The sequence below is a fragment of the Ictalurus punctatus genome, chromosome 3, assembly GCF_001660625.3.
Source record: "Ictalurus punctatus breed USDA103 chromosome 3, Coco_2.0, whole genome shotgun sequence".
Classification (NCBI taxonomy): domain Eukaryota; kingdom Metazoa; phylum Chordata; class Actinopteri; order Siluriformes; family Ictaluridae; genus Ictalurus; species Ictalurus punctatus.
In genome coordinates, this window is record NC_030418.2 from 4189726 (window position 1) to 4261814 (window position 72089).

Genomic DNA, 72089 nt, shown 5'->3' on the forward strand with positions numbered 1-72089 from the left:
TTTTTAAAAAAAAATCATTTCTCTTCAGAAATTTCTCTTATTTGGTAGCGTCTTGCCTTACAAAATAACCGAGCTACAACAATTTCCTCCAGAACTTCAGCTAGAAAAGGTGTGTTGGAAACAACTGAAGAGATGAGAAGGGAGAGCTGACCTATTTGCCTATCTGCTCTGGATCCCATAGGAGCCAAAGCCCAGGCATGCAAATGACAGAAAGGTGTGAGGAAGTAACAAGAATGTGTGCGAATGTAAAAGAAACGACAATGGAATATGTCAAAGATGAAGTTCAAAACGGAGAGAAAGACCACGGATCAAGTAGCCCCCTTCCTAAAGCGGGTGAGTGGGAAAGAAGATTGCGAACACTAACACTCCATAATCGAGCCCTGATTAAACACTAAGCGGAGCCTGTAAGTATTAACACATTGATGCGTTTGTAATTCCAGCCTGGCTCTTAGGGATAATTACGGCCAATCTCGTCAGACGCCTCCTGATCTTTTCCTGCCTCACTCAGATATCTGACTTCTATTACATTAGCAAATGAATCATTGCACCACTAGAATGTCATCTACTGGCAATCACAATTGCTATTAAACACATCCAGTGAAGCGATGCAAACGCTTGTACTTACTTACTTACTTACACACACACCCCATCTCCAGCACCATTAATTCAGCTCTCTTACCATCAGCTGGTGCAAATTGTTCTGTTGAAGTAACAGACTTGGAGAAGGAGTTTAGAAATATTAGACTTATTGGTCGATGAGAGACACATTAGCAGAGTGTTGTTGAACACTAAAAGGAGATCCGGTATCTGACCAGATTATATTTGCACGGATAATCAAACTATGCGCTTGTTTCCAGTAGGAATTGATGCTGGACTGTAATAACATTAGTCTCAATATTGATACACGTTACATTTATATTTAGTTACAAGGATATCTGATTTCACATACTGCAATGTTTGTAATTATTAGAGCAAGGCTGATTGAATGTATGCAACGGCACTGTATGCGTTTAGTGCTCCAAATATCCGTATCTGTATCCACAGTGGGTGTGGCCTGAACCAAAAGAAACACTAAAACCTGTTTTTATTATTATTTTTGTTTATACCTGCCTGTGATGTATTCTAGCAACATCAGCTGGCTCGATTTCCCAAAATATAAAATCAAGTAAGTGTCTAATTTAAGCCACTGTGACCAGTTATTAAAGATGCCGCAAATACATCACATTCCTGCTTGACGAACGTGGTCTTTGTTTGCCCCACAGGCTCGAACGTAAACACGTCCCGCTCCTTTATCCGTGTAGAATACGTTATCTGTTCATTTCGAATAATACACGCCGATCGGCCAGAGCACTAAAGCCACTGACGGGTGACGCGAATGACGTTGATTACCTCATTACGTCGGCACCCGTCAAGGGGTGGGATTTATTACGCAGCAAGTGAACGGTCGGTTCTCAAACTTGACGTGTTGGAAGCAGGAAAAATGGGAGGATCTGAGCGACTTTCACAAGGTCCAAATTGTGATGGCTAGATGACTGGATCAGAGCATCTCCAAAACACCAGGTCTTGTCAGGTGTTCCCGGTATCGTTTTAAATCTCCGCTTTGTATTTTCCCGGATGTGAAATGAGCTCCATCTATTCTCTTTCCTTCGGGCAATTTCCAATGACCTATTTCAATACTGTTTTTAGGGGAGAGAACAACGAGCAGATTTTAAGGATTTTTTAGGAACACACTTACCTTCTGTAGTAAGCATAGTAAACATCGATCAAGCAATTTTCCTTTCTACTGAATGTTCAATGTTTCTGTCTCTGACCTTAAAACAAATCACGCATCTTCAGTAAGTGATTTATTCTGGTCACGGTCACGGTGGAATGGAGGCGCGAAGAACCCGGAGAACCTAGAGGAAACCCATGAGGACACAGGGAAGACATGAGAACTTCCACACAAAGAGTAACCCGAGCTCAGGATCAAAACGCTGACCCTTCAGCTGTGAGGTAAGAAAGAGCAATAAACAACATTGTTACATTCTCAGGAAGTGTAACCTCAGGAACCTAATATCAGATACAATGAACTCACCTGATACAATTCACTCCTATCTGGTTGTTGTTCATCTGTGAACTAAAAGGCAGCCCTAGTCTTAAACCACGTCCAACATCCAGTGCACATCGGAGAATTATATGGCAGCTTGTGTTCCAGGCATATATACATATATATGATCAGCCCTGGCACGATCTGTGAAGTACAATGCTGTCTGTGACTCATACAACCTGTACTAACAGAGCCTTGTTGAAGTAATTATGAAAAGTATGAACTACATGTCACACATCCACGCAAAACAGCCCGTCGTAGGAGGAAAAATCAGTACAGTAGTGATGAGTACATATTTATTACAAACGTACACCTGTTCCTGAAAGGCCCCAGTTTGTTAGAGAGCATACCTAAACGAACATCATCATCAAGATTAAGCGTCAACAACAACGCTTTGGAAAAGGATGAATTAGGGGATCGGTTATTTAAAAAGACATAAAAATCCAAACAAAACCCCAAACCTTGAACTAGAGATGCAACAAAATACATTATTTGGATTGAACAGATAAAGCGTTCCTATACAAGTACAAATACAAACACCAGGTGGACAATTTTACGTCTTCTATATTGTTTTTTTTTTTTTTTAAAGAAAAAAAAGAAAGCTTGCCAGAAATGGCATCTATTTGAGACTAATTCCTACGGGAAGCAACAAGACGGTCACATGAGAGGAGCAGCAGGTTTTTACTTTGGTGTGACGTGAGAACAAGCTTGAACGTTAAGCTCACAGGACAAACCAAAAAAAAAAAAAAAAAAAAAAAAAAACAACCTCATGCTCATTAGACCACAGGAGGTACAGACCACGCCAACTTTCATTTAAATACAAATATTTGAAGGACTAAACAAATACAGACACCAATAGTGGTACACCTACGCCTACTTTTGAACAGCCTGTGGAGCACCATTAAATCCATTATTAAGTCATAGAAAGAATACGGCACAACCGTGAATCTAGTAAATAACCAAGTGCTCGGCGGTGGAGTTTTCATTTGTAAATAATATAATATTGTTCCTCCTACTTCAGTATGACGGGTTATTTCATGTAGATTCGTGATGCATAATCCTAATTAAGTACATTTCAGTTCCAGGTTCGAACACTACAAATTGGTTATGCGAGGCTTACGCAAGGTACTGTATCAAAGCTAGACTGTGTATATGAGCCAGTTCAAAGCGAGCACATATTGCTCATCATTAATGGATATGTTGTGGTTGACGCGCATGCTCCCTGGCTCGGAGCGATTGTTTATCTTTGCAAGAACCCTCAATGGAAGAGGAGTGAGCGTTCATTTTCTGCCACTTCCAACGAGTACGGCATGATGTACGAACACCACACATCCCCATGTCACGATCTTCAGATGCTGAGACAAAGGAAACGCAACGGGCTGCGAGGGATATCCTCAAACAACACACTCATGCACTGAAGCATGTACACATACACACACACACACGTATACAGGGTATATTTACAACGCAAAGGTTTGGCACTCGCATACTCGTACGCGTACTCAGTGGTTCATTAGATATGCAAATGTTTGGCATTTCGTAGACTGGAACTCTAGATATTGGACATCATAAGCCAAGTAAACAGAACTTTACGGGTCTTCTGTCGGGAACGTAATCACGCGCTAAAATCGAAGAATGCAGTTCTGTACGGTTTGGGAGAAGAGGATTCTAGCTAATAGGCGCTGCTTGTTCAAAATGGCAGCTGCTTGACTTGCAATGATTGCATTTGTCCAATCACCGGTCTGCACAATTTCCAGCCATTTGTGACGCACGTATCCTTCTTCGGGACTCTTGGCAGTCTGGACAAAAACAAATTCAGCAAAGATAATGACTTATTATGATCACTTGTCAACAGAAATACCAAAACGAAGATGCGCAGATCTTCATTTCAGAGACGTTCCCATATGAACTCCATACCACGGTCCGGTGGCAAAGATTGGGAAGAGCTGCGCTAAATACTGAAAGACAGATAATAATAAAAAAAAAAAAGATGCTGGAATAAGATGAATGAAACGATTTCGTGGAGATAGATTAAAGCATTAAAAAGTATGCTTTAATCTTGTGTGGACATCTGATAAAACTGGAATCTCTCGTTTCCATCTGAAACACTTGTTTGAAATAGTTTAACAAGTGGACTGGCCTTCTTAAGTTATTAACGCTCTGTCAGATTACTTCACTCTGAAGAGAAATGAATAAGAAATGAGGAACGACACTGAAGTCTAGTAAGTAACACACACACACACTCAGCTTTAAATACACCCACTCTCTCACACACACTATATCAATCTCTCACTCACTAATAATTTATATATATATATATATATATATATATATATATATATATATATATATATATATATATATATATATATACATACATACATACACACACACATATACATACACACACACACGTATATACATATACACACACATCCACTTTATAATATACACACAAATACATACATATCATATTAACACACACATTGCTTTCTGCTAAAAGATTTAAAAGCACCAGAAAACCACAACACGCTTCACTAATCCAGTTTATTCTTTTTCAGCAAAAAGGAAAGGAGAAAAAAAAAGAAAAAAAAAACCCAAAGAAAGGCTACAGAATTATCTTATCCATACTGCTTTTTTATCTCTTTAACAATGTTAACCTAAAGAGGGAAAAGAAACGCAGCTCTATGCTAGTGCGAGTTAATCAGAAACACAAAGATGGTTAAATAAGGATTTCTTTAAGATACAGGATATTCACTTATTGTCTTCAGCTCTGTCCTTTTAACAGAAAAGGAAAGAAAAAAAAATAACAGCTTTAAAAAAAAAAAAAAAAAAACCTGTATATTCAGCACTCTGCCTCCAACCTTCAAAACCCAGTCCCTCCTAAAGCCACTTGGAAAACGTGACGAATGAGATAACCGTGTGTTGGGAAGGAAAAAAGTGCAAAACTGGAAGTGAGAAGAAAAGTGAAGGATGAATGAAAAGGAGGGTCAGAACTGGGGAAGGGGGAGGGAGGGTGGGTGGGTGGGTGGGGAAGACATGAAAGGAGGAAAGAATCATTTTGAGGACTGTAGCTTTCTGGAGGCAGAGCATCACTAAATACATCATATGGGGTCTGACTGGAGCTGCAAGTTTACAGAAGTGTATGCAGACCTGAACTACAGTTCCCGTAAAGCCCTGGGGCGCACGATCCCGAATGAACCCGGTCCGAAGGGTACCGATTTAGCTTCTGTCCATGTACTGGGCACACACAGACCACATGTGGTTTTTGTGTGTATATGAACATAATATATCAAAATAACTCGGGTTTATGTATAACTGTGTGTGTGTGTGTGTGTGTGTGTGTGTGTGTGTGTGTGTGTGTGTGCGCGTGCAGGGAAATGAGTGTGAAAAATAGAGGCCTCTAGAGTGACAGCACACGGTATCTCCAAGGCCAACGTAGGGGTGGACGTGAGGGTGTGTGAGCCACGTCAGACTCCGTTTCCGATTCGAACTCGGGTTAAAGAACGATCGCGGCGACTGGAGGCAAAATGAAAAAAATTTATTCTCCAAACAGACCGAAGGAGGTTAGGAGGTGGAACCTGATTCCGCTGATGAGGGCGAAGGCCAGTCCTGATCACAGATCTCGCTTTCCTCAGCTTTGTAGGCCTGATGGAGGTTTTTTTTCATGTTGGGAATGACCCCTGACCTAGTGACCTTATACTTGAAAACCTAAATTGAGATAACGACAACAACGACAACAACAGAGGGATATATGATTCATTTTTGAAAATTATGATGGACTGTAGAATCGAAAATGGCAGGGGGGAAAGAAAAAAATTAATCTGAGATGATGGCAGCATGCCGAAAACACCACTAGATGATTCTCTTTTTTTTTTTGAGATGGTGGTCTTCCAACAACATCCACAGGAAGGGGATTAAGACAGTTGTGAGGAGTGTCACGGCCAGGAGATTGCGTGCGTGTGTGTGTGTGTGGGGGGGAGTCGGGGCTTGGGAGGGGGCATGTGTGTTACATTGTTCAGCACTGAGGATCTAAGCACCACTGGCCTCAGTTGAATCAGGGGAAGTGAGACTGGAAGGGGAATATACAGTGTGTGTGCATGTGTGTGTGAGAGAGAGAGAGTGTATTTATGTATGTATGTATGTATGTATGTATGTATGTATGTATGTATGTATGTATGTATGTGTGTGTATGTGTTCAGGAACACTCCTCTCCGATGCGCTGGCAGGATCGGCCCACCTTACGGTCCAGCTTGACCATCTTAAGCACGGCTTCCTCTCTCCCACGACCCAAGTGGTCGAACAGGCAGTCGTGCTGCTCGGGCAGCCGGTGCAGCATGCAGAATACGTATCCTAAAAAATAACAATATAGTGAAAGTGTGAAACAATCCATTTAGAGCTGAGACTGGTTACCCACACACACACACACACACACACACACACACACACACACACACGGGCTTGTTAAGGAGCTTATCACACTTAATATGTGCGCTGTTCTTAACGAGAGTGAGTGATGATTAAAAGCTCAGCATGCTTCAATTAAAGCTTCGCAATTACGGGTTGTGCGGCAATGCAGCTGGAACGGCACAAGTAAACACACACGGAGCCCGCCCACACGCACCCACACACACACACACTCACGCTCTTATGGAGATAAAAGAGCTGTTATGGAGATAAAAGAGGCCGCTGAGGAGCGCTAACAATAGGAGTCATTTGATAGAAAGAGGAGAGAGAGTTAATCTCCACTCGGTCCTGAACTGATGAAGGATCGGCGCACGAGCGTTAGCAAAACGACAGGAGCCGCCATTAACGCGACGGCCGCTGCGGCTCACTTACAGACTTATTTAACCGCTTTAATCTCGTGATTAACCTGCTACAGCTAGGTGAAATGACTACTATATAGTCATATATACTATAAAGATATAGATTTTATATATAAATAAAATCTAAATATATACTTTTTTCTATTCTTCGTTGCCTTAATGAAAGAATAAACAAATACATATAGTTACCTATATAATCGTATAATATTAGCAACATATGTGGATGGATTTTGGATCACGTTCATGAACTCACAGCATGAGAGCACTGGGGAAGGGGGCGGGGCTAGCAGGGGTGCCAGTTTTGGCATATTTATAAATGATGACTCGTACCAGAATGCATCTGGAAAGAGCCTGGCCGAGTGGCTAGAGGGTGCAACAGGACAATGCAGTTTATAATACCAGACACTGACCACAGCGGCATGAGCCCAGCTCCTGCTGTACAAGCTCGAGTTTGGTTTGGCAGCGATGGCAACGCCTGCGGTTCTTCTGCTTAGGCCCTCGCTGAGATTCTTCAGAGGACTCGCCGACACGCACCCGCTTCTCCGGGGAGGCCTCGCTCTCCGAACCCGAGGCTGACAAAAGACACACACAAAAAAAAAAATCAATTACGACGATTGGGTGTTTTATAACTGTTTAAAAACGGTTCTTAACATTCCCAGCTTGCTCATGGTCTACGTACGACCATTCCGAGCTTTGTAGTTAAAAATGAAAGTTGACGAAATGTGTACCTGTTTTATATAACAAAAATTTTAATTTCTGGCCTCCACATTTGGTGAAGAAACACGTCTGAAGTGTACGTCCAGACAATATTAGTCAGCTTATGAATCCAAGATCATCATCAAAGTGCACACACCTAATTTCAGATATTCAGAGTATTCTGTTTCTCGCATCAAGCAGTAAATTGAATACCCTTCATCAATAGTGGTGTTGACTCCTTCCCGAAAATCCTTATTAGGCATTCTGGTCCGTGAAATGAACCAAGGCACACATTAATGCATGCGCGCAAACACCCTTGGACAAAAAAAAACAAACAAAAAAAAAAAGTGTCAAGGACGCAGAGTGTACCTGTATCACAGGGCCGTTTCGTCGGAGTGGATAGCGTGCCTCGGGCTGTGTCTGTACTCGAGACTTCTGCAGGAGACGGGAGGAAAAACAGAGAGGAAAATAAGTTAAGAGGTCCAAGTCCTTAGACTAGAAAAATGTCCACAAAAGTGTGTGGAAATTTGCAGAGGAACTGTACTCTCCTTTCTTATCTATATCGATGCTTTGGCAATATTGCACGTAAACAATCGTGCCAATAAAGTACTTTGAAACTGAATTGAGAAAGAGAGAGAGCGAGAGAGAGAGAGAGAGACACAGAGAGAGCACAAGAGAGTGAGATAGAAGGAGAAACAGAAAGATAGAGTGAGAAACAGATTTTTAATTGAAAGAGAGAGAGAGAGACAGAGAGAGAGAGACAGAGAGAGAGAGAGAGCGAGCAAGAGATAAAAGGAGTGACGGAAAGATAGAGTGAGAGACTGAGGGACAGAGGGACAGAGAGAGAAAGCGAGACAGAAAGAGAGAGAGACAGGGAGAGAGAAACTGAAAGAAAAGAGCGAGAGGGGGGGGGGGACAGAGAGACAGGAAGAAACTGAAAGAAAGAGAGACAGAGAGAGAGGCAGGGAGGGAGAAACTGTGCAAAAAAAGAGAGAGACAGAACACGCAAGACAGAGCAATTGAGAGAAAAGATTGTGATATAGAGATAGCAGAGAGCAAAACAGAGAGAGAAAGATGGAGAGGGGGAGAGAAAGAAAGAAAGTGAGAAACTGAAAAGAGGGGGGGGGCAAGAGAGAGCAAGTAAGACAGCAACTGAGACAGAGAGAAAAGACAGATATAGAGAGATAGCAGAAAGCAAAACAGAGCAAGAGAGAGAGAGAGAGAGAGAGAGAGAGAGAGAGCGAACATCTGGTGGCTTTATATGTCCAGACACATGGTGCTACAAATGACTAACTGTAGCACCTCAGAGTATATTTAGTTCACACATAAAGCAGCCTCTGTGTGTTAATAATTTAGTAGCCGTTATTCCTTTCAAGTGACCGATATGTTATGGCCAATAAATACCTCACATCTTGGCTTATACGTCCGTTTATACATCCCTAACCTGCAGGAGGAGGAGCTCTTAATGAACACGTTCACGCGCTTGTTCTGTCCTCTGCTTTAAATGAAAGCTTCAGAATGTGTTTGTGCTTTTTACGGATAGGCTGCTAACAATCCCAACCCCACCACAGCATGACACGTGACTGCGGTTCACAGGAAAATAATCAACAGCGGTATGGTGTGACGTTTCATACATACAGGAATAGGTCAGATTTCAAAAGGTGACGCGTGTGGTATAGCGTAACTTAGGTAGGAAACGCTTCAGGATGTGCCATATGTGCTATTAAACAACCCAGAGCTCACCTTCCTGTTTAGAGAGAGGCGTGGCATCTGTGGACGGCCCCTCGGAGCCCGAGGACAGGGTTTGGCTACTGCTGCTGCTTGTCTCGTTACAGAAGACGGCTGATTGGCTATTGCTGGAGCTGGGGGCGGGCTCTGAAGCGCAGTCTTCGTCTGGTTGCTTCTTCTGGATGTCTGACAGAGAGAGAGAGAGAGAGAGAGAGAGAGAGAGAGAGAGAGAGGGTGAGCATGCGAGAGGGCTGAGATTGAGTGAGGCATGGAAAAAGAAGTGTGAAGAAGGCTTAGAGTAGCAAAGAGTAGACAGAGCCTCTCTCTTACATGCGCCACACACACACACACACACACACACACACGTATCTTCTTTTACACAGAAAATTTAAAGAGGTGTCCGTATTCTCTTCCTGGCAAACGGGTCTACCGCCATGAGAAAGTGATTCGGATTGATTCGTGAATCGACTCGAGTCGACTCGACTGCAAGAAGTGAATCAAACATGTCGTGTGTTTTGGATAGATTCGACTAGCTAAACTAGAGTCTAGAATCAAGAAGACGAACACTGGATGTGACGCACAAAATACTTCATGTATTTACATTTAAATACCGGGTTCAAAAACAAAAAATGAGCCCGGAGAACATTACGCTAAACTCCTTGCGGCCTGTTAATCAGAGTATTTGTCAATTCTGTATAAATATTTAAAACAGCCTAAGCTTATAAAAAGCTACGAGGCAAGACGAACTGATTTAACGACGGTCAGGATAGCATAGAGACGTCGGCGATTAGATTAAGCAGAGCCGTCCTTTGTTTTTATATCAAATGCATTGTAACCGGCGAGAGCTCATAATCTCGTTCATGGGCCCAAATCTCTAGACGGAACCACTCTCGAGTCATTTCCCTTTTCTGGCACGCTTACTGAACATGGCTGGCAGGAGGACATGCATGCTGGGAACCTCGTCGAGAGGTCACGAGAAAAGGCCACACCCTTGTGCTTGGGATTTGAATTCATATCTGCAATGCGCACGTTCTCTTACCTGCAAAACATTTGGAGCAGAGGTTCATGGTTTTGCTCGACCTACAAGAGACAAGAGAGAAAAGAACACACGATGCGGGTAAATAAACAACGTCTTGATGTTTCTAAACACATCACGCTCGTTACGACGAGAACTCTGGTTTGTGTGCGAGCGGAAACGGACGACCGTGTGTTACAGTGCGTTCTGTCTCACAAGCTCTCTCCTTCCGTGTCTGTCTTTCAGCGGTGCTCTTTAAATTTCCTCGGAGAGCAAGACACAAACAGCGAGAAAACAACAACGCAGACGATCGACCCTCATCATAATCAACCGCAATCATAATCACCACCCAATCAAGAAGGCGGATGACGGCGCGGAGAGAGATAACGGCTTTCTGGGGACAAATAATGCATATTAAGTGGGTAGTACATCTAGGAAGTAAAGACACCATGTGTGTGTGTTCGCGTCGGTCTGATCTGATTGGGGGGAAAAACACTTCCTATACACGGTGTTCCAATACTGGCTTTAATTTTCCAATTCTGTATATTTTACTTCGATTTACTTTGCATTCAAAGAGTAAAAAAATAAGCATGCCGATATGGGACTACATAATGCCCCGTTATGGTTAACCTTGTTGCCGTGGTAACAGCCCACAGTGATGGTAAGCTTTTGTTTGTGGTAAAAAAAAAAAAAAAAAAAAAAAAAAAAACAATTTCATGCACATCATAGCAAGACACTATTGAACTGAACTTGAAGTGAAGTAATGTACTACATTAATACCAAATTTGTTGCACTTAGCATAGATGAGACTTTTCTAGAAACATGGCTGGATGAAAGCTCTTGAGTGGGTGGGGAACTCTGTGGAGAAAAAAAGAAATGAAAAAAAAGGAGTACAAAATGTATGCTAAAGGCTAGGATATCGGTCTGTTTTCAGTGCCGCTTATCTGATACAGCAGTGGTCAACAACCCTCTTCCTTGAGATCTACCTTCCTGCAGGTTCAATCTCCAACCAAACTCTAACACACTCGTTTTAGTTGATCGAGAACTTTTTAAGGCAGTGATTAGATGGCCAGGTGGGAACGATTATGGTTGGAGCTAAAGTCCTCAGGACGGTAGATCTCCACTGCTACCCAGGGTCACGGGGAATCCTGGAGCCTATCCCAGGCTATACGGGAATTAATTTAGAGCCACCAATCAGCCTAAAACGCACGTCTTTGGACTGGGGGAGGAAACCGGAGTACCCAGAGGAAACCCCCGAAGCACGGGGAGAACACGCAAAGTCCACACACACAGGGCGGAGGGAGTGATCGAACTCTCAACCCCGGAGGTACGAGGCAAATGTGCTACCCACTAAGCCACTGTTCCCCCCCAGGCTAGGTATTAGTTAGTAGTAGTATGTTACTATAGAAATAAAACATGGCAGTCAAACCAATCGTGGACATCGTGTATTCTGTGACTTTAAACATTATCGGTAACAGAGAGTGCGAGTGACAACCGACCCGAGCGCGAAAAAAAGGTCTGCGATGAATTGTGCGTCCACACGTATGTGTCGTGAAACTCCGAGACTTCAGTTCAGCGAGCACTGAGCCACGTGAGCATCCTTCCCTCCTCCCTCACTCCACACCTTCCTTACAAGGACAGTTATATCAACGTATTAGTATTCGGACAATCTGTGTTTAAACAAAAAGTAAAACAATTTGAGCTGATTTTATTTTATTTATTTTTTTAAATATCTAGAATTACAGGTTCACCAACGCTGCCGTGCTCTAAAGCATGAAGTCTCGATAGCCGTCCCGGATACCGCAAGAAACGCTTAAAGATGCCTTTGTTGAATTTCTTAACAGGACGTTTATCTTTTATTCCACCAAGTGAACTTTTCTTCACGAGCCCTTGGACGGGCGAAGGAACGGTTTGACCCGGACACACCGCGATCGGATGCGACTTCCTTTCCAAAAACATCCAAGAAATCGAAACGGAAGCGATAATTCGCGTTTTCAAAAGTATCAAATTTACATTTGGTATTCGTGCAGCCGAGTACGCTGTACTTCAGACGTTATGGATAACAGAAGACGTGTACTAGGATCTGCACAAAATATTGTTAAAGATGATGTGAAACGGGAAAAGCTTTTTACGGACACGTTTCTGAGGAAAAAAAGCAGGTTCGCATGGACAGGACGCTAGAATTTGATTGGCTTGGGGAAAATTGGGAATCTCTACATGTCTTGGCTGATTGAATTTTTTATATATTTATTTTCCCCCCCGCTTGTTTTACAATTACTAGGATAGTTTTTAGAGATGAGAAAATTTCGCTGCACTCTAGCGGAAGATTGCAGACAAAAATAAATCAATTTTGTCTTTTTAAGTGATTAGTGTAGATGAATCATGCACTCAACAGAGAGCTCACACGGAATAAAGGTCAGTTTTGATTTCAGGTTGTCTTTACTCATAATTGCAATTCAGGCTTGATACACCAGCAATATCAAACCACTTAGGAGGTGTTTTTTTTTTTTTGGAGAAATCGTGAATTAGCATGACCAACGGGGTGGGGGTGGTGGTGGTGGGGCTTCCATCAAACAGAAATCTGTGTGTTAAGAACTGATTCTTCATCCACTCAGACTGTAAAGAGACCCGAAATGAATGTTTGATTAAAAGCAAGTGCACCTGTTTGGTCAAGAAAATACAGTCCCCTCCGAAACTATTGGAACAGCAAGGCAATTCATCTGTCTGCGCTTTAGACTTTAAGAGATTTGGGTTCGAGATCTAAAGGTGGCTATAAGACGAGAGTTTTAGGATTTCAGCTTCTATTTCCTGGTATTTACCTCCAGATGTGTTAAACAACATAAAACACAGAACATTTTGTATCAGACCACCCAATTTTTACACGAGCAAAAGTATAGGAACAGATAGTTCCTTAAAGTGTACCTATTATGGTTTTCCAAATATTACGTCTCATGTAGTGTGAGATATCGCCATTTGGGAATGTAAAAAGTCTGCAAAGTTTCAAAAATCAAAGCGCAGGACAAACCGAGTTAATGACTCCCAAAAGAAGGAATTGATTCTGAACAGCTGAAACGGGTCGTTAGTGATTCCAGACTTACTTCCTGTACTAACCTACGTAGGTTTCTAACAAAAAACCCCGCCTCTGTTCTTCTTTTTTTTTTTTCAGATGGAGCTGGAACTCGTTATGGTACCGGGCGTTTCCTTTTCGACACGCGCTGACATCTGACCAATCAGAGCAGAGTATGCTCTCTGAAAGGAGGAGTTTAGAGGAGCTTAGGTGGGGGGGGGTGATGCTGCAATTTAAATTATGCGCACATTAAAGTGGATTTTGACCTTGGATGCATGTAAATCTATTGTATGAGACCTTTAAAACAACACTACGCACGTTTCAAAACCATAATATGTGCGCTTTAAAGTACACCAGTGGTCTCTTTCTTTTTCAGGACATTCCAAATGGTTGTGTTGGCTATGCCCAATGTTAGTGCAATGCCTCAGGTTGAAAATAGCTCGCTTTTCTCCCATAGGCAGCTTTCGGATCTTCATGTTGGTTTATCCTTTTTAACAAGAAATGCACTCTTCACAGGTGAAACTGAAAGTTTAAACCAAGAGTAGATGTTCAGAGCTATTTAGTGTTTAAACAATCAATCTAGCAGGACACACCTGGGTAACAAGAAACACCTGTCAGTCACATGTTCCAGTAGTTATGCGCCCCTACAAATTGGGTGCTCTGATACCAAAAGGATCTATGTTTAATGTTGTTTAAAACACATCTACATATAAATACCAGGAAATAAAAGCTGAAATTCTAAACTCTCTTCTCATCTCCATCTTCTGATCTCAAACCCAAATGTCTTTTTCGAACGCAAAATAATCAAGCAAACGCCGCAATATCTGGAAGAGCTTACAATTTTTCAAAATCACAGCAGATTTTATGCAGATTTCGGCCAAGACGTGACGCGCCGTGTGACGTCATCAACCTTCGATTGATTCTTATGCGTCGAACACGATACGGCTAAAAGGTCTCGTTTGATGCCAAACATCATTGAGAAAGACAGTGCGAAACGATTTCTGCAATTTAAGTAGATTTCTGCAAATAAAATTAAGAAAAGATTTCAAAGAAAGCAAAAACTCTGCAAGTTGAATTGAAATTTTGGAAAAAAATCCGCAGCAACAATCACGAAAAAATATCCTATACGGACGCTTTTGTTTCTCTCTTGAAGCTAGAAAGACTTTCCTGTGTTGGAAAACTTCGAGTTTTGTTCAATTTGATTAGATAAATAAGAGAAAACTAAACTTGTCAGGGTGAACCTTACAGCTGGAACCTTACTACCGTCAGAGCTCATGTGAGAGAAAATTAATCAACACCTTCCGACCAATCGGAATCGAGACCTCGACAGCGCTGTGGTGTCAGAATACATTAACACGTCCTGTCCGTGTGGGCGAAATTAACGCAGGCCAACCTTTAACCGATGACATGACGTGTCGACAAAGTGCTGCAAAATAATCGAGACGTGCTATTTTTGTCTCTAACGTACAGCCATGACTTTTCTGTTCATTTAGCTCCTTAGGAAGTCAAGAATAGATATGAATGTAGTTACCAGGAAAACTGACTGAAATCACTCACACCTTCACAGTTACAGAGAATTCCTTACTCTTGATTACGAGTTTATGGGGGTGTTTTTCCTCTCAAATCTAGTTGCCTAAAGTTCTGCGAAAGCATTTCGGCACCAAAAAAAAAAAAAAAGCGTCATTAAATGCTGAAAGTGCCGTACTGAAGCCTCGCATCATCAGTTCAGATCATTTTACCGCTTTTGTGAAACTGGGCCCAAATCAATTAAGACGAAATTATCTGCAGGGATTCTAAACAAGGTGCGATAGTTCAGGCAGTGCCAAAAGAAAAAGTTTTTCTATCCTGACAGACAGTCAGAGAGAGAGAGAGAGAGAGAGAGAGAGAGAGAGAGAGAGAGAGAGAGAGAAAGTAGTAAACATGTTGCTAGGTATGTGTGTTCTCTGCACTTTTCTCTCTCGCATCACTCGGAGCCAATCAAGGTCTCAGGGGGCATGCACAGGCAGGAAGAGGATTAATTTGACATCTCCTGTTAAATGTCAGCTGCAATTAACTTATGAAGGAAAGCGAGAGCACCAATCAAGACACAAACCTTTACTTTCAGCGGGGCGAAATCAAGGGAAAAGGCGAGAATTGAACGCGAGGCGGAGGGGAACGCAAATATCACCCCAGAGACGAGCAATAAGGACAAAACAATCTGCCAGACGATCGGTGAGAAGAGCAAAGGAGTACTGCCAAGGTACACACACACACACACACACACACACACACAGAGAGAGAAAACATCCTGACGTCGCTGACAGTGAACAATCTCAATTACTGAAACGCCCAAAGTTGTACTGGATACCAAATTACACGCAACTGTGCAAGAATACTACTAAACTCCGTGTGCTCAAAATAGTCTGTTGGGCTTCTCTTCATCTTCAGAACACTAATCAAGCCTCGGGTTATGAGACAATAGTTGGGTGTTCCCGACTTGTGCACCGGAGAGGGGGGGGGGGTTAGTATTTTTATCTGGTTTATTATGACAAACTCACAATCAATTCCGAACACAAAGAATATTGCAAAATAAATTACTTCTACATAAGTTTCAGTTGATCATAGTATAAATATCGGGGGTGGGTGGGGATTGAAACACGCTCACCGAATAAATTCCTTGACGCACATCCAAAAAAAGTCACGTGATTGGATAACTGGCTCAGAAAAGTAAACATGGTGGAGAGCGAGAGGCCAGTTTCCACGGACGTGGCGCTGTTATTCCCAAATGTTTTGTGCGATATTCCAATTTTACGCATAAGTTCAATTCGCAACTTGGATGGAAACAAAGCTTAAGACCTCGGTTTTAACATATTTACTCGACCAAGAGTTACTACTCTTACAAGTTCAATTCTATACACATTTAAATAAACGGAGAACTACGGTCACAACGAACCTAACCAAACTACTGTTCAGTAATACTCCCTCTTTTCTTCAGCCTTCGACTTGACAACTCGAAACCTAACCCTACTTCACTAACCCTAACCCAACTTCCCTACCCCGACTTCCCTACCCCGACTTCCCTACCCCGACTTCCCTAACCCGACTTCCCTAACCCGACTTCCCTAACCCGACTTCCCTAACCCGACTTCCCTAACCCTACCCCAACTTCCCTAACCCTACTTCCCTAACCCTACTTCCCTAACCCTACTTCCCTAACCCTACTTCCCTAACCCTACTTCCCTAACCCTACTTCCCTAACCCTACTTCCCTAACCCTACTTCCTTAACCCTAACCCTACTTCCTTAACCCTAACCCTACTTCCCTAACCCTAACCCAACTTCCCTAACCCTAACCCTACTTCCCTAACCCTAACCCTACTTCCCTAACCCTAACCCAACTTCACTAACCCTAGCCCTGATGACCTTATCTACCTGCACACACACAAAAGTCGAGCCGGCACTCTGCTGCTACACAACGAATGCAGGTTATTTCATTATTCTCAGCGTAATGAATGCATTAATAATAAGAAACATTATACTTCTTAAAACATTCGAATCCGGTTATGCTCATGTTTTTACTGTTTAATCAACCTCTCTAAATTACTCAACTTTTTCTATTTATTGTGCTGGATTTGTTTTGTTCCTGGAGGAAAAAAATAAAAATCGATTAATCGGCTTAAACGCAGCTTAGAAATGAGAAAGACAGGAAAATCGTGTTACTTTACTGTCCTTCTCCTCTAATATGTCTAATGATTGTATTAAACTGTACTAAATCACAACTGGTATATGCCATGTACGTATCTAGGCTTCTCCTACACTGCATTGTGCTGTTGTTCTCTTGCTGCTGCCTTCAAAGTTCTGTCTGCAATGTCCGATTTCCTCTGCAGGTATGTGTGGAAAGAAGAGATCACGGCTCGCCCTCGGCATGTAGCGACCCCTCCCCCCACGTGTTCACCCTAACAGCTTGTTTATCCAACAAGAAGCCTGAAAGCAGCAGGTGAAATCAGTCAGGCCCCCCTCCCCGAACCAGGAGCATCCTAGAGGCCCTATACCCTTCCTAGAGGCCATTTTCAGAACTGACCTCAGACATGATCGATTAAGTCGAATAATCCTTGCCACTATAATCGTTTCAGTATTGGTTTTTCTGCTCCTTTACATTTTAGCAACACGTATCTCTGAACGCTTTATATTCAGCATGTTCCACGTCAAAAAGTTTTCCGACACGTCGTAGCATCCGATCTGAACGCAACATCACAGGTGTCACAGGGCACGTGTACCGCCATTTTGTCTGTCCGTAAGTAATGAATTGCTACGTTCACAAAATTCTGTGGAAAGAAAAAAAAAATCGTATGCTTTTAGCCATGCAAATAAAATCATATAACTTCGAAAATCACTTTTAGAAACCGTCATTCGAAACAGGTCCGTCTGACGGACTTGGCTAGTTTCTTTATTCCAGGCCTACATACTATTTACATACTTCATTCTTCGTAACGTTCTACACAACGGTACGGAATTCGATTCAATGCTAATAAACCATAAATAGCTAGCTAATCCTCAGGTATCTTACCTGACTGGTTAGCAGGAAGTAGTATTTAACTCCACTGCCATACCGTATACTAATCTTTTGCCAAATTAAAATGTCTACCTTTATTTATTTTTTTTTTAAAAACAACTAAATCCATTGCTTTATATTATTTCAATATTAATCAAGAAATGAATCATTATTTTTCATTCATACAAGCCTATTAATAGTGACAGTTTCATCGCCATTAGATTAACAACGATATGTTAGAACTTAACGTGAACAAACGGTTGTTCGCAGCAGCGCTGTGTATTCGCATCCGTAGCCAGTCGTAAGTCGGGGTGTAATGTCGGACCTAATCCATATACGTTGAGCCGAATTCGTTTAAAATTAGTCTACAATTTTGGAACTATAAATGTGGGTTGCGAGAAGTAGCCCGTTAAAACTTTGTTGCGACCGGGCGGGAAAGGCTACGCCCGTGACCGAGATCGCAGGGAGGCGGAGTTAGTCATTTTTACAATAAAAAAAATTTTTTTTTTAAAAATACACCGTGCTGTTCTGCTTGGTCTTTGGTGCGACGACGAAAGAACTTAACTTTGCACTCGAATGCACTGAACGACAGAAGAAAGCAGCGCGACATTAACTGTAAAAAACTGTTTGAAATATTTTGTGATGTATGTTGCCAATAATATCAATTTGACCACAGTCTGATTTATTATTATTATTTTTTTAATATCCGATCTGTAGTCTATCCGGCAATCTCTTATATAGTGTAGGTTTTTAAGTTAGAAAGTAAGGATACGATTGGCACCCTGTCCAGGGTGTACCCCGCCTTGTGCCCAATGCTCCCAGGGATAGGCTCCAGGTTCCACCGTGACCCTGAAGGAAGGATAAGCGGTATAGAAGATGGATGGATGGAAGGAAGTAAGGATACGTTAGCACTATGCTACTTCGTACGTTTTTTTTTTTTTTTAAATGCTCTGTGAATTTGAGCATGGTGGAAACGTACGTTAAAACTTGGATAAAAAGAGTCAAATGGACTCCCCCCCCCACCCCACGAATGGGACACGTTTAACTCGAGAGCTTCGATCTGAAAACGTTAACTTCAGTCAAAGTGCTGGAAAATCGTTGCTGAAAACTGTGTGGTTAGAAGAGATCCTTGGATGTGCCTGGATCTGGATGCTGCCCTGACTCGCCATCCCGTCCTTATATGCTAGAGAAACCAAATCTCAAGACTAGGCAATTTCCTTCAGAACTTGATAAGCTGGGAATGAAGTTTCATATTTTCATATTAACTGTGATAAAGCCTAGCCAATTTCCAAGCAGAACTCGGTCTCATTAGACTCATAAAGCTGATATTGATGATAGGATTGCAATTTGGAAACTTCTGAATCTTTAAAAAGGCCGCTATAATGAGCGCCGACTCATGAATGAAACGACGACTGTAAAGTTCAGGTGCAGGACGCCGGCGTTAATTTGGGAGCGTTTACCATCATACGCGGAGGAACAATACATCAGTAAGACGCGCCGTCCGTTTTAGGGGATAAAATGTCACGAGACGGTCGGCTGCTCGGTTCTTTCTTAGCCAGACGTATCTAGCCGTCCAACTAGTTCTCAGAAAACTGAAATAAGGCCAAAAATATCGGTCACATGACTATGAAAACTCCCTTGTGCTATGTGCTATACAAACAATCTCCTTTCCGCTTGCTACGCCTACACCTGGTGCACCTTGTACCAACATGCGCTCAGCCTTTTCATTTACAGCTGGAACGGTCTCAATCAGGTCTCGTTCTTATGTCAATAAGTTAGTTAGCTGGACGTTTTGTACACTTTTCTGGCCACAAGCTTCAGCATGATGAAGGTCACAATCTGACCCGATTCTCTACATTTCTACGCGCTAGTTTCCAGTGATAAAACAATCTTTTTAACACCGCCACTCAAAAGGACTTCTCATAGCAGTACAGAGTGATATTTATGTTACAGGGGTGAACAAATAACACGTTTATCACCGAGCCCATCAGACAAGCTTCAGTGTGTTGCCCGGGCCAGTGTCGACTTTTAGCTGCCTGAAAACTAACGTAACGACATACGGCGAGATTGTCGGCTAGCGGAGCGCGTTAATACCGACTACGAAAAACAAACTTCTCTTCTGAACGTGGCACATCATTTTTTTTTTTTGATGAACGGTCGGCGAGTCAACGTTACAGCTATGACCTGTCGTGTTCCATCCTCACACGTCAAAGACGGTATTGGTGTCTGGTTAGCGCCGATTTTCTCTCAACGTGCTTAACAAGTATCTCATGCTATAGTTATTCTGACATTATTTAACAAGATAGCATTGAGTGTAGGATCATATTGCCCAGTTCTACAGTCAGGTAAAAAACCAGCGAGGCGTTTTTAACAAGTCGCTTGTATTATCGTTGGTTACAAGACCCGAATCATCACCGGTCTCCAACTAGCAGACGGCTGAGATTTGATTCTTTCACGGACTTAGCGGAAACACAAGACTTCGCAACGTACGTTGACTTTCGTTAACTTTAAACGCGAACAAAAGCTGTCGCACTTTAGTTTTACGTCAAAAGAAACCATAACGCAGCTGTTCATTTATCAGAACCACCACTGCCTGGGGCTGAAAGAGGTTTTCTTTACAACCTGTAACGCAGACACCAGATACCTTCCAGAACTGATCCATTTAATAGAACTGACCAGGCCTTCACGGATATGCAATGGAATAAGAAATCAAATTTGCCTATAAAATTATTGACGTTAAAATTTCTACAATTATGACGGCAAACAATTTGCCGAGAGCATCCCCGTCTAAACTAGATCAGTCAGCTAAATTTCGCATTGGGTCCTCGTAAAATGGTTCCAACGCTACTCTTGCTCCTCGTTTGATTTTTTTTTATACTAAGGCTCAGACGTTACTGAAAGCGAAGGTCAGATCAGCATAAAAACGGTCCGATTTGCCACGCTAATCTTATAAGCAAAGGAGGCGTTTGATTTAACTCGCAACAAATCAAACAGACAAAGCTGTAAACGTCCCCGGAATGTTTCTCCGTTAAGTTTCTCTTCCCGTTGTACTACTATGCGATTTAAAACCTAACTGTAGTTAATCTCGTTAAAATGGCAAAACAACAGCTCGGTGATCAACAAGATAAAGTCGACGTGGACTTTATCGAGGACCTCCGTATGCACGGGCGATGGTTTTCAATCCCCCCACGGCGGACGCCTGAAACCACAGGTAGTAGTGAACGCTATATACAGTACGTACTTACGATAAAGTTCCGTAATAGCACAAATTTCTTTTGCTTTTTCAACAATTTCACAAACAGAACACCCGTTCTTACGATACGTCCTTGCAACCTCGGCATTCGGTTCGTTTTCTGTCCGTATTAAACTGAGAAATTTCACCTTTTCACTTAAAGGAAGCACTTTAATAATAATGATGATAATAATAATTTTGGTTTGACTGACCACTCAAGTTTTTGGTCGTTTTTTTTTTTTTGGTACGTGGCACTACATTTTTCCCAACGCTCACAAAAATCGGCATATCGCGTACAGCGGAAATATATTCGTATCATCGTATTTATTTCCACACTTCACGAACCGCTCTGTGTTGTGGTTTCTGAACGTCGTCAAATCTTTGATGCAGCGTTTTCACCACGTGTAACGGTGCAACAAAATACCTCGGATTTTAGGTTCATTCGTTTAAACAAAATTCTCTCGCCATCAGTCGTTGCCAGTTGATTGCTGATGTACGTACAAGCTTCTTTTTTTGGGGACCAGAGCATTTACATTTATTTATGCAAATAAGGCTTTGTCTGGGGGTAAACTTGCATGGTTAATAAAAAAACAAAAATCAAGTCTTTCCATGTTGCTACATTTTAAATTGCAGCTATTATGCTTTTTAAAACGTGCCTAATTTTGTTTCATATGACAGGTTTGCATGCATCCAAGGTAAAAAAATAAAATAAAAAAAAAATAAATAAACACTTTAATCTTTTCAGAATTTACATTGCAGCATCAACTCTTTTTCCTCAGGGTCACAAGCAACACGCTCAAGGATCCATTCACTCTAAACTCCTCCTTTCAGAGAGCCTGCTCTGCTGTGATTGGTCAGATGCCCCAGTCTGTCGTGATTGGTCTACCGCTTACAGCGCGTGTCGGAAAGGAAACTCAGACTACTATACCCGTGTTTCAGCTCCGTAATAACGTAATAATACAATGCTTCACCTTATCAGTTTGAGCCCGAGTCCGATAACGATGTCTAGGAAGATCGATCCGAACCACCATCGCGAACGTGACGAGAACACGACGTTTCTCAGCGGTACGTTTATATGTAGTTTGGTAATAACGTGAGTTAGCTGGTTAGCAGAGGCTAACAGCTAAACAGGCTAACGGCTGTGCACTGGCTTTACATGTATACAACACAAAACCACGCATTTGGAACACTTGGTAGAAAATATATACGTAAATAATTAATCATACTTACGGGTTGTGATCCAGAGACGTATAAGATGGTCCAAATAAAGAGGGTACGGCCCCGTCTTTAACGAATAATCGTTTCCTGCGTTGACTTCGGCTAGATTTGCGAAGCGGTCGTCAGTGAAATGACGGGCACACAAATGAAGTTTGGCGTTGAACTGCCGTGGTATCGTTTTTAAAAGGAATTCTAACCACCGACGCTTGAGATCCTCGTCCTTTGGGAGTCCGTGAAAACAACGTCTTCTAGACATGAGCCTAACTCTTTCAGGACGCAACCTCAACTAGCGTTTGAGAGCGGGTCAAAGTACACGTCGTTCGCCAGCAGCCGAAGAAGACCAGAGGCGGGGTTTTTTTTATTGTTACCAAACTACGAAGGTTTATACAGGAAGTAAAGCCTGGGATTACTGACGACTCGGTTCAGTTGTTCAGAATTGGGCGATTCATTCACAAACAGCCATTTACAAATAAACGCACTACACGAAAGGTAAATACCTGAAAAAAGCGTAGTAGTTGCACTTTAAATCTCTCACTAGGTACGTTTCCATCCACATATTTTTATGCAATTTTTTAGGATATTGCTTAAAAATAAACACTGGATGGAAATAACACCAGATGTGAATAAAATCTCCAAAATGCACGTAAAAAAAAACTTGCAATGGACCCCCCCCCAATAACAGGACATGCGCATAAACTACGATGGAAAACGAATGGTTTAACGAATAAATTCCTCGACGCACATCTAAAATAAATAAATAAATAAATAAATAAATAAATAAATCAGTGACTTCGCCGCAACGAATCGTGCGACTGAATAACTGGCTCGGAAAAGTAAAAATGGCGGACAGCGGGACGCGCCAGTTTCCACGGAGGTGACGAGTTTTGTTCTTTTGAACAAACGGGACAGAAACGGTGGTTTCTTCGCAAATGTTTTACGCGATATTCCAATTTTTCCACACGAGTTAAATTCGCAACTCGGATGGAAACGTAGCCATTCTGGAGACTTCTACGAGAGAAGGACTTTAACAGAAACGTTTGTTGGAATATTAATCCTTTTTTAAATAATAGTAATTAAAAAAATACCATATCAAGATGACTTTTTTTCCCACCCCAATACAAAATCTAACATAAATCCAAAAATTAGCAACATTCTGTGAAATCCTTCTGTCATATCCTTCGAATTAGGGATAGGAAATAGCATGCACAATTTCATAATTTTTTTTACTTCTGAATATAAAAAAAAGGAAGATTTGTGTTTTCGTTCTACTCAGAGTAAATTATAAGGCTTATAAAGGAGTTTATAACTTGTTATGATGAAAAGTACTGAAAAGTACTACGTTTCAAGAAACGGACAAAAATATACGACGAGAAAGAAGAAAAGCGCTCGGAAACTGAAAACAGTGAACTCGGTGGCAAAAAACGTAACACGGTCTTCAAATAAACAGTCTTTGTTAACAGTTTTCTAAACTTCCTTTTCGCTAATCAACAGCGCTTTACTCTCATTGGCTAGTGAGGCTTGGAACGACAGCACCATGAACCGGAAGTAGAGACCTCAGTGGTGTGAATTTTGTAGCGCGTTCTGAATATTTATGGTGTTTGTACTTTGTAGAGGAAATGACTTGGTCAGTGTATCAGTTCGTAATTCATAGTTGAGGTTTGGGTAGTCTCGTACCATTATTTATTGATTTGTTTGTTTGTTTTAAGTGATGAACTCTCGAGAGCGGCACGGCGCGTCATCCTCCTCCTGCTCAGCTGAACGCTCGAGCTGTCGATCCAAATCTCACTAGCCAATGAGAGTAAAGCACGGTTAAGCCCCACCCAGATGTCGGATTTGTGCCAGCATGCCGAACGTAAACGTGCGTAAATGAAAACTCTGTTAACAAACAATGTTGTTTATTTCAAGACCGTGTTCAAATTTTTCGCACCGAGCTCACTCTTGTCGGTTTCAAAGCGCTTTTCTTCTTTCGTTGTATATTTTTGTTCATTTCTTGAAGAAAATTATATATAAACAAACAAACAAACAAACAAATAAAAAGTTACGTCCGATACTTTTGGCCCAAATCGGACTCCGTACAAATCCGCTTCCACCTCACTGCTCGGTGCTGAACTCTCAGACTGCGCCAAAGATCCTGATTGGTTTTCTATGACGGCAGCTCTGGCGGTAATTCAAAACTCACACGTTTCTATTTAATAAACTAATTCCTCTTGCGTTTCCGTTTCTATCGCCACGCTAATAAAACGGCGGTGCCGTGTAACAAAAATCAAACGTATAATCGTTGAAAGGTTTTCTCTAAGGAGAGGTTTATTACGCATGGAAGAAAGGAGCCTCCAGTCTCAGGGTCAGGTTTACCACCATGGCCAAGTCTTCACGCTGCTGTACTTCGTGGTTTCCTGGTGACACGCTTGATTTTATCATCATTATTATTATTATTATTATTATTATCAACTTCAAGAGCGTCGACTCATAAATAACGACAGGAACACGTTTCAAGTGACGACTTGCCTCGCTGACCGTTCCACGACGGTCTATAGATCTATATACGTATATAAATATACACACATGTACAAAAGTTTCACATACTGAAGTGGTCAAACCCAGTGAAATGAAGATGCCCAAAATCTCCTTTCTACAGGAAGTGTCTCGTCTTAACGATTAGATACTGTGGTGGTGGTGATGAAGATTTCGCTCTCACCTACCATGATCACTCTGCACTCCCAGTACACAACATTATACACATTAAACTCTTTTTTGTTGTTCTTCTTCTTGTGTCAAATGGAGAAAGAGACTGTGTGCTTTACCCTCCCCCAGCCCTATCTGATGGGCTTTTACAGCGTTGCGCATAAGGACTCCACCTGTGCAACTGACAGCTTGAGATCAATGATGGCCAAAGTGGACAAATAAACCAAAAGTTAGTTGTTGGTGTTTTGTTTTTGTCTTGTTTCTTAACTAAATGGATGCTTCAGACTCGGTCATTTCCCTAATGATAATAGTGTGATGTTTAAAAGCCAGCAGCTGTGCCACTGAGCCCACAGTGTTGGGCTGGAGATATAACCTGTCAACTTGCTTTGCTAGCTTTAAGCTAATTAATCAATCGGTTCAATTCAACACAGTGTGAATATTCTGCTTTGAGAAAACGTGTACGTTTGAAATGTTTTATGTACATCGAAGTAAAAGTGGGAAAAGGACAGTTGAAAGAAGAAAAGAAAAGAAAAGAAAAGAAAAAAGAAAAGAAAAGAAAAACAGACAAGCCTCCCCACCCCCATCCTGGCCTACTCAAACAATGGGCACCAACTGACAGTAGCCCCTGGAGCTAACGGTTAGCTAGTTTTGCTAACAGGACGGATTTCCTTCTCCGATTCTGACCGAGTTGTATTCAGCTCCAAATAGACACCGTTTTCTAAAACAGTGGACCTACCCCCAAAATCCACAAGGACACCGCGGAGGTATAACGTTACTCGGTGGCTTGCTCCGTTCGCTCCCTGTGTCCCCCATGGTGAAGTGTGAAAATCGGCGACCTCCTCTAAAGAAAGACCGGGGATGAGCTAGCGGCCTGTTTGTTGTGGGGGAAATTCCTCAGCCAGTCGTTTCCCGAGTACGCTTTGTAATATAATCCTCGGTTCAAAAAGCACAACACACGTCGCCGAGAGCACGGACTGAGATGATGTTTTCTGATTAACATGCGGAAAAAAAAAAAAAAAAAAAAAAAACCTCGAGAAATTATTAATAGCCGCGTACAGTCCGACGGACCGCACCGGGAGCCGAGGCCGATCAGCTGGAGTGTGAGCGCTACCAAGACCTCCACAGGGGTCCACGCTTCATGTCGAAAAGTTTACAAAATCGAACTTCCGATGTATTTACAGATCGACACATATCTCTAAGGTTTACGGAATCATACGTTTAAAAATACACACGTCTATATACAGAGAGGTACATTTTAATTAAGGTTTTAATCGCAACACTGTTTCCGTGCACCCCCCGGAATACATTGGAAAAGCCCAAGCTGTATTCCTTGTTTGTAAAGCGATTTGTGATTGAGAAGCTCTTGTAGAAAAGCTCTGCTCATGGCTCCTCATCCTCACGTGTATTATTTTTATTAATAATAATAATAATAAATTGAAGCTTAACCATATTTTTTTAGTTAAGCATTTTCCATGGTATAAATACAAGAAAGTTGAATGAAGGGTCAGGTTTATAAAATAAAATAAAACACACAAGCCATGATCTTTTGATTTATTCCTTTATTTTATCTGGATCAAAGTGTTTTGCTGTTATAGTATTGTTCCTTAGTGTGTACACTGTGCATATAATAGGCACTGTGTTTAGATTTCACTGCTGAACATCATTATGAATCCAATAAAATGAATTATTTGTGGGAGTAATGACATTCGTGTAAGGCCATCATCAGGAGAAAGGAAAAAACAACCCCCTTTCTGTTACTGTAAAGATCATCCCTGTATTATATTTTTGCTCATTTCACATAAATACTTAGGGATGTAGTTTATACATTTACAGTTTATCAGGCAAACCAACTATCTAGGGACACTTTGTAGATATACAGTGCCTTAAAAAAGTAACGCTCAGCATGACGCTACCACCACCTTGCTTGACTGTGTTTGTAATGAGATTGTGTCACTTTAATTGCACACTGGCTTTAAAAAAAAAAAGAATTTTATATATATATATATATATATATATATATATATATATATATATATATATATATATATATAATTATATAGCAGGGTGGGTTTTTTTTCTTCCTATTTGAGCATTATGGGCTATTTTGTGTAGCTTAATGACATAAGATCCCAAGTCCATGTCGGTTCTGGGTTGCAACACTACAAAATGTGGAAACATTAAAGGGGGGTGAATACTTATTAATTCACAGTACATTTACTGTTATGCCTTGTGTCCGATCCGCCAGTGATAACAGAGCACACCAGAAACATTCCCAATCGCAACACAGCAGTGACACTGACACGCTCTTAAACACTGTATTCATTCTGGCCACTTCATTAGGCGCATGTTCATATACAGTACTGTTGAATTCTTAAATCTGGATGGTCAGAAGGTGTCATTCGATACATAATCTAAGGTTAACTATTAGGTTAACAGATTTTTAGATTTTTTTAATTTAAAGTGCCGGTTATTTAACAAAGAAAAACGTATAATTGTCGATGTGGTGAAGTTTTCTGTAAGGAGACGTTTACTTGACATTTTTGGAAGGAGTCTCCAGTAACAGAAGATGAGAAAGTCTTCAGGATGGAGGGCTTTGCACTTTCTGGTTGCGTGGTAGCATGACAAGCTGCATTTATTCTGTCTTATTCATTTCAAGAGAGAGATGGGGAAAAAAGGGAGGATGATGAATGAGGGAATGACTGTTTATAGCTGCTATGTCGTAAGCAATAATAGGAACTAACTTGTTCCAACATTAAACGTAACTATAAACAGATAAAAATTCTATGTGGTATAAGAGGAATAAAACACATTGCGATAGGCTGCATCATACTACCCTACCTATCCACCCATCCATCCATCCACCCATAATTCTGGTCAGAATTAGTCCATTGGTGGAATTGGGTTGAAAGGGTGGCTAACACAGATAAGCTAGTGGTAAGTAAATCTATAAACTGGTTAATGAATGTACCTGATAAAGTGGCCACTGGGAATACTCATACATATAGAGTGATTAATTTTCAGTGCGCCACTTTTCTTTTCACCACAAGTCGCCCTCACAAACTGCTTGTTTTGCACTCAAGGCCGTCCATATGGACGATAAGATCGCCAGTTCTGCAAGCAAATTATTTGGTATGAAAATTTAAACAAAAAATTCTAAACATGAATGAAATTCTAGTGTCCGTACGATTTATTCTTTTTACCAGGTTTTACTTGCAACTTGCAGTTTCTCCGAAAAGAAAAAAAAAATGCCTACAAAATTGTAACAAAACGCATGGGAGAGTCATCAGAAGGTTTACTTGATTTTGACAATTTTCACAGACTTAAAAGGATAGTCATCCTAATTCTATTGACATGGTTTGCCTTTATTTATTAAATCTGATTTTTTTTTTTTTGACAATTCTGGGTAGGGGAAAGGAAAATTGAAAGAAATGATCAAATGGCAGCAGAAAAGAATAATCAATAGATGTCCAGTTTTATTTTTTTTTTAATGTATAAATGCGGTTTTATTTTCCTTTTTAAAAAAAAAACAACAACTCTGGCATGAGTGTTGAATTTACTTATCACATTTAACAACACAAGCTGTTTCAATGCGACTGAAACTTTGTCATGTAGCGTGTGAGCTTGTGATCCCTCAATCCGCTGATCAAAGCGTCGCTAAAGTACCACAAACTACAGAAGGCTGGTGCACTCAGCTCAATTAGAACTAAGCGTCTTTGTTTCCGCTTCACTTCGCAAATTCTACTGAGGATAAAATCAAGCCTGTGTGAAGCCGTGTGACATGGACCCGGGGAAATTATAGGGTTGGGTGTATCTCAGAAGCTAGTCTTGGATTAAGGGCTAGTGTAGGCTAAAAAGCTTGCTAGCTAATGATGATGGATTGTGAAGTATTTTGGAGATATTTTATAGAACCTGCACATTCCTGTAAACAATACAATATATGTCCGGTGAGGAAGGTTTCGTTAACACGTGAATCTTGAGAAATGTTTCACGTGCTCCACTTAGTCTGAAAATTAAATTCCACCCTGTACTCAAGATGATTATTCTTCAAATCATCTTACTGGAGGTAACCAACAATCCCAGCTAAACCTGACAGAGGTCACGGGAATGAAAATGAAGAAGTGTTGCAGATGATGTGCTTATAACTTTTTAAAAAAGGAAAGAAAAAAACTCCAATAAAGTGCAATTACTCATCTAAATAAATCCTCTTCACATGTTGAAGCGTCAACTCGACTTCATTCAAGGTAAAGTAGAACATGATAAACTCTTCAACTGACTTCAGGTATGAACGTAAAAGAAGAAGGATTCACAACAGAAAAAGGAAGGTCCCATTTCACCAAGGAATGTAGGAAAACATTAGCTAATGCTAACTACCAGCAGGTTCATTCAGTCTCTGAAATGTTAGCTAGCGTGAAAATAACTGACCATACAAACTAGCCGAATGCTAACGCAAACTAGCTGTCACATCTGTTGTTAAGAATTTAGATCAGTAAAAAAAAATTACTTTAAAACTATAGGTAGCTAAGTGACAACTTAAGCTACAGAAATTTAGCTTCTTTAGCGCTTCCTGTACTTTAGAGGTCCCCTTCAGAGAAATGAAGCTAACTACAAGCTACATAACAAGAGTAGGCTAAGTACACTAAAGCTAACTTTATGATTGAAGTCATTTTTTCCCTGCTAGTTATAAATAGCAAGCAAATTAGCATGTTAAACAATTTATTCTCATTTTTCTTTTCACCACAATAATCACGTAACAAAAAACAAAAACAAAGAGTCAAAGATCTGGGTCAGTGCTACTGAGCTGCCTCCATAAGAGAAGGCTCCAGAGCACTAGCAAAATACATTCATTAAACAGTCCACCTCAACTTTACATAACAAATGTGTGTGCCCGTGCTGTAGTGTGCTTTAACCCATCTAAATGCTCTGCGTTTACTATTCAAGCTAAGTGGAGACTCTCATTCATTTCATGTAACCTAATAAACACCTTTATCATTTCATTCCCCCCTCAGGTCAGTGGGAGAGAGAGCTAAGGCGTTATGCTAGCAGCCGTTACCTTCAGTTCAGCTGTGCCATATACTACCAACAAGAGCTACATGTTGTTGGATACAACTTGATGGATGATGAACATAATGTGTGAAGAATTTGAATTGAAATACAGTTGTGTTTATCGACACTACTCCATTACTTTGTCAATAAATAAGGAACTATTCTGCATTCGACTTACCTCGGGAGTGAGAAATCGGAGCCTGGGATGATTTAATGTCACTTGCTGAACTTGGGAGTTGAGAAGACCATTTTGAGTTCCTGACTAGGAACTACCAATTCCAAGGAATTACAAGTTACCAGCTCTACTCCAATGCAGCATAATACCTGAAGGGGTCTATTGTTAAGAGGACATTCATCAACGATGTGTAACAGAATTACTTTTACCAACCGAAGTCTGTATTTTTCCTCACAAAAACAGCATTTATTAATGAACAACACGGCATCTTTTTTTTTTTTTGGATCCCATCATAGTTACATTTAATGTTGTATGTTGTGGAACATCTGTGAGACAAGTTAGTTCCAGGTTATCGCTTATGTTACAGTCGCTACACACCGTCTCTTTTATTCTTTCTTGAAGTTAGTTGAGGAAGAAGAAAAAAAAAGAAAAGAAAAAAAAGCTGAGAAAACAGGAAGATGCGAAATCCTCTATCCCGAAGACTTTACCCTGGTGGAAAACTTACTGGCACTGGAGACTCCTTCCATAAATGTTAAATAGACATCTCGCGCAGAAAAACATTACACGCTTTTCTTTGTTAAATAACAACACATTTTATTGTTAGCTTTAGAATTTGTCCACAATACATGTATGTATCTGTAAATTAGCAGTTGCTATAGAAACGATTAGAACAAGCAGATTGATAGATTTGAATTACAGCCGGCACTACCATCGGAGCTGCTGGTATAGAAAATTAAGGCTGAGAATTCAACAGTGCTGTGGTATAAAAACAAATAAAAGCTCCAGGGTAGTTTGATCAAAGTTATGAACCTCTGAAATCTGACATTGTGAGACACTCATGGATTTGGGATTGAATTGGAAAGCGTGGAGAAAATCCCAGCTGCAGTTTTGTGCGCCATCTAGTGGATTTTTAATGAGAAAAAAGAAAACAGGTTTTGCTAGAACCGGGTACTGCCTCATATTTTATGTTTATTCAGACTTTTTTCAGCAGAGACAGATAAAGTGTTCTCCCGGTATCTCTCCATATACTTTTTGTAATGTTTGGAAGCACTAATTGATGAACTCTGATGTGGTTTTGAACTGTTGTTTTGTACTAAACCTGCTTCTACAACCAAAAAAATTATTCTAAACACAACATAACATTCAACAGTCCAGAACGGTGATTACATGACGATATTTTAAATCATCTATATGAATATATAACATGTATATTTTATTAAAACTTAATAGTAAATTTAAAAAAAGAAAAGAAAAAGAAAAACATGTTTCCGCCCGGTTTCGAACCGAGGACCTTTCGCGTGTTAGGCGAACGTGATAACCACTACACTACGGAAACCCCTTAAGCACAACTTCTCTTAACTGTTTAAGAGACGCTTTTATCCAAATCGACTTACAAAAAATACTTATTTACTCGAAAAAAAAAACATCGGTATATTATGAATATCATTTGAATGGTTTGTAACTATATATGTAGGGTCAATTCAGGACTATTACTATACGTTTGTATGTGAAATTTCTATTTGTCTACTGTTCGGTGTCTGTTGTTTGTTCAGTAATCAAACACACAGTAAAATAAAGTCTTTTGGTAACAAGTGAGCAGATCACACCATTAGATTAGATCAGGTTAGAATATATTAAAGTAGATGTGTGTCTTTTCAATAGTTGTATAATTAAATGTTGGGTTATTGATGTTTTACTCTAACATGAAACCTGTCAATCATTTAAAAAAATCAATTACCTTATTTTTACTTTACAAAACATTATGCTTAACTATATAAATGCTTTTTATATATTTATTTATGTCAATTGTTCACATCTATGGGTACTATCAGCAATTGTGGAATTGTGTATAGACATCTTTGTATTTAAAATATATATATATATATATATATATATATATATATATATATATATATATTTGTCCCGTGTATTTGTAAACATGTTTTATCTAGCTTGTATTTGTAAAAGTTTTAAAACTCTTAGTCCGCATTTGCAATACATTTTCAATAACTTACTATAACACACTCTGCATATATTATTTAGATAGTTATTTTAATTTTGACAAATTGTCAATTTCACATTCTCCTTTAACAGTTAATTTTACACATTGAAAGTGTATCAAAATAGTAAACGTTGACAATGCCCCTTTAAAAAAAAGTTACATAGTTACAATATGTAACATAATATACTAAAATTATACTAAAACACGATCAAAACATCGAAATGTTGTGTGGTGTTTTCATTTTAAATATAAATATCTAAATATTTGAAATAGTAACTACTAATGACACTGTCCCCAACAATAATGGTTTATTAATGATCATTTTTACATTTTACACAAAGAAAACTCTTAGGAAATTAAATATTATTTTTGTACATCATATTGTTTTAATATGTTTGCCATATTTTTATGGATTCGACATTAAAAACAAGTTGTTGTTTTTTTAAAAGGTCATTTTTAGCCAAGGTGGTATTCCTACCGAGGTTTTTACGTTAGGATCGTCCGACCCGCCTCCCGGATTTTCCTCGCTTTCTATTGGCTAGTCAGGGCTCTACACCTACGCGCGACTGGCCTATGGGGTGTTAGGCGAACGTGATAACCACAACACTACGGAAACTGTACGCCGTAGGCTTCAGACACCGACACAATACGGAGATATATCAACACTACGCTAACTTTTTCCACCACAAAAATAAATTAATTATATATTTTTTTGTTTGTTTGTTTCAATACATAGGACTTAAAAGCCTAAAACACTCTCTCAGGAATAGCAGTAGCACCCTTTCTTTTCAAAGATTCGAATCATTTGAATCGTCAAACATGCTTTAAAAAGATACAAAATAAAAAATAAAAAAGACGTTCTATAGATTGTGACTGCATGACCATGGTAAAGTTTCAAAATCATAAAATTGAGCATTTGAGCGCTTTATAATTCTTCGTACCCGTTACAACATGCTTCGTTCGACAAAAGATTCTGTTCGTAAGAAGTGTATCGATTCGTAAAGCTAGGCTACGCATGTGCTTCCTTCATGTGCTGATCAGAATTGTCGTAAATGACTAGTTTACGACATAGATGTAGGACATGAACGTCTTTTCAAGTCGTTCGAGTATTTATAAACGGGGTGGGGAGGAGGGTGTTTAATACGGAAGGAATAAAACAGCATGGGGAATTACCACCCCAAAGTTGATTATTTTCCATATAATAGCACCCCCCCCCCAAATTGGGCAGTTTCACTAACTATATAAGTTGCAAGATAACTGCAATGATCACAAATGTTAGAGCAGCTATAAACATTTCTTTATGTTCATCATGTCACTACATTCTTATCATGAAACCGCAAAGCCATCCACCCTGAAGACTTTCCCGTGTCTGGAAAATTAAAAAGTTACAACTTGTTAACCTCAGACTGTTACAAAGACACTGTAGAGTCCCTTTGAAAACGCTAAATAACCGTCCTAGACTAGACTAGATGACAGCTGCTATAACACAACTGATAACAGGAACTAGCTGTTTCACAATTCCATGACGTTAAACGTACCGACAATTCAAAACCTCAAACGCTTATTACTAGGTCTGTGAGTCTCCCTCTTCCAGGCTATACGATACACATCTTGATTCCCAGTATACAATACAGTACAGAAAGCAATACAGTTAAACACATAACGACTGCACACACTTCAACTCACTACGCATCTGATATCCGGTCAGGTATGGACCTATACAGTTCGGTTCACTTACATTTAAGTTTTTAGACACGAGAAGGAGTCTTGCGGAGGAAATTGTGCTTCAAGGTTTCTTGGTAATATGACAACCTACGTTTGGGGTTTTTTTGTTGCATAAAGTTAAGAAGAGCTTTAAAATAAAGACAGGGTGGTAAGGGAATAACTAGTTTTAGCTGCTATAACGTAAGTGATAACAGGAACTGTTTCAAAGTTCAACAACATTGAATGAAACTACAAACTGATAAAAAAAGTATGTCATTTTTTCCATCCCGTCACACTGCCTATAGGCGATAGGAAGACCGTGAAACACTTCTGGGCGTTGTCTATTGCCTTCAAGCTCCGAATGAAATCCGACTCTCTTTAACACACACACACACACACACACACACACACGCACCCAAACTGGGGCATATGCATAGAATTTCGACGCCAGTATTGGTGTTTAACCATTTTCCTTTTTAACTCAGTCCATATCTTGGAACCCTCGTGGCTTTCTGATTGATGTGTCTCATTGTCAACCATTCATAGGAAAAAAAAAAAAAAGACAGAAATACTAATTTTTTATATATATATTTTCACTTCTAATATCATGCATCCATCCAGGAAAAAAAAAAGAATTACACCGTTAAAAGCGATGAAAACATTCTAGGAAGTTATCCACAGTAAAAAGACTCCAAAGATTGTGTAGTAGTTGGAATAGAACAAACTAAGTGCCCATATACAGCAATGTCTTCATAAATATCATCAACCCCATAACGATAACTAAGGAATTTTATTATAAATATATTTTTGTTTATATACTATTAGCAGCACGTAATGCTGGGACACAAACCTATGACAGAAGCGCCTGATGTGTTTTGTCATATGCATACGTTTGAGCAAACACTGCAAGATTCACATTCCTATGTGTGCAAGGAGGAAGTGGTGGATCTCTCAGCGGTGAGGCCCTGGAGCTGGGAGTGCTGAGCATGCTGGGTACTGTGGTCTTTGTTTGGGGGCTCCAAGCCTGGAGTGCCCTCTTTGACCTCGGTGTCAAGCTGAGCCGGGCATTCAAAGTGCACACAGTGAAACACCTAGAGAGAGGGAGAAACAGGAAGAGAGCAGAAATTAATGATAAATATATTAAACATGAAGTGCATCCATGAATATATTTTTCTTAACGTCTACATATGATATGCATTTTAAATATTTTATATATTTATAATATATATAATAATATTTAGAAGAAAAAAAAAATTTGTTTCCGCCCGGTTTCGAACCGGGGACCTTTCGCGTGTGAGGCGAACGTGATAACCACTACACTACGGAAACCTGTAAATAAACACATAAAATATGGACTACATTCTTTACATAGATTTGAATTACTTGAATCAGCTCATGAAAATGATTCACAGTTTTTGTGTTAAAATCACCATGAACTCAAAATTTAAGTTTTGTGCCTTTTAGTATCTTAGCCTATGCAAAAGTTATAAGCTAGTGTGCTCCAAAACAATGACAAAATTCGCATTTAAAAGATACGTGTTTAAAATGTACAGTCCCTATCTAGGACCAATACGCATCAACAATTTTGATGACATCATTCCGCACTTGAGTGTCTCAACACATTTTCTGTCCAATCAAATGCTCTAGAATCTGAAGTCCCCCGCCCGCAACATTATAAATAACAGCATGCCAAAGTTGCCGTTGCTGAGCGAGAGACCTCGTATCAGAAGGCGTGGGTCGTAAAATGTGTCATTGACCGTTCGAACGCGTGCGGTTTATTCCGTTTTCCAGCTCGAAGTCAGAAAAGGAAATGGCTTGAATTAATTCGCTTTGAACAAGGAGGCATTTGTGGCAGCTCGTGGCTTTGTGACTAGCTGTCAAGTACGGCTGTGAGGTAAGCTAAACACTATCGGCTATTTAAAAAGAGGGAGGAGCCACTCGATGTGTCCCACCCTGACTTCCTGTTTCCTTTTTCACTTTAATAACTTAAAAAAAAGAGAGAGCCTGCTGACGTACTACAACATGAAACGTAAATATAAATAGAGAAAAAAGTATTGACACTCTTTAATAAAAAAAGAATAAATTACCACCCACAAGGTAATTATTTTCCAATAACAGCATGTCCCCAAGTGTTTTATTCCTATTAAACCTCAACAGTTTCCCAATGCTACCAATTTTGATTAATTAAATAACAACACATACTTTTTTTTTTATCTGTTTACAGTATAGTCGTTCCTTCACTAACCCCCACTAACTCTTTTTTTTATTTGCTCCTGAGAAACTGACAAGAGACAAAAAGAAGGCGTGACCTCATTCTCACCTCATTAGCTGTGTTGTGCGTCCCCACAATGCGAATGAAGGAAGCTGGCTGTCTCTCAAACAGCAGCGTCTGCCATGACCTACATAGATAAGAGAAACAGAGCCTAAGAGAGTCACTTAAAGAAAAAGAAAATAATAAAAATGTCCCCTTGAACTGCTTGCATATTAATCGTTATAATTAACATGCGATCTTTGGTGGTGTCCAAGATTTATTCTGCAATTAAATTCTTCATTAGCTGACGTCTTGTACACGCGAATTATGTTTTTATTTGTGTTTGGTCCGACATCTATTCAGGTGTCTCCTGTATCGCAAAACTGTAAATGTTGCCACCTAGGGTTGCCAAACAGATCTATAAAACACTTTTATAGGGGAGTAGATACTGTACGTGAGTCTAATGAAAGCCATTGTGTGTGCAAAACTACAAAAGCACGCATATAAAGTCCCACATTTCGATGTGACTGATAGCTAAGACAAGTCTAGTCTACTACAGTGAGACTTGATGACAACAGTTAAAAAAAAAAAAAAAGAAAAAAAAGAAAAAAAGTGAGGAGATGAACGGTAAAGATAAAAACGAACCTGCACGCCACTCGAGTGCGATCCACCACTCGGACCCAGTGCTGCTGATTAGTGGAGACCTCCACATAATAACTGTAACTTCGCTCATCACAATCCCACAACAACAACCTACACACACACACACACACACACACACACACACACACACATAATTAGTATTTCATAGTGAGAAACAGACAGTAAACTATTCTCTACCTTGGAACTCATGTACGCTGGTAGTCAAAGCTTAAATGCTAGAAAGCCAGAGTGGCTTATTTCAATCATGTGACCCTACTTTTTAAACAGAAATCCACCTTTCCGTATTTTCTATCCCTTCCTTGTGTTTAAAGGCGGTGGTTAAAAAAAATTCTCCATCTCGGACGCTTCTTCTCAAGCAAAACCTACCAACCGTGTAGACGTAAACTACAAGCAAATGATTTTCATGAGACGTGTAAGGCCACTCTGAATACCAGGAACATTCCCTGCTTCTTAACTCGAGTCTCTGACTCCGAATGGGACTGCCTTTTTGCAGAAAGACGAGAGACAGTGGCTGCGCAGATCGTTGTGCAAACTGAACACGGACGGAGGGTGCAAGACACGCTGAGCGCGATCGTACCTCAAGGAGCCCAGCAGGTAAGGCTGGGCGAGCTGGATGACGATGGCTCCGGAGCCCAGCTGGTGGCAGGTGTATCCCGAGTCCCAGTCGTAGTGGTTTGTGTCTCCGTTTAACAGGGCATTTCGACAGCGGCTCACGCCTTCCACCACGCTCGCACACGCCTGCACTGTTGCTACATTCTCACTGGGGACTAGAAAGATGTCCAAGTCATTAATAGTAACCACAGGGGTATATTATTATATATTATTTTATATATATATATATATATATATATATATATATATATATATATATATATATATACACACACACACACACACACACAGCACATGTAGTATAGTAGTGTATATGAATATAATCAACCATGTTACCCAGAAGGCCATTCTCCAGGATGAAAGGATGCTGTGTGTACATACATTCCAGAGCCACCAAATGGAAGACCTTGTTGACGGTGTTGTGTGTACCAACAACACGGATAAACCTGCACAAACCACAAAGCCTCTTGATACGGCACGGGACAAAGCGTTACTAACGGCACGGACGATAAGAAGTGTGGAATCCCAAATCGCATTATTTCATTATTTTAAAGTAATAAACATACGGAGTGGATTCCGTGGCTTCGCACTTTCTAATCTTCTATTTGTTATTTTTAATGTCGGCTGGACTACGAGCCACACTACTAGTGCACAAGGTGGCAAGGTTTTTCCTTAGTGTGAAATAACATTAACCTGCAGACACGGGCTTGGAAATAGAGGTTCTGCCAGGAGCGACACAGGAACTTGGAGTGATCCACCACTCGCACCCAGTCCAGCTCGTCCATAGACACCTCAATGTAGTAAGAGTAGGATCTGAGGAGAACAGAACTTAGTTAGATTTAATTTCTTAAATGTGTTTAAATCAATATTAATTTAATAAAACAAGTAACTACAATAATGAACAAATACAGTGACTCAATATGAAATGTTAGAAGCACCAATGCCATTCAGAATAAAAATAAAAAATTAAAAAGATGCATAGACAAAGTATATAGAAACTCTTATGGTTTCTTCATGTTCTTTCTCCAATGATCTAGTTTCTGAGTTTTGCGTCCCTTGTACACTTGGTTTTGATTCTGTTCCAAGTTTATATCACAGACATTAAGTGTTTTTCTTTTAGGCAGAAAGTAAAGGAGCTCATACTGGATGCTGCTCTTTGAAATACTCTTTATTAGGAGGTTGACCGATGGTGGATTTTACAGACACTGATAACTAAGCAGGGCGATTCGTACCTGCCGATAACCGATTAATCAACCGACAGTTTTTAAAATCTATACCAAATGAAAACACAAAAATAAACAGTACTGGCCCTACCATGAAAATGTCATTCAAATAAATATAGAAATATTAATATACATTACCTTTTAATAAATATTAAAGAAAAGATATACATCCAAACCGAACCACAAAGTAACACGCCAAATGACAAATAAAAACAGAGACGTCCAAAAGGAATAAAAGTGTTAAAAAAATTTTTTTTTAAAAAACTTCAAATAACACAACAAAATTTGTCAGGGATAAAATCGATTTCGCCTCTAGAGGCCGCTCTTGTACTGTTTAACGACAGCGGACACTTCTCAGCGGCTCCCGCACCCGGGGAAAACTACCAGATTAATCGGTCAACCTCTACTCTACACCACAGCATTCTTGAATCTGATTGGTCAGAAGGTGTGACATATTAATACATGTATGTGTACATATATGTAAATGTATATTAATGCCCTTATTCTAATACGTGATCGTTTCTATAATAAAAGTTCATTCACAGGGACTTGTATACATAATTTAAACCCAAAAATAAGCAGATTGGGGAAAAAAACAAACAAACAAAAAACAACACGGAACGTGTAATGAAACAAAGATGCATAAATGTTGCTATAGTAAATCTATCTATAAGAAGACATTTATTTAACATTTATGAAAAGGAGTGCGGTCAGCAAGTTTTCCATGACGAGGAAGTCTTCAGGACAGAAGATTCTCTGCACTTTGTGTGAAGAATTGTAAACGTTTCAAAGAAATTAGTCGTTTATTAATAAACTGAAACATGTAGTTGCTGTGGTATGAAAGGAATAAACACAGAGCTGTTATAGGAAAACGATCGACTTGATGGTAGCAGTAAGTCTGCTTCACATCGTGCTGAATCACATCACATGACCCTTGGTGTTATATTCCTTACGTGCATGAGGTCAGTGTTTTCCCAAAATTGTCATCAAAACACTGAATACCTGCGTAAGAGGTTTGGTGTTGAGAATTTTTATTTATTTATTTATTTTTTAAACTGTGAAATAATGGATGCAAAGCCTACGCACGCATTCACATACACATTCAGCTTAGCTAATATATATCTATAGGAATGTTTTTAAGAGGTCGGAGAAAACCGGAGAACAAGAGGCAGAACTATCGAACCGGCGACCCTGAAGCACTGACGCGCCTTCCATCTGTTGAAAGGATTTTCAGATTTATTTTACCTGCTGTCTTTATCCCAGAGCAACAGGCGCATGTGGTTGATGATGGATGGCTGGCCCAGGCGGATCTGGATCCCTGCGCTGCGTCCATCGTCCTCTATCGGGTGTCTGGTGAAGCCGTGGTCCAGGTCGTAGTTCTGAGTGTCTCCGTCCAGCAGAGCCGACTTCAGCTCGCCCTTCACTACCACGGCTCCGTGCTTCATAGTGGCTATGTTCTCTTCTGGGACTACATGCACACACGCAACAATCAACTTACAAACACCACCGTTAAAGCATCCAAATTTTATAACATATGATCACTGATAGAGGTCGACTGATAACCGATTACTGGAGCTATCATTTATCAGCAAAGCTCCACACCGGTAGTTTTTCCCGGGTGCGGGAGCGGCTGAGAAGGGTTCGCTGTCGTTATGCAGTACGAGAGCGGCCTCTAGAGGCGAAATAAAAACTATCACTGACCAATTTTGTTGTGTTATTTTTTTTATTCATTTTGGATGTCTCTGCTTTTATTTGTTATATGAAATGTTACGTTTTGGTTCAGTTCGGATCTTGCATTTACTTTCATATTTATTAATAGTTAATAATATTAATATTTACATATTTATTTCTTTTTAAAAAGTACAGTACATTTTCATGGTACGGTCAGTATTGCTTATTTTTGTAATCAAGTTCTGCAACATTTTACTTTGAATGGTATGTTTTCATTCAGTATCAATTTGAATCATTTTCCGTTGATGAATCGGTTATCGGCAGGTACAGTCGGTCGACCTCTAATCATCAATACCACAAGAGTTTAAACATACAGTATACCTTCCCATGTTCAAATGTTCAAACATCCACGACCTCAAAAGTGCCTGGACAGATCTCGCGTGTTATCTGATTTTAACAGCGTCTAAGATAACAACTGTTTGCCTTGAAACAATACACCGGTACCACAGTTTATTGCGTTAAACAACCGTATATAAAAATTAATTAACAAAGTGTCTATAAGCATAGAGATGAACCATTCATTCATAATCCTCAATAGAGTCCAAAAACGTCATACAACTTAGAAGCAGGCTCTTGAAAGACAAGACGTGAAAGATTAAAGAGGTGTGTAGATTTATAAATAGGCACGATCTTGAGCCTGAGGGTAAAGAAAGTCAAGAACAAACATGAAGGCAGAGAGCAGTGTATGTTTTGGTAATTGAGCTCTATTTGTTTTTTATGAGTACACTCTAAGACGAATTGTTACAGTCATGTTTTTTCTCTATCCTTCAGCCCTCCTAAAGGGCATATAACAAACTTCCCTGACAAGCCAACAAGAGTTTAAATAACAGTCTGGCTAAAAACATAATGATCACAAACACCTCAAACGCGAAGCAGAAATATCACGAGTTCCAAACTTGACCATGCTGAAGCCTTCTGTAACCGGGACCCAATGCAATATATACATATATACATATACACACACACACACACTTGACACAAAACTATAATTGTGCCAATATATTCATTTCTTTCATTAGAAAACGAACATTTTATTTACAAAAAAACGGAGGACAAGGAGTGAAATATTCGGAAAAGCAGCCAGTGTGTATCTAGCGTAGGTGGGAACTGTTATCAATAATAATACTATTTAAAAAGCATCTCAGGGAGATTCCTCAAGAAATCGGGTGAGAAAATGCCAAGAATACATTTCTGGAAATTCTAGGCAAAAAGGGCATCTTCTTTGAAGATGCTAAAATACTATATTTTTATATATATATATATATATATATATATATATATATATATATATATATATATATATATATATACATACACAACATAATTCCCATAGTTCCATTCCAGTTTTGATGACTTTATTAGTATTAAAAAATGTGGAAAAATAAAAATAAAGAATGAGTGTGTCTAAACTTTTGACCAGTAGTGTGTGTGCAATATATATATATATCTATATATATCTATATATATATATATATATATATATATATCTGCAAGTGATTCTAGCTTCAGGAGGGTGTTGCAAACTGTTGTTTCTGAGGGCCCCCCACCCCCACTTTCTAGACGGATGTAGCACTCATACTTTTCAGAAAGTGTATTAGAGAGACTGAAGAAGAAAAATATATATATATGTTACAGCAAGTGTGTGATGATTTCGATGCTAATCGGGCTGATCCATTACAAAACAAATGAAAAGCAAGCCTCAGGAACTAAACAGTCTTACGGCTGATTGACTACATCGGTACCCATATAATCTTGTCTGAACTACTGCTTTAAGAACCGACGGATACTCCCCCAAAAACTCGTTCTGGATGGTGCACCAGGAAGTCAATACACTGCGAAATTGTGTGTACACCGTCAAACTGACAACAAAAAGGTTACAAACGATAAACACGGCAGTTCATACGAGTACGAGTGAAGTGAAACTGAGCGTTGTGTTCGAGTAAATAAACACTAACTGAGCATGCCGCGGTAGTTCAGCTCCATGTCCCTCCTCTCCGAGCGGGTCTGGATGGCGTCGAGCAGCTCGTCGGCACTCAGCAGGCCGGAGGGTCGGACCACGTTGAGCATTTCGGACAGGCTCATCAGGGGCAGCCGCACGGCTGACATCACCTCGCGTGCACCGGGGTCCTCGCTGTTCTGTTTGCACCAGCGACACAGGGCCTGGAAGATCTCTCTCTCACTCGCTGCGAACGAGTCTCTCTGCACTACGGTCAGCAGGGCCGACTGAAAGAGAGCAAAGATAACGGACACGCAAAGTCAGAGTGTCAAAAGTAGCGTGTGTACATTCGTATGCTACAACTTCTACCTATTAATCCCCGGAGTTCTGCCTAGCTTAGCGCCAGTTATCATAAAGAGTCTACTGCATGGACTGCATTTGCATATTTGAAACTGATTGGGTCTTATACTGTATATGACGCAATAACACTTGCAGGTCACATGATCAATACCAACAGATTACCCGCTTCTGAGATAAAATGCACCAAAAAAAAAAAAATCTGATTTTCAGCGTCAGTGTTTCATTTTGACAAAATCAGCAAACATGCTTTTATAAAAATTTCAGGTGCAGTTAATAAATATGAAAACATACCATATAACCAAGTAAAACAGTGCTGAGTTGGAAAAAACGGAAATGAGCGAGGGAAATGAAAAGAGAGACAAACGACACAAAGAGAAAAACAAAAACAAACAGGAGGAAAACATAAACCCCAAAAAAAGTTAAACCAATTTTTAAAACAAACTGTAATCAAACCGTTTGATTTAAATAACAGTTCTGTTCTTTTATTATATTGTATTTAAGCTTTTTCCCTACATTTGTACGATATATTAAATGTTTTCATATTTTTATTTATGATTTTTTTTTTCAGTTGTCATTTACTTCTTTTACATATGGTGAAAGAGTTTCAGCCTCATATTTTATCCTTCATTTTTGTTTATACCATAGAATGTAATATTTTAAAATACTACTGCTAATAATAATTATTATTATTTTACATCGCTTTGACATATTTTAATACTGTGCTAAAATAAATGTATAAAAGGTGCCACAATAATGTTGTATTATCATAGATAATTCAAATCTGATTTGTTATGCCTAATAGTAATAATAATAATAATAATAATAATAATAATAGTAACAATAATCATAACAAATCAAATAACAATGATAACAATAAGTATAATAATCATAATAAATATAATAATCTTAAATCAAATAGTCATCATCATCATAATAATTAATCTAATAATAATAATAATAATAATAATAATAATAATAGTAGTAATAAACCTAATAATAAATATACTAAGAAGAAGAAAAAGGAGAAATATAATAAATCTAATAATAATAATACATTTAATAATCATCATAATAAAGTTAATAATAATAACAACAACATGAATGCAGTGAAAGAAATTTAGATAATTAATCCAATTTTATTATTATTACTACTACTATTATTATTATTATTATTATTATTATTATTATTATTACTAGAAGTAGTTGTAGTAGTAAAATCTGCATGCAATGTACAGCGTGTCTCCTCTTCGCTCACCTTGGAGAGTGCGAGAAAGCCGTCGGACTTGAGCACCTCCACAGCGTGCCGGTCCATGTAGGAACAGCATGCCTCGGCCAGGCTGCTCAGGTGGTACAGACTGGCCACGTCGAAGATCAAACTTACGTTCTGTGCGTTGAGCAGCGTGCGCAGATAGTCACAGGTGGAGGCCTCTAGTGGCTGGAGACCATAGCGGTGCGCCAAGCCCAGGAAGTCCAGCAGCGTTTCCTCTTTGGCTTCGCTCAGGTTGGCTCTGCCTGTGTACAGATAGCGCAGGAGCATGGAGAACGCTTCCGCTCGAGTGTCCTGCAAACGGACCTCGGCTTGCGGCTGAGACTCCCGCATCCCACCGTACAGCAGAGCTCTGACGAAGGAGTAACAGAGGAAGAAAATGAGGTTATGATGAGAAGCTTGAGTTGCAAGCTGACCAGGTGGTGTTTACAACATAAACAATCCTCAAACATGTTACAATAATACAAATATAGTAATACATGTTGTGTAGGTTTCAATTCATAAGGTGTAGGGCACGGCATCGTTCATTACATTTGCCTTGGGACAAATTCTCACAGAAGAAACACTATTAAAAAAAAAAAAAAAAAAAAAAAAAGTGACTGGAGTGTGAAATATCACCTGAAGTACTGACAGCGAGCAGCCAGGATGACTCTGTGAGCAGGAAACCGCTTCTCCTCCACCAGAAACGTGACGTCGCTGTATTCCTCGGCGGGCACCAACGCTGCCAGCTGCTCGGAGAGAAGGTGCATGTGGTCAACCTCAGCTGCCGAGCCCAGCGGGCGCAGAGGGTGACTGTCGCTCATGGCTGCCACTTTACATCTGTGAAAATATGACATTAAGCAGGCTGGTATGTAGAATAATCAAGCAGAGGAAATTATCCACACCTGGTCTATGTTATATAATCTTGAGCAGGAAGCAGACAAACGTGGTTTATAACATATGATCGCTGATATATGGACATCACGTCATGAATTCATATACAAGTTTTGTTTATTGTTCTTCCTTTGGAATATCAGTATCATCATAAGGGTGGTTATACTGAGCTCGGGTTACTGTCTGTGCAGAGTTTCACATTTTCGTTCCCACGGGTTCCTCCGGGTTCTCCGGTTTGCCGGTAAGTTGACTGGCAATGCTAAACCGCCCATAAGTGTCAAAGCGTGTGTGATGGACTGCCATCCGTGTTCTCCAGAACCACCGACAAGGATAAAGTCCTTACTGAAGATAAATAAATTAATGAATGAAGCTGTATCAAGTCTTCATGACGATAATGTCATGCAGAAACAAGCGAGTTTCGCTAGCTAACACAGAAGTGATTTGTTCCCTGGATCCACTGACCACAACCAGCAAACAGGTCAGCAAACGCTGGTCAAACTGTCTTACGTTAACAATATTCTTTATTTGAAGGCATAACATTGGATTTCTTCGGTTCCTTATTAGCTACCATTCGTTAAGTAAGGAATAAAACTACAGACCGTGGTGTTATACAAAAAATAATGCATGTTGGGGGCGTGTGTGTGCGTGTTTGAGATGAGGCACAACATGCAGTGGAGCGCTGCTAACGAGACCCCACCCAACCCCCACCGCCCTCAAAGTGAATTACTTTCATATACCGGCAAGATCTGGAGTGTGTTTACACCACGGCAATTTGTCAACTATAGCGATGTTTAACGTATTAATGAACGACACGTCACGCATTTTAACGATCTAAAGTGAGATTTAATGTTCTGGAACGTCCAAAGGACAAGTCTGTTCTTGGTTATCATCTACGTTACAGCTGCGACAAACAGTCGTTCTTCTCTCCGTCTAAAAAACACATTTTTCCTGAAACCAGAAGGCGTAAACTCATCTGTCCTGGAGACTTTCCCGTTAGGAAGTAGACAGTAATAAACAGTCCTGACTGTACCATGAAAATGTACTGTACTTTTTAAATGCAATAAAAATATAAATATTAATATATTAGCTATTAATAAATATTAAAATCAAATAAAAGATATAAATCCAAACTGAACCCCAAAGTAACATTCCAAAATAACAAATAAAAATAAAGACGTCCAAAATGAATAACAATAAAAAAAAAAAAAATAAATAATTAAAAAAAAAAACTTCAAATAACAACAAAATTTGTTGTTATCTAGAGGCTGCTCTAGTACTGTATAAGCCGCTCCTGCAACCGACACAACCGGGAAAAACTATCGGTGTGAATTTTTTTTTTTTCCACAGATAACCGGCAGTTTCAGTAATCGGTTATCAGTTCCGATTCACAGGCAAAACCGTTCAATCGGTCGTTCAACCTCTATTAACCTGGCCACCCCACTGTAAAAGGCCTGCCCACATCTCTGTACAGAACGGTGGCTCTAATTTCTTTCTAGCTCAGACCGCTCTGTACACAGTATGAGCAGATTCGGTGTCCAACTATAAAAAAAGCGATTTTAAAAGTGTGACCTGGCAACCTTTAAAACCGAAACAAACGCAATCCTACGATCCTAAATTCCAACAGAATGGCCGACGATAATCATATCTTTAACAAATCCACCTCTAATTGGACAATTAAACTTCAGAGAACAAAAATCCAAACGCATCTTCTTGTAAAAATAATAATAATAATAATAATAATAATAATAATAATAATAATAATAATAAATAATAAAAATAAAAAGCAGAGATAAAACGATTTTTTTTCCACACACCCGCATTTCGATTTCAGGCGACCGATAGTAGCCTATAGCGTTCTTGCTTTTATTTGACAGAGAGCAGTGAGTACTAACACCAGCCAATCATTGTGCAGGAGGCGGGACTTGTCAGAATACAGGTAGGGGAAAATAACGCGACTCATCGCGTAACTATGAGCTAGGTTACGGTACGTATTTCTTTCTGTATTAAAATAAAAAGATCCTCGCTGGCAAAAAAAAGAAAAGCCCAAATAAGATGTCTGAAATCAATTCAACCTGTTTACTGAAGTTTAGTTTAGCATTTATTTCAGCTCCTTTTAGCACAGCTATCTATATTATCCAGCGCTCAAGATGTAAATAAATCGCCGCACTTACCAAACAGGAAACCAAACTCAGTGCTTTGTTTAACAACAGCTGTGTGAGAATCACAAATTTTCAATACAGATGATCAAATGCTAGCTCTCATGAAGAACAGGTTCATTATACAATATTTTGCTGCGCCGAACAGGATGTTTTCAGAGAAAGGTCGCTGCTGCTGTTTCTTCTTTTTCCTTCTTCTTCTTCTTCTTGTACTGTTTATTGGCGGTTGGCAGCTTTTGGTGCATTACCGCCACCTACTGAACTGAAGTGTGGTGCGTCAATGCTTAAGGGGGGGGGGGGGTGGGGGGGGGCGACATATAATAATAATAATAATAATAATAATAATAATAATAATAATAATAATACATCCATCCATTTTCTGTACCGCTTATCCTACTGGGTCGCGGGAACCTGGAGTCTATCCCAGGGGGCATCGGGCACAAGGCAGGGTACACCCTCGACAGGGTGTCAGCCCATCGCAGGACACACTCACATACATATTCGCACACCTATTCATACACTACAGACACTTTGGACATGCCAATCAGCCTACCATGCATGTCTTTGGACTGGGGAGGAAACTGGATAATAATAATAATAATTATATAAATATAATAAGAGCTAATATTTGTTACACTTTAAGAGCAAACTAAAATAAAAGAGTACACCTGCATGTGTATTTCTGTTTATTAATAATACGAATGAATAACAACAACAACAACAACAACAATAATAAGAAGAAATATATAAATATAATAAGAGTTAAAATTTGTTACACTCTAAGAGCAAACTCATCTACAATCACACAAAGAGAAATTTGTTTGTAACTTTATAAAAATATATATATATATATATATATATATATATATATATATATATATATATATATATATATATATATATATATATATATATAAATAGAAAGAAAAATAAATGAAAAAAAAATAGCAGTGGTATAACTTTGCCATTCATAAATAAACACCATGAGGTTAGGTAGAGCAACCTAACAAGCTAACGCAGATGTACAGGTTACAGCTGTATAGTGCATTAACACACAGTGTAGTGGTCAAGTTGTCATGGTTTTAAATATATGTCATGGTTTTCCTAGTTATAGGTGGTTCACACTGTATAGACAGCGTCAGCAGACTCTTCTCGTTGGTCTCCACTGTGAGGTTAGACAGGTACTGCTTGACCTTGCGTGCCATTTGTGTGTCCTCGTACAGCTTGTTATGCCTACGCGGCTGAATCACGTCCAGGATATCTGCATTGGCACTGCCCTGGCTCAGACACCTACACACATACACACACACAGGAGTGAGTATGGCTGGGGGGTAGGGGGGATTTAGTCCACAGTGCTCTCAGACATGCAAGAAGTTACATTCTTTGCATCCGTAGAACATTCCATGCGTTCTATCTCATCTCAGCCAATCAGGCGAAAGGGAAGAGAAAAGCAAGGTTTTTCTTTTTAACTGTACACTGAGGTTTAATGAATCAGTCCTTAGACGAAACATTATAAAGACCATTGTCTTTTTCAAGCTAATTTGTTCTTCGGTGAAGTGCAGCCTAAAGTGAGGACAGGACCGGACACATCTTCGTGACACAGGTTTGAACAAACACTCACCTGGTGCGGAACGTCAGCTCCACGTCCACGTTGACGGCTGCCATCCGACCCACGTGTCTGATCTCTTTAGCGATCATACGTAGCTTCTCAAGGTTCACCAGGCCATCCACCATAGAATCGTTGCCTAAAGAGAGGTGAGAGGTTTTCAAGCTCAAGCCATACTGGTTCCATCAAGCAATGTGAAACAGGAAGTTGTATTATGAAAAAGCTTGCTAGTGCATTTTTACTTTAATATTGGGATTGATACTAGTTTACTTGGATGAAACTTAGAATTAGTTCTAAAACATTTATAATAAGAGTGTCCCTGAGTAAGAGAATTGCACATCTGCTAGTAAAATCCCTCCTGTCGTACCGTCATGGAGGAAGGTGAGGTCTTTTATGAAAATTGGGAAAAGAGGGATGATTGGCAGCTGCATGTTCTGGCTGTTAAGAACGTTTCGGTACTTGGCCATGTTTCTGGACGGGTCAAACAGGTCCTGCAGGTCATTGAAGAGCTTCTCGTACTTGCTGGGAAGTTTCTTCCAAGTTCCTCGCATTCTGGACACGGGCGCCAGATTTAGACCACTGAAAAACATAAATAGTCGAATTACAGTGAAATCTGACACTTTCATGGCAGAAGACTAGACAAAGCTGGTGTGTAAGAGTCTGTCATCTCAGCGCTCCAACCCACACCGACCTCTGTAAATGTAGCAATTTCACAACAACCGGTGATTTATGTAACTCTGAATTTTAAACGCTGAGATATGTGGGAACTGAGCAAGCTTTCATCCTTCTTTACTCACCTGATGATAGCGAACATGGAGTTGAAGTTCTTGCACTCGTGGCAGTACAGGGCGATCTTGATGAAATGCTTGATGATCTTCATGCGCTTCAACTGGTTGGGTTCCCTCAGCACCTCAGTGGCCACCCAGAAGGTCTCTCGGTTTATGGACTCATAGAAGAGCTTGAGGCCAGAAGGTCGGGGCAAGCATGACCGCAACCTGAAGAGGTCATCGATGTACTCGGTTGGCTCGATGGCACGGAAGAGCTCGAAGGCACGCACGGAGAGCTGCGTGGCCACTTCCACCGCGCATAATTGCAGCAGGCTGATCTGACTCTCGCTCAAAAGCTCTCGAGCGTCCTGTTTCGACTGCTTCACTCTGGCAGTGCTGTCATCCTGGGACTGGACTACACCAGTAGGGGGAGTCTCGTCAAAGATCTTGGGCTTGTTCCTTCCGCCCACTGTGTTGGTCTTGGCTTTCTCGCTTGCTTTCTCGAGACCCATCACTTGCTCAGCCAGGTCTGGGATGGAGTAACGGCTCGCTTTCTTAATGTCCCTGATCTTGGGAATGTGGGGAGCCCCATTCTTCCTGTCCAGCTTTTCCTCGTGGTCAGGTTCTCGGTCGTGCTCAAGTTGAGACAGAAGTTCCTTAAACGCTGAGAGAAGATGGTGTCTTAATTATGTTTGCTCAGAGAATACATGTTCATTACACTTACTCAAAGTGCTGATCTTGGATCAGTTTTTATACCAATTACAACCTAATGAAACTAGGAAGTTAGCTGATTATGGATTATATATCAATCAATCTTGACTCTTGAGTTTGGCCACGTCACGTCCCAGCAAAAGATGAACTTTTACCACCAACACTGTTGTGTGGCAATAACTGAATCTTGCATTAGAAGTAACGCATCTTAGATTAATCCTCAGTCGGACACCCATCAGCAATAAGTCTGACAGTGGTCTACGTCTTAACCTTTGGCTTTTTTTCCCCCCAATCTTCACATTTCTTTCTCAAAAGATTACTTTGTTCTTGGCGTGTAACTTACCGAAGAGACTTGTTTTCACAGTAATAGACAGATGTGTATTGCTGTGCAGGATCTCATTTGCTTTGGACAGTGGTACACTCTCAAAGTTCTGCCCATTTACCTCCAGGATCTAAGACACAACACAGAGAAAATTATTTATTTATGGATTGTCAAAAAAAAGTCAGCAGATTTTAAAAAATTAAATTAGACCTAGGACACTGAGGACTGACCAAGACAGTGTGAATGTGGACACAAGGTCTGCTAGGTCTCCTCGGGGGCAGAGAGGAATAGGAAGGCCAAAGTGTACTCGCTTGACATCCGAGTCACACTTTCAGCTTGGAAGGTTTTACAGTAACTACCATAGTAAGTTAATATCGAGAGTTCAAAACACCTGTGCGACTGTCAGTCATTCCAGATCAAGATAAGAAGAAGAAAGCCTTTATTTGTAACATATACATTACAGTACGGCGACAGACTGGGGTTCTGGGCTTGAACCTACACGAAGCCACCACTGCCGATTGGTTCGTCTGGTGTTTTTATTGGGGGGAAAAAGGGATTCAATCTGAGTGATACGTCATCACAGCACACTCCTATGCAAAATGTGTAAAGGTCAGCAGATCTGTAATTGTCTTGCATTGAACCGGCTTCAGCTCAGTGCTCTATAGCTACACCCGACCATGCCGATACAAGATATTATGAGAAGTACCTGATCTCCACGTTTGAGGCCTGCTTCTGCAGCTTTGCTGCCCGGCTCCACATTCTCAATGAAGATGCGGAAGCCTTTCTCTGAGTCACCGAGCAGGCTGAAGGGCGGAGGAGCCTTGCGTGACGGCTTAGTCAGATTCACCACCCGCAGCTTGGCTTTGGCAGCACAAGCTATGTTCAACAGCTTTAAGTGCCCAAACATTTTCTGTTTCATCACACAAGAGCAGAGAGATCATAGTGGGTTAGGGCCAGTGTTGTTAAAAAAAAAAAAAACCCAAAACATTTGTAGTGACAGAATTAAATAAATAAATAAATAAATAAATAAATAATAATAATAATATAAAAAGCCACTGACCTCCCTCTTCAGATTGTTCTCAAACTCTTCGAGAAAGTGCATCATCTCAGGGTCATCTTCAAAGTCATTAAAGTGATTGTTCACCCACAGCAAGAATACCAGTGCAACCTGGGAACACAAGCATTTATGCAAACGTTAGAATATAAAGTTTAATTAAAAAGTCCACTATTAGTATTATTATTATCTTCATTACAAAAATTATATTAATTCTGTACAAAAAAGAGTATAATTACAATTATAATTACTAATACAATTTTTTTTCAATGTGTTCTTATTCTATTAAAGCAGTAAAGATGGTAGTGCATAACACAGAGTAATGTAGGTTTTAAAAAAAATGACAGGATAGCATATATATATATGTTTTCCTGTCACTGTATATATATATATATATATATATATATATATATATATATATATATATATATATATATATATATATATATATATATATATATATATATATGCACACACACACTGTATGTATAAGGGTGCCAATAATTTTGTTGACAGTATATATGTGCAAAATTTCTTCTGTTGATTAGAAAATGCATTTTATATATGATATATAACTAAGCAAGTACATTATAAAATATACAGCCAATATCTCAGTAAACACACACTAGTATTTTGGAAAGTGTTTTTTTTTTCTGTTTCATCACACAAGAGCACTAAGGTTCTGTGATGTGTTGATCTTTACAGTACCTTCTCCCTGAGGTTGGAGTCAGGGAACCACTCCAGCAGTTTCCTTCCCACCACCATGGGGCTGGACAGGAAGGTGCGATAGGTGAGCAGGAAGTCCTCAATATAGGTGGGGTCCACCACTGAGTGCTCCTCCACCAGGTGCGTGGTCAGACGCTCTGTCGTGCCCTGTGGTATGGAAGAACTATTATATCTGCCATTTGTTAGTGAATACATGTTAAGAGGCTAGTTTCTGTGACCTTATCTTGTTCCTGCAATAAGCAAGGTATCTTCACGCAGGTGCTTTGCAGACATTTTGTGCTCTGTTCAGCAGATTTTTATGCTCTGGAATCGATTAGGGCGTGTGCTTGATACACATCTATGTGATTCAGTCTAAACTCTGTCAATCGCCCGATTACACACCGAATCGCTCAGCTTAACAGAACAAATCCTCCTCATTAAGGCGAATAACACTCCCAAGGTCATTTCGAGCAAAGTTTATTGTATGTCTAATTCTCTATTCAGACCAGGTTAAATTTACATGGGGTTCTGAGGTAATTCCATCATATTTTTTGCTTACTTTACTTCTCCTGAGGAAATTATAGACCAAATTACATATCGTATTGTTTACATTCATTTAACTCGGATCGTTTTAGTCCTATCTGAACAGACATTTGACATCTAAACATTACCAGTAGTTCATCGTCTATCCCACAGATCCATTTTAAACACTTCCCACATCGAGAAAGCAGAAAAGTGGGATGCTGCAAGATGATTAAAGGGGCTATTACCTCAGTTACAGGTGAATATAAAGGGTCATTTGTATTTGCTGTTAACTAAACGTATGCAAGATGGCCACCATGCATATCCTGCTGTCATTTGGTGTGCCAATTTTGCACGTCCAAAATAGTGTAAATAGTGTAAGCAGTATAACACCATGTGACCCTATGTCAACACAAACTAATGTGGTCACAAATCGCACACTTATCTATTATTCTAGATCGTTGGCGAGTATTAACGCTGATGGTTTTCGTATTACAGTTAGGGTTTGAATCTTAAAAATGCCTTTAAATATCGGGTCAGAGTTTTAGATATGAGACAGCCCGATAATTAACAATCGCACCAACTGAAGAACGTTTTAAAGAAACGAGCGCATTCGTGGGTTTAACATCACTGTGTATGAAATAGCTAAGCATTACGGTTCGACTTGGAAACCGGGTGGACCGAGACGTTCAGGCTCTGACATGCCGTCTAGTGAGCATCGCATTTGATCCTCCATAAGATACGCAAGCAAGTACGTGAACCATTCTGCTTGTGTAGCTGTCTGACTGTGGATTGGTGGAGTCCACACTGTTTAGCCTGATGAGCATCAACGAGACTTTTTCCAAAAGCCTCTGAAATCTCCTTTGTTTGTGCTATGATGCACTTCCACAAACACGTGTTGTGAAGATCAGACACCGATCGATCCCTTTATTCTTTAAATAAAACCATCCCACCTGATTGTCATCCCATTGATCGAAATCATCTGACTCCAATTTCACCTTCAAATTAAACTGCTAACCCTAGAAGTTCACACACTTTTGCCACTCAAAGATATGTAATATTTTTACTGTAATATTATTGATGATGTTTTAGGTCACATTTTAGGACGCAGTTATGCAGATAAATAGAACATCCTAATGGGTTCACAAACTTTCAAGCGCCACTGTACATGTGGTGAAAGTGAAGTATTGCCACTATATCATGTAACTTTTAGTCTTCAAGGAATGAACTAATAAATATAATAATATCGTCATCTAAACTGTGAAAGTAATCTTGTCCGGACAGTTTTTAAGAATAACTGATGTTGAAGTATAAACAAGGAATACATTTAAAAAAAAAAAAATTTTCACCTTGACGACAACGTCTCCTTTTCTGGTGCCGGTCTGATCGAGCTCGCGATGTTCTTCGACCGTGCCGATTTCCCCCTCCTCCGCCACCTTCTGTATGTTCTTTTCCACCTGATTCAGGATGCAGAAGTGAGAGAAAAAAAGAGAGAATATGGCAGTCAGTGAGAACATGTCTCTTAATTTTTAGAGGCTAAAAATTCCAATAACCGAAATATTGCCTGATGCAATTTTATGGACAAACATTACGCCTGTGAACTTAACTTTAAAACTAATGTTATCTATTATATAGAACCATAATTTCTTCACAACTAGTAGTAAAAGATCGCAACTTTCAATCTCCGTGATACCACAGCCATCCAAGACAACATAACCAGGCTCATAAACCTTACAACTGAGCTGTGTTCACCCATAAAAATCACTTCCTGCAATTCTGTGGTTGCAAATAATAGCATCACATTTATGACTGTGGTGTTTCTATAGCACAGTTAGAGAGACTTGGTATTGCCAGTTTATCACGGATTTGTTCTGATGCTAAAAAAATGCTGTGGAACGATCGAGGACAAGTACATATCTTTCTGCATTAATGCTGCTCTCACAGCTGTGCAAGTTACCCATTCCGTGGGCACTGACACGCCCCCATACCATGACAGCAGGAGATAAATAAGATATCAGAGCACTCAGGGAGACTTTTACATACAAGTAATGATGGTTTCTTCATTCAGAATGGGAAGAAATAGAGTGTGAGGGGGAAAAGTAGCTGGCAGAGAGATTACCAAACATCCTGAACTGAAATCTGAAGGAACATTAATGTGACATTAATATGATGAGTCTGGTGGATTGAAATACTGCCAGAGTTTTGCCATATTTTGTTGAATCCACTCCCATTATATACTCACTCATTATATTAAAGCACTATAAAAGAAGCAATTATACATGAAATTGGGGGGGGGGGGGAAAGACTCTCTCAGGCTGCCTAGAAACCCTGAAACACATGGAAGCTGCTGTCTTCTGCAACACTGACCAACAAAATGTCCTATTTATATAGTGTCTTTTGTGAACTCGACGTGGCTTGATAGAGAGTCCAAGAAAAAGCAAGAAAAAGAGCCAAAAAGTCATTTCCGTGGTCTCACCTGACAGTCGTCCACCTTGGACTTCTTCCTTCCTTTAACGAACTTTTTCTCCCTCTTGGGAGAGACGCTGAAGCTGCTGCCCATGCTGAAGATGTCGGTACGTCACCTCAACCGAACAGTTCAGAATCACGCACTATGGAGCTCAGATTATTATATTAAACAGCCAAATAAACACCAACAACTTGTCGCTAGGATGAATCCAACAGAAATAACATGGTCCACACAGACACACAGATGACACATAGAATTTAGAATTTTGAATTACGTGTTTACTTTCAAATTTCAAATACCATGGTTACACGTAATCTGTCATGGTGTACTGGTGCTTAAGGCAATAACAGTAAAGTACAAGAAATAAAGTTATATTAATAAGATAAACAAGAGAGAAAGTTATGAAAATGAGACACACACACACAGAAAAAACTACAAAGCTATGAAAACTATGGGCATAAATATATAAAACACAGTAATGTGCAGAACTTCTAGATTTTTAACATTTTATTCAATATTATCGAGTCAGTACAAAAACATTTTCGATTTCCAAACATTAGTTTTCCAGCACAACATTAAATGTTACAGAAAAATGTGTGTATGTCAGCAAAGAAAGCAGCATATTACGTGGTAAGAGACACTTTTCAGACAAAAAACACAATGAAGGCTGCTGGGTTTTGCTGAAAAATAAGAACCAAGTACGACAGTCAAAGTCTCCAGAAGATGCAAGATGCTCACTAAAACTTACAGCTCATTTCCATATGAAACTGAACCAATTCTACCTGACTACTGATTTAAAAAAAAAAAAAAAAAAACATTTTAAAGTAAAGGGTCGTCACACCAAATACCGGCTTTGCTTCATTTATTACCGTTTACTGCTCTTTATAGTGTTTTTTTTTAAACGTAGAAACAGTTCATTTCATTATTTCGGAAGGCATCTTTGCTCTACAGCGTTTCTTTGCATGTGCCTAAGACTATTGCACAGTAGTGTGTAAATAAAATTAAAATAAATTGCACGTTAGTGCAGGATTTGCAAAAGTGGGCCAGTGCAAATGCTCACAGTTTGAAGTAAAAAGGTGCAGAATAGCAGTCCGAGTCACGTGCGTTAATGTAATGCGTATGAAACAACGATGTGGGGTTGTTCGCTAATGGAACGTGTAATGTCCATGGAGGTGGATAAGAGACCATGGTGGGTATTGAGTATTGTTAATGAGGCCAGTTACGGATGGAAAGAAACCGTTTTTGTGGCGTGAGGTTTTCGTCTTGATGGACCGCAGAACTCAAATTCAGAACTTCCTTAATATCACTAACTCGACAAACGTCAAAAATCATCCTTCTGTTGTGATTATATACTTTATGTATCTTATTCAGGTACGGGTGTGTCTCACCGATGTCATCGTCTGTTCGGTCCGTGTGGTCCGTGCGGTCTTTCTCCAGGCAGTCACGGACGATGTCTCGGCTCATGAGTGGATCGGAGGCTCGTTACTCATCGTCGTCCTAATTGGAGTCGACGGCGGTCTCGGGCAGGCCACTCAGGTCCATGTCACCTGGGTCGCTCTCCGTGGCCTAAGGGTCAAACAACAACGCACAGTCTCGCTGAGTATGTCCAGAAAATAATCTGAAAAGTGCAAGAAATCTGATTTCACAAAGGATAATCAATCCAGTGTGTTTACATGCACTTCAGTAATCTGATTATGGGAACACATATAAAATTCCTATTTCTTCTATCAATCATACAGTATCTAGGTGCTGAATGTAGATGCAGATGTAATTTTAAAAAATTTAAAAACATATACATGTTTTGAATAAACTCATATTTAGGGGTCTTAATAACAGATTTGATGAAGTCTTTAATTTAGTCTTTACCAACTTTAATCCAGCATAACCTCACACATAGCATGTTGCTTACACACTGTAAAAAAATTTTTTGTTGACTTAACTTAATATATTAAGTGGTGCTTTTCTTTTAATTTTTTTTTTAGTTTTCTGAACTTCAATAGAAAAGTTCACTTGGAAAACAAAAAAGTAATCTTAAATTATAAGATGTAGTTAGGAAAACTTTAGTTTAGTTATCTTAGTTTAACTAGTTTATCTTTAGTTAACTTCTTAATTCAGCTGAAATCTCGTTGCCTCAACTAGCATTTAAGTTAGATGTACTCAATATTAAAAGTACATTTAACTTAGATGTACTCAATATTAAAAGTACATTTAAGTTAGATGTTCTCAATATTAAAAGTACATTTAAGTTAGATGTACTCAATATTAAAAGTACATTTAAGTTAGATGTTCTCAATATTAAAAGTACATTTAAGTTAGATGTACTCAATATTAAAAGTACATTTAAGTTAGATGTACTCAATATTAGTAGTACATTAAATAATAAAACTTTATCCAAAACGAGAATTAAAGTATAAAATTAACAAAAACACAGCACTTCAAAGGCCCAGTACAAACACAAACACTTACAGTACAAGCCTTGTACATAAGTTAAAATAATAGCAATGAGAAATACTGTTGGTTAATTGATAAACAAACAAGCATAAAATATTTATTTTTTACATTTCTTAAACAATAAAGAGTCCCAAGTAAAAGCAAACTAACACAAGCATGATCCATATTAGGAAATAGGCTAATAGCTTTCTAAGGAAATAGCGAACTAAGATTAATGTCAAATTGAAAGTAAATGCAACGCATAGTAATTAAACACATTTCATTTCTCATTTTATGAAGTTAATATAATATCTGTTTATATATATATATATATATATATATATATATATATATATATATATATATATATATATAAAAATATATATATAAAGATATTATATTATATTATATTATTATATATATATAATTATTTATTTATAACTAAGCACATTTTCTGTCTTTACATTTTAGTAGTTTTATTTTTTTGTTTATCAGTTTTAGATGGGTTCCCCACTACAGTGTCCATGTCTGCTGATAACATTGTGTTTTGGCGGGGATTAAATCAAAACATGGAAACTGGAGTTGACTTTCTAGTGATATCTGGCAACCGTGAGTTTAAATGAATTGAACTAGTTAGTGAAGGAGCGCGGCAGCGTACTTTATGTTTGCTACTCTTGATTATGATTGGTGAGGAATTATTTAATAAAGAAGTTTGAATTAAACCCACCTTGTAGCGTTAGCATTATTATTTATAATTTACTCCGCCCGACGCCGCTGTTTCTACACTGGAAGGTGAAAGTTCAGGTCATTTTTTTACAGGTCAATCTGTTCATTTGTATCGTTTGTGTTAAGCTAATATGTAAAACGTTGAAGACTTCCTCAAAACGTTCCCTGTCTGATTCAGGTTCACCTGTTCATTTGTTAAAAATGCATCATTTGGACTGTCTGATCTGAGCATCAACTATTGTTGTATTCATTAAATTCATGAAGAATAGTCCAACCTAGGGTTGGCATAGGCAAATATATATGTGGTGTATTATGCAACATACTCGCCATTCATTCAAGTTCTTGTAATGCAACATTAAATAACTTGAATGAAGTAGTCCAACCTGAATGATCACAGTCACACAATAACATTCAATAGTGCACCTCTAATTGGATCTGTGCAGGTTCCTCCTCCTCCTCCATCATCATTTCCCTTTCTTGTTCAGCTTATAGAGGAAGTGTTTAAGAAATCATCTTTAATTGCTGGGCTGGCTATCTAATATTATATGCTTTATAGGCTATAATGCAAACAAGAACTGATGAGAAGTCTTTGGTAAATTTTACCCATTTACAGTCAAATGACCTTTGATGACCTTTTACAGGAAACAGCATGTAAGCATTAAAGCTCCTGCTCCCTCTACGCTGATGTTTCTGCCTCTTCGCCACTGTCCTCACCACCACCCCGTGGTTATTTTAGCACACTGTGCGGTGTCAGCCAGCAAAGCCTTTTTCCTTTTTGGTGCACCTTCCCTGCACAACAGGTGGTGTGTCAAACTCAGTTTCTTCATCGGGATAGGTGTCCCCCGGCCCCGGGCGTGCACGAAAAACTGGCCCGCGAGGTGCTGTACTCGTACCACTGAGGTACTATGGAAAGCCCTAAGGCTCAAAACTAACATTTTTAATGACTTTTATCTGTAGAATGTTGTATTCCAGAAGTGAAAGGCATATTTCATGACTGTCTAGTTATATTTTGAAAATGGGGTAACAGCCCTGCTGAAACAAACAGTTAAACCCAGACTAAGCTGGTTGGCTTTGTCTTAGCTGGTCTCACAGCCTGGTCATAGCTGGTTCAGCAGACTGGTTTTAGAGGTGATTTATGTTATCATTTATTTGTGCATCCTGTTTAATAATTTTTTCGTAGAATTTTCAGATATATTTCAGCTACTGAAATAAGTAGTTAAGCTATGATACCCAGCCTGCCTGACTACCCTTGTAAATAGCCTTGTCAGTAGATGGAACTACCTGATTAATTAGTAAATAATTAAGATGAACACCAGCTTTGCCAGGCTGGGAGACCAGCTGACCCACCCACCGTCTAAACACCAGTTTTGCAAGGCTGGGAGACCAGCTTAAACCAATGGAGCTCTCTTGTGGTCAAATCACACAATTGCATTTCTAAAAAAAACAGAGAAAACTGTAGGGAGGGATCTGCGAGTGAGCACACATTTCCTCCAGAAGTTTACCATATTCGAAATGAAAACTCTCACATATATAACATTATTTATTGAAAGAAAAAACAGTAGGTGTTTGTGTTAATAAAGACATTAAAATCGCAACAAACATAAGTTCTGTTTAACCATTTTCAAAATATAACTAGAAACACAACACCGGCCCGCCGGGAAAATTCCCGGAGTCTCATTTATTATGTCTTTTTATCCCATTCTGTTTACATGTCTAGTGGAAGTCAGATAATCAGATTAATAGAGTGTAAGTGAACACAGATTAATAAAGTGTAAGTGAACACAGATTAGAGTGTAAGTGGTGCTTGTGGGTGTACAGTTTTTTTTTTCTCATGAAAATAAACACTAGTGCACAAATCAAATCATATACATTGCTTTTTAAATTAATTTTAACAATGAAGCCCATGAAAGCATTAATCTGCTTTTATATGGATTTCAATGACTACCTTTACATGGACAGCAATAATCTAATTATTGACCTTAATCTAAGTAAGATAATAATGTGATTAAGGTGTTTACATGAGTCGCTTTTAGAATACTCCTGTCATGTTCCCGTTTTACATGTTCAAGAACATAATTAGATTAACAGCCCGCGTCATTACGTCACCGCGCCACGCCGTCCCACGTCCCTCCAGAATTTCACGTATCAACATACAGTTCGTCTTCGTTATGGTACCGTTTACAGTTTTGGGTGTTTTTATTTAAATTTTTACGAACGCTTTAAGTGCAGTTAATTATTTGTCATGCTAGACGTGCTAATAGACGACTGCTGGAAGCCGTGGTCTCAAATCGCATACTTACTACTGTACAGTAGCCGAGATGCATGTATTTTTCCCAACTACAGGCCTATAGTAGGCAAGTATGCAGTTTGGGACACAGCCCAACTCGCCGTAAAACGTAAAACTGCCGTGTGTGATCGTGTCTTGTCGCAAAATGCGGTGAAAACGCTCACACGACGTTAATAATGTGATTAAGGTGTTTACATGTCTGTAATGCACGTCCATAATATGAATAAAACAGGAGTAATCCACCCGTCTTAATTCGATTAGAGCTTAATTAGATTATGACCATAATTAGATTAGGGTTGCTGTTTACATGGTAGTTTCTTAATCAAATTATGGTCTTAATTAGATTAAGAGTGGATTATTGTTGTCCATGTAAACGCAGTCAAATTATTTGAAATGTAGGTTCCAATCCTACCTGCCCTGGCTTAGGGTTAGGAAAATAAATTATTTTCAATATATTGCACAAATACTATTACTTATAACTTGCCCAATAAATTTAGATATCTCACATTACTTCCTACTACTTTTAATGCTGAACCAGAAACATTTGTGTTCTCTTAACTGTATTTCTTTATACTTATATCTTACTTACAAAATACTTATAAATGAACCGAGTATAACTGCTTTGGGTCTGAGCTGTGGCACTAATTCCTTTATACTCAGTAAAGTATTAGAAATCCTTCAAGCACTTATTAAGTATTGGTAAAACACAGATATGCAAACTATATATGTATCCCACTCAATTTCTGCTAGAACTAATTCTTGATTAGGAATTTTACTTGAATTTGCTGTTAGTCATTTCTCCAAAATGATTAAATATCATTCAAAAACAAAACACAAGCATTTGACAAGCAGCATTTTTGTTTAATTAACCACAACTACTATTAATTTAATAATGACAATATGTAGAAGAGAGCTTTATAATAAAATAGAATTTCTTGAACAAAACAAAAGGTGGCATAGCATATAATTTAAACCACCAAAAACGGATAGGAACGACTCCAAAGCTAGTCATGCAAGTGATATTTGTATGGTTAGAATGTACTACTGGTTTCATAATTAGTGTCTAATTGTCAGTGATGTGTTTCTAGATAAAGCTCATCGGCTCGTCTCGGCCGTTTCGGCCACTTAGCACCGGCTGCACCTCGAAATGAGCTTCTCCCTGATTCGCCCTCTCCGCAAAAAGAGCACCGTGTGTGAGGTCATAAAAATATGGCTCTTTTTTTCTTAGCTCTCTTTTCAGCAACTTTCTTTCAAAACGTCTGCTAGCTGATCACACGGCCATGCGAGCATCTTTACGAAACGATGGACACCATGTTGTTGGGGCTCAGAATCTCAATCCAGTAGCCATCTGGGTCCTGAATGAAAGCCAGGCCCTTCATTTTACCTGAAACAGAGACAAGGGGTGAGTGGAAAGACAGAAATATAGAATACAACAGAGAGAGGGGGGCGGGGGGGGGGAGAAAGTGAAAGAAAAAGTGAGTGAGTGAAAGAGAAATAGAATATAACAGAGAGAGAAAGACAAAGTGAAAGAGAAAAAGAAAAGAAAAAGGTGAACAGAGACAGAAAAAAGGAGAAGTGAAAGAATTAATAGAAAGAAAGAAGAAACACGAAAGAAAAATTAAGAAAAAATTTAAGTGAATGGAGAATGAATGAAGGAGCAAGAAAGAAGGAAAAAATATCAAAGAGAAAGGAAAAGATGGGAAAAAGAGGCAAAGTGAAAGAAAAAGATCAACTAAAAAGAGAGAATGAAAAGATAAAAAGACAAAAAGGAGAGAGAAAAAATATACAGTGAAAGAAAAATGTAAATGTTTACTAGAAGGAAAGAGATCAAGAAAGATAAGAGTACAGAAAGAGAAAGACAGAAAAAAGGTAAAAATGGAGAAAGAAATTAAATAAAGATAGATTGAAATAAAAGAAAGAAAAAGTGAAAAAACAAAGAGACAGGCAGACAGACAGAATTACAGAGAGACGCAGTGCCTGATCTCATACTAAATAGTTTCCCCTAACCCTAAATAGTCTCAGCTGGACTAGACACAATCAGGCCTGATTACGACAAACCCTTTTCAATCAAATCAACACTTAAATAGAACTTTTTCAACAGCATGAAGTTGGTTAGAGGTAAAAGGTCTTATCCAGAAATGATGAGGAAGAGTGTGATTGAAATACATCAGTCTGGGAAGGGTTACAAAGCTATTTCAAAGGCTCTGGGACTCCAAAGGACCACGGTGAGAGCCGTCATCTCCAAATGGAAAAACTCGACACAGTAGTGAACCTTCCCAGAAGTGGCCACCTTCCAGAATTCCTCCATGATTACAGCAATGACTCATCCAGAAAGTCACAAAAGAACTAAGGACACCATCAAATGACCTACAGGCCAGGCCTCTCTTGCATCAATAAAGGTTCATGACTCGACTACCAGAAAGACCCTGGGCAAAAATGGCATCCAGGGAAGAGCGGTGAGGTGAAAACCACTGCTAACCCAGAAGAACATTAAGGCTCATATGAATTTTGTCAAAACACACCTTGATGATCCTCAAACCTAGGGTTGTACAACTGTTACATCTGGCGCAATTCTAACACTGAATTCCACAAACAGGACATCATACCTACAGTCAAGCATGGTGGTGGAATTGTTATGGTGTGGGGATGCTTTGCTGCTTCAGGGCCTGCGCAAATTGCAATAATTGAGTGAAATTGAGTCCGTAAGTTGAAACTCAAGCGCAACTGGATCATGCAGCAATTTGACAATGAGCCAAAGCATAGGAGTAAGTCCTAGTCCTAGAAGTAAGTAAAAGACTGATCTCCAGTTATCGGAAGCGTTTGGTTGCAGTTATGACTCCTAAAGGTGGCACAACCAGATTTTAAGTTTAAGAGGGGAATTAGTTTTTCACATGGGTGATAAGTGTTAGATAACTGTTTCTGCTTTAATAAAAAAAATAAAAACTATTGTGTATTAACTCAAGTTGTCTTTGTTTTATGTTGTATTTCATTCTGAAGATCTAAAATTATTTAGTATGAAAGACACACAAAAACAGAAGAAATCAAATACTTTTTCACAGCACTGTAGATTGACATAGACAGACAGACAGACGGACAGAAAACTATGTGACTTAAGAGCTCATCTCTACATAATATATAGGAGACAAGCCTGGAGCACAGAACAGCACTCAAGGAACATGAGAGAAACCCACCATCATCAGGCTTTTTAACAAAGGTCACTCCTTGCTCCTCAAACAGCTTGCAAGCGGCAGACACATCTGGCACAGCGATTCCTATGTGTCCTGGAACACAGTAAAAACCCACATGTGATATATACACAGCTCCTCAGCTAGACAGACTACATAACAGCAGGGTCAGGCTCACTAATGGCCCAAGGACATAAAGGAGGAATTGCACAGAGACTCTGAAGTCCTGCTCACATGGGACACTAATTCCAACTGTGCCCGTTATTTTTCTTCATTTTTCAAAATTTAGAAAGTAAATAAATAAATAAAGGCTACAGAATTACTAAGTTTATATGGAAGACAACAATGGGAGATAGTGTATTATGAATTCATTTAAACTTCTTATTAAAATAAAACGGAAATGTTTGTGAATCTTTAGGTAGTGTATGTGGTATACATATACCGTGATAGTATATGTCGCGTATACCATGAAGCCATTTTCTTTCTACAAACAGCCTTTGCTGAGAATTTGACGGACATCGGGACTCACCAAAACCTCGAGGGTCTGAATTTCCGTTATGGTAAGACTGGCTGTCATCTGACTCCGAACCCCAGTTACTTAAAAAAATAAACAAATAAAGAAAGAAAGAAACAAGAGAAATGGGATGAAAGAGTGAAGAATAAAACAATACTTATCCCCCCGCTTCACACTTCACCGGCTTGTCCGGTATTTTTAACCAAAAAAGGGCCAGATTACTCACTGAGGCAATAAAACGAATGAAAAGTATACCAAGACACTGAATGGAGACGTGTCACAAAATCAGGATAACACGACTGTTGATAAAATTCGTCAAGATTCAGTGGATGAGCCAACTTTAGTTAAACTACTCGACAGATCCTGACTAACAAACCCAAACTGTTATGGAACATCTGTCTGTATGTTTAGCCAACATCTCCATCTACTACTAAACAGCTGGAACGAATAGTAGTAAATATAAAAATGTCTGTTCTTGTCTCTATGTATAATTCTCCTCGAATGTTTTCCCATCACTGTAATAAAGTGAAGCTTCAAATTACAACATGTGTTAAAGGTAATTGTGTTTTATTCTATGTAAATGCGACTTCTATTGTCAAAGCAGTCTGTCTATTCTGAGAATGGAGAAGTCTATTGTCTGGTATTTAAGCTACATCAGCCTACCGAATTAAAAAGACGTGTGATAACTGAATAGAAAAAAGGCTTTTCCAGAGTCCAAAGCTGTTTCTGTGAGATGAAAGTTAGTATGGTTCCCGGCTCCTTAAACACTTACTGTGTGAGTTCGATGGTGGCTCGGCGTGAGAAAGTCCACGCTGTCCTCTCACTGATGTCAGCTGGGATTTCTTTTTTATCTTCATAACCCAGGAAGTAGAGAGAGAAGCGCATGGCGGGGAAATCAATTTTCTGCAGCAGGCTGTGGAACAAATTAAAAAGAATTAAAATCATTCTTAATTTTTAATAAAAACCCCCACACGATTCACTGGACCACTGGATTGACGAGGACGCCACCTTTTAAAATGGCGTTCACCAAATTTTTTACTTCATGCTTTCTGGACCGTGTTAGACAAACAAAGAAAAAGCAGCCTGACTAAATTTCGGCAAATATGGAAAACATGCAAATTTCCTTAAAAACTGACAAACGGACATTTCTGTTGCTATGAAGTGATAATTAGTATACAGAGTAAAGTAAATCTATATGAAATCGTGTGACAGGCTATACGCCCACGTCAAATGTTTCTGTAAAGCCTGAGGGGGTTCAACTAAACAGATCTCCAGGAGCAAGTTTAAACACGTCAGGTCCCACAAACGAGGTATGAATCTGCATTCAACAGTTACTTTAGGATGGAAGGATATGACGTGGTCATTTAGCTTGATATTACAGATGAATTTTAATTAATGGCAATGTGGTTGTCATAAATGAGAGCTGGAGCACAGGACTGCAGGAAAAGTACTTATTTGCAATGGAATTATTTTCTTCTTTGTTCTAATGAACAAATCCTAATCAAACTTTTTACCTTCTCATCTCAGCTGCCTACTCGTTAGCTAATTTCCACTGACTACATGTTTATTTAATGCATGCGCTAAAATAAAAAATAAACAAAAGTGCAAAATGTTTGAGAAATTTTTCTGCTGGCAGCTTGTTTCCATTACATACATATGTTTTGATAAAAAACACATGTATGTGATGGAAACAAAAGGTGCCATTTAAAATAAATAAATAAATAAATAAATAACATTCCTATACAAATATCCTGGAAGATATGTAGAACATGTTTGGGAAAACTGACCAAGACTGATCGTACTTAATGCACCTTTAAATAATGGCGTCACTTGTATTATACGCTATTTGTTGTTTACATCCCCGGGGTGAATATTGCCCTACTCTTTGTCTGGGTGTTGCAGAACTGTACACATAATATGTAATCTGTACACATACAATAGAAATGTGTCAACTTCTCTGATTTGTAAAGAATTAAAACGACGCCTCGTTTACAGGATTATAAAGAATACCAACGTGTCTGGACATGCATTTGCAAAGAAACTGCGGAACACCGTCCACAATGTAGGGAACTTGATATATAAAAGGAAAAAACTAAACAAAACAAAACGATGGCTCTCTGTCGGAAGCAGCCAGATTGAGGATCAAGACTGACCGCATTCCTCCGCAGCTCAAATTCATAAAGGTCCAGTCGAAAAAAAATTCCTTCCTTTCTCAGCGTGTTCAAAGGACAGCTGGACGGCCATTCCTGTTTGCTTCATGCAGTACATTTGTCACAGGGTGCACTCGCATCCGTTTATTAGGATCACCCGGGCTTTACAAAGCCACAATAATAACTCATTCCTCATTTTGAGTAACCGCTTAATCCCGGCTAATTGCAATAACCATTAACTGGAATACCAAAGTTAATTACAAGTTTATTTAATGCACCATTACTGACGTGGCCAGGAAGTAGCTCAGGATCCGCAACATTCCACAGCAGCACAACACAACATGGCGGCACTTACGTCATTCCCAGGACGCGTGTGTAGAAATCCAGCGATTTAACCGGGTCTTTCACTCTCAGCATCGTCTGCTGCATCATGAAGTCCTACGCCAAACAAAAAAGAAAAGGAGAGGAAAAAAAAGTGAGCCACAGAGTATTCATTTAACATTTATACTTAATGTAAACGCAAAACACCTCAAATAACTGATCAGTTATCAGCAGAACCGGTTTGATGAATACGCTGCATGTAACGCATGTCTAATCTAATCTAATCCAATCCAGTTAGATAATACATCTACGGGTGTGTTGAAGTGCTTGACTGATTTACAAGACAGCCAATAGTGTTTGAGATACGCCTTATCTCTGCCCGATCTAAACAAACATGACCGTAGATTAACAAAGACAACAGCGTTTGCGTCCACAAGCTGCCACCGTAGACCAGGAAACGCCCCTGTTCATGGCACATATCCGTTCTAGAGAGCATTTAACTGGATGAACACAAAACTTTTACAGAATGAGTCATCAAAAATGTTAGGAGGTATAAAATTACAACGCTCATCCTACACAGGGTGGCCCGGGGGAAGTCTTGAGCTTATCCCAGGGGACTCGTGGCCCCCTGGACGGGGTACCAACCCCGGAAACACCATGGACAATGTGGAAATGCCCATCAGCCTACATGTCTTTGATAAAGACTGGGGGAGGAAACCAGAGTACCCGGAGGAAACCCCTGAAACTCAATAGGACTCAATCAATGAGAATATCTCCAAAAGTCCCCCCCAAGATATACTGTTATATTAACATCTATAACACTAAGGAACAGGTACAAAAAGCTTTAAAACACAGATTCCTAAACCAAAAACACACCACACAATCTTCATACTCATTATGAAAGATGACTTGTTAACGTGTTAACCATTTAATTAATTGTCTTTTTTTTTCAGCTTGTCATGGTGAACTTCCAGAAAGTTCAGGAAGGTAAAGAGTGTGTTTGAATCACTCCTCTATGGTTTAACACGGTTGGCTTACACGAAAATAGCGACCTCGTTTACACCAAGTCGACTATGACTCAGCTAAAAAGCTACTAGATAATTATAGGCTAGTGGATTGGGTAGTTAAGATAATCTAGAGTAACTTTTATTTGTCTCAACGTTTCGGTTCATCACTAAGAAGCAGCGCAACAACACAGACCTGCTATCAGCTCGCTAGCTACAGCTAGCTGGTCTAGTCTTCAGAACTACCTCCACTGGAATGTACTCTTTTCATCCCTACCTTAGTGATCGGATTTCCGTCTTTGCAGGCGGCTGCAGCGGCTTCGTTTGTCAGTCCATGGTCCGCCATTATTCCCGTCCTCTTGCGTCTGGTGGCTAGAGAAACACGAAGCAGTTCAAAAGGTGAAAGTTTGGTAGGAGAGGTAGCAAGGCTGGGCCGGCGTGCGTCAAGCAGGTGGGCGGGAACAGACGCGCTGTCATTCACTATGTCTCAGCCAATCATATAACAATCCCCGCCAACTTGAACGCTTTGTACTGCTATTGGTGTATAGTCCTTTCCAGTTAGGCTATAGTGATATAATAATAATAATAATAATAATAATAATAATAATAATAATAATAATAATAATAATAATATTTGTTGTTCGTAAATATATTTGTATGCTTTAATTTTAATTTTTGACTTTTTGATATAGACCGACATTAACACCTCATTGTGGTTTACTAATTCTATCAATTTGTCATTTTCTGTGGATTTTTTTTCATAGTAATGAGATATTTGTCATCATAACGAGCGATGCAGGAAAATGACCAACAACCCTTATACAGATATGACACTTCTACATACTCATAAAAAATGTAACCTATCTGATACGTGCACATCTGTAAGTATGAGAAAGTTGAAGGAGAATCAAGCTGATTACTGATGAGTCAGACCATGAGCTTCTCCTCCATGAGTAAACCGCTCCTCATTGTTTCTCTCTATACTCAGGAAGGTGTGGACTCCTGGACAAAAAGCGACGAGTCTGACTTCTCCAGACTGTACTGTACTCAGACCTGGTGGCGATTCTCATTTGTGTTTCATTTATGTGTAAATGATAGCGCCATCCAAACCAACAGATGGCGCTATCGGTCAATTTACACTAATCTCCCTGGAGAAGCATTACATTACACCACAATAGAGCGCAGTAAATGTTTTTTTTGTTTTGTTTTGTTTTTTTTTAAGTTGATTTAAGCATAAAGGAGTTATGTTATTTTGAAAATAAAAAGAAGAAGCTAGAAGCTAGGTTGAATTGCTTTATTCTTGTGGCAAAATTTTATCATCACACGCAAAGGTTTCTTAAAAAATTACCTAGGCTTGTGGAATTATTATTATTATTATTATTATTATTATTATTATTATTTTTTATTTTTTATTTTTTACCTGAAATGGAGAATTAATCTTTGGGGTTACTTGATTAAAAAAAAAAAAAATCCCTACTATGCTATTATATATTGTGCATAAATAACCAGGATTAAAAAGACCATAATCCCAAGCAAATGTATACAATAACATTTTATTGTATACATATATTCCTTTTTTTTCTCTTGTTCTTGGCAGTGGCTACTGTTACTGTTTATGCGTATACAATTGCTTGGGATTATAGCCTGTGTATTGTATGTGTATGATTGAAAGCTGTGAGTACACACTATTGTTATTTCTTTGCATAGAAACTATTTATGCATTTGTGAGAAATAAACAACAGCAAAAAACAACAGCCACCGGAAATTGCGACAGCAAAGCTAAAGAAAAAACAAACCTCAAATCAGAGAATGCCACAACAAAAGCAACAACAATAACAAATAATCTGTTCATACTGAATTTTAGAAAAGAGTATGAATTAGGAAAACATTGAATATTTTCTAAAAAGCCTGTCATTATTTTATTAGTCAGTTTTTCAACAGTTGACTCAATATTAGAATATGTTGATGAACTTTGAGAAATCTTGTCACTGGATTTTGATTTACTGAGGTCATGAATAATTGTGCTAAGAAATAAATAACGTTGTAAACATGTCATTTAGGAAGGGAATCCCAAATGACAAAACATGACTTTCCAAGATGGTTTTCAGTCAGTTTTGACAGAAGGGTAAGCCATGCTTCTTCAGAATATGCCAGAAACTTTTTCCTCTCAGAAACTAACACAACTGTTATGGCTGATATGACAGAAACTAGTCAATATCTTGAGGATTTTAGTAATGTAATGTGTTGGGTATGTTGTTTAATTAATGGCATAAAGGCTCAAACAAAGTGGGACTTAAAAAATTGTCCTAATATATCTGAAATATGAAGATAAATCGAGACACATCCCTATGTTCAACTTATTTACTTTGTAGTGTTAACGCTGAGAACTGCAGCGCCCCCTGTAGGTCACGTGCCCATGAAGATGGAAAGTTCTGGACGCTTCTGTTTTTCTCGTGAATATAACATAAACTGTTAACATGTTGTTGTTTTCTTCTCCTGAATACAAATAACTTTTTTATTGTATCAGGTGAGGAAATTTTAAATGACTTTCTTTTAGACTTAATACTATATTTCTGTCCCCGCTCTGAGAGACTCAGTAAGCAGGCTGAGCTTCATGCTAACTATGAGGAAACTAGCCTGCTGTATTCAAGTTCAAAGTTGTTCGTGTAAATGTTTGCAAATATGATAAGTCACTTAAGTCTTTGCTGTAGGGTGTTTTAGCGTTATTATATATATATATATATATATATAAAAAAATTGTGATGCTACAAATTGGAAGTAAGGCTGATCTGCTAGTGTGTGTTTCATATGTGTTAATCAGCCCATTGTATACGATTGATTGTAAATGACCTTTTTTTCTTTCTGTGTTTGGGTCAAGAAGGGTTAACGGTTGGAGATGAGAAAGAAAGAAAGAAAGAATTTGGACAGTTATAGCTTTACAACCGGCTTCTCCAGCTGAAGGTAAGTTCTGTTATAGTCTTGTTTGAACGCAAAATGGCGTCTAAGTTCGCCTTTTTCAAACCACTAAATTAGTCAAAATGTCTTTTAGAGCTTTTTTTTGTATGAGTCTCTTGATGCAGTAGACACCAATAAAACAGTATATAACTGTATATAAGACAAACAACGTTTTGTAGTTAGTGATATTTTTTATTTAATGTTACTATCCAGAGGTGCCAACTTTTACGCCAGCCAATGGGTGTACGAATCTGGAACGATTGACTGCGCAGGTGTTTTATATGGAGTTAAATTTGTGTTTAAAGTAAACAAATAAATATACCATTTCGCAAACAAACACAATCTGCTTTGCAAAGATAAACCCGACTCTCAAACAAACAAAGCGATTTTCTCACAAATGCATAAATAGTTTCTATGCAAAGAAATAACAATAGTGTGTAGACACAGCTTTCAATCATACACATACAATACACAGGCTATAATCCCAAGCAACTGTATGCGCATAAACAGTAACAGTAGTCACTGCCAAGAACAAGAAAAAAAAATTATGTATACGCCTAAACAATAAAATTTTATATATGTATATTACTGTTTATGCATAATTACTTGCTTGGGATTATAGTCCTTTTTTTCTTATATATAATCTCATAATACAAATTTTAATCCTGGTTATTTATACACAATATATAAAAGCATAGCAGGGAAAAAATAAATAAATTTTGTTATCAAATAACCCCAAGGATTAATTCGATATTTCAAGTAAAAGTTCCACAAATTTAGGTAGTTTCTTAAGAAACCTTTGCTTGTGATGGTAAAATTTTGCCACAAGAATAAAGAAATTCAACCTAGCTTCTAGCACCTTGTTTTTATTTTCAAAATAACAAATTCCTTTACGCTTAAATCATAACTTAAATTAACTTTAGACAAACAGTAATTACTCAATTCGCACCAAAAAAAATGAAGACACTTTATATGGAAAAAAAACAACAACAAAACGACTCAGGTTTTCACTCTCAGCATTACAAAAGGAACATGTATCAGTTACATCACAATATCTTGAAAATAGTGCGTTGCTTGGGTAGATATTGTGCAGGATTCTTAAAGGAACTTCCTTAACTTTATTTGGTATGCAATATTTATATGGCAACAACCAAGTTTTTTTTTTTTTTTATCATTAAAAGACATCCAATAAAAAAAATTCCTCTTGGGGCAATTGAGGTTTGAAATTGGGATAATTGGTGCATGAACTTGTTATTGTCATAGAATAAAACGTGAAAATATCTTGAG

At 39.0% G+C, this 72089-nt stretch overlaps 4 protein-coding genes, 1 long non-coding RNA gene and 2 other non-coding genes across 10 annotated transcripts in view; 1 reads left to right on the top strand and 6 right to left on the bottom strand.

The window, feature by feature from the left end:
• Positions 1-4619: 4619 nt before the first annotated feature.
• zfand3 (zinc finger, AN1-type domain 3) lies at positions 4620-26110 on the bottom strand. Of its 2 annotated transcripts, none has more exons than XM_017464701.3 (6): positions 25817-26110; positions 10376-10416; positions 9352-9522; positions 7978-8043; positions 7323-7484; positions 4620-6439 (listed from the first exon to the last, which is right to left on the bottom strand). In XM_017464701.3, the coding sequence occupies exons 1-6, from the start codon at positions 25891-25893 to the stop codon at positions 6285-6287; spliced, it is 672 nt and encodes a 223-aa protein (XP_017320190.1). In that variant the 5' UTR covers positions 25894-26110; the 3' UTR covers positions 4620-6284. The 2 variants fall into 2 exon arrangements, with proteins under 2 accessions (XP_017320190.1, XP_047010365.1); XM_047154409.2 differs by lacking the exon at positions 25817-26110 and adding an exon at positions 22411-24332.
• A 5451-nt stretch (positions 26111-31561) lies between these two features.
• Positions 31562-31634, bottom strand: trnav-aac (transfer RNA valine (anticodon AAC)). The gene has a single exon. It is a non-coding gene; the product is annotated as a tRNA-Val (tRNA).
• Positions 31635-34576: 2942 nt separating this feature from the next.
• Positions 34577-47296, bottom strand: btbd9 (BTB (POZ) domain containing 9). 2 transcript variants are annotated; one of them, XM_017464191.3, is made up of 11 exons: positions 47092-47296; positions 44666-44866; positions 44162-44399; positions 42440-42707; positions 39999-40221; positions 38224-38343; positions 37867-37976; positions 37496-37685; positions 36901-37008; positions 36325-36403; positions 34577-35095 (listed from the first exon to the last, which is right to left on the bottom strand). In XM_017464191.3, the coding sequence occupies exons 2-11, from the start codon at positions 44848-44850 to the stop codon at positions 34925-34927; spliced, it is 1692 nt and encodes a 563-aa protein (XP_017319680.1). In that variant the 5' UTR covers positions 44851-44866; positions 47092-47296; the 3' UTR covers positions 34577-34924. The 2 variants fall into 2 exon arrangements, with proteins under 2 accessions (XP_017319680.1, XP_017319679.1); XM_017464190.3 differs by having other exon boundaries at positions 44036-44399.
• On the bottom strand, positions 35261-35333 carry trnav-cac (transfer RNA valine (anticodon CAC)). Its single transcript has one exon. It is a non-coding gene; the product is annotated as a tRNA-Val (tRNA).
• Positions 47297-47903: 607 nt separating the features above from the next.
• LOC108263426 (rap guanine nucleotide exchange factor 2-like) lies at positions 47904-55489 on the bottom strand. The gene is made up of 10 exons (XM_017464189.3): positions 55240-55489; positions 54113-54220; positions 52245-52409; positions 51543-51650; positions 51189-51392; positions 50504-50612; positions 49480-50113; positions 49050-49261; positions 48698-48821; positions 47904-48366 (listed from the first exon to the last, which is right to left on the bottom strand). The coding sequence occupies exons 1-10, from the start codon at positions 55321-55323 to the stop codon at positions 48159-48161; spliced, it is 1956 nt and encodes a 651-aa protein (XP_017319678.1). The 5' UTR covers positions 55324-55489; the 3' UTR covers positions 47904-48158.
• A 6024-nt stretch (positions 55490-61513) lies between these two features.
• On the bottom strand, positions 61514-68306 carry glo1 (glyoxalase 1). The gene is made up of 6 exons (XM_017464188.2): positions 68125-68306; positions 66878-66960; positions 65145-65285; positions 64388-64455; positions 63865-63954; positions 61514-62057 (listed from the first exon to the last, which is right to left on the bottom strand). Exons 1-6 carry the CDS (start codon positions 68191-68193, stop codon positions 61966-61968), a joined length of 543 nt encoding a protein of 180 aa, XP_017319677.1. The 5' UTR covers positions 68194-68306; the 3' UTR covers positions 61514-61965.
• Positions 68307-70057: 1751 nt separating this feature from the next.
• LOC128632704 (uncharacterized) overlaps positions 70058-72089 on the top strand; it is a 14958-nt gene continuing 12926 nt past the window's right edge. Inside the window, exons 1-2 of one of the 2 annotated variants that reach the window (XR_008396253.1) lie at positions 70058-70374; positions 70726-70808. This is a non-coding gene — a long non-coding RNA (uncharacterized LOC128632704). The remainder of the gene's footprint in view (positions 70375-70725; positions 70809-72089) is intronic. The other variant, XR_008396254.1, reaches the window with a different exon arrangement.

Coding starts and splice junctions, on each gene's coding strand:
- zfand3 (XM_017464701.3), bottom strand. CDS start 25,893: ATGGGGGACACAGGGAGCGAACGGAGCAAGCCACCGAGTAACGTTATA. Junction 10,417..25,816: donor TGTCCTTGTGGATTTTGGGG/GTAGGTCCACTG, acceptor TGTCTCTTGTAG/GTCGAGCAAAACCATGAACC. Junction 6,440..7,322: donor GCTGGGCTCATGCCGCTGTG/GTCAGTGTCTGG, acceptor GTTATTTTTTAG/GATACGTATTCTGCATGCTG.
- btbd9 (XM_017464190.3), bottom strand. CDS start 44,850: ATGAGCGACAGTCACCCTCTGCGCCCGCTGGGCTCGGCAGCTGAGGTT. Junction 42,708..44,035: donor GCTTTCTCGCACTCTCCAAG/GTGAGCGAAGAG, acceptor GCTCTCTTTCAG/TCGGCCCTGCTGACCGTAGT. Junction 40,222..42,439: donor GAACTACCGCGGCATGCTCA/GTTAGTGTTTAT, acceptor GTGTGCATGTAG/TCCCAGAAGAGAACATAGCC.
- LOC108263426 (XM_017464189.3), bottom strand. CDS start 55,323: ATGGGCAGCAGCTTCAGCGTCTCTCCCAAGAGGGAGAAAAAGTTCGTT. Junction 52,410..54,112: donor AAGGAGACGTTGTCGTCAAG/GTGAAAATTTTT, acceptor TCCATACCACAG/GGCACGACAGAGCGTCTGAC. Junction 51,651..52,244: donor ACTCCAACCTCAGGGAGAAG/GTACTGTAAAGA, acceptor TTGTGTTCCCAG/GTTGCACTGGTATTCTTGCT.
- glo1 (XM_017464188.2), bottom strand. CDS start 68,193: ATGGCGGACCATGGACTGACAAACGAAGCCGCTGCAGCCGCCTGCAAA. Junction 66,961..68,124: donor ACGGAAATCCGATCACTAAG/GTAGGGATGAAA, acceptor TGTTTGGCGTAG/GACTTCATGATGCAGCAGAC. Junction 63,955..64,387: donor TTCAGACCCTCGAGGTTTTG/GTGAGTCCCGAT, acceptor ACTGTGTTCCAG/GACACATAGGAATCGCTGTG.